General features: G+C 42.6%; 1 protein-coding gene across 2 annotated transcripts; it reads right to left on the reverse strand.

The window, feature by feature from the left end:
• Window positions 1–835: 835 nt before the first annotated feature.
• On the reverse strand, window positions 836–46,015 carry AASS (aminoadipate-semialdehyde synthase). Of its 2 annotated transcripts, XM_061640128.1 has the most exons (25): window positions 45,883–46,015; window positions 42,487–42,709; window positions 40,825–41,001; window positions 39,882–39,966; window positions 39,126–39,193; window positions 38,790–38,936; window positions 37,035–37,113; window positions 36,823–36,950; window positions 36,329–36,477; window positions 34,596–34,718; window positions 33,830–33,941; window positions 28,258–28,317; window positions 28,094–28,161; window positions 26,093–26,214; window positions 25,487–25,516; window positions 23,992–24,121; window positions 19,348–19,458; window positions 18,700–18,808; window positions 12,773–12,913; window positions 11,313–11,480; window positions 10,308–10,403; window positions 9,380–9,495; window positions 7,692–7,780; window positions 4,500–4,676; window positions 836–3,410 (listed from the first exon to the last, which is right to left on the reverse strand). In XM_061640128.1, exons 2-25 carry the CDS (start codon window positions 42,697–42,699, stop codon window positions 3,292–3,294), a joined length of 2,817 nt encoding a protein of 938 aa, XP_061496112.1. In that variant the 5' UTR covers window positions 42,700–42,709; window positions 45,883–46,015; the 3' UTR covers window positions 836–3,291. The 2 variants fall into 2 exon arrangements, with proteins under 2 accessions (XP_061496112.1, XP_061496114.1); XM_061640130.1 differs by lacking the exon at window positions 25,487–25,516.
• Window positions 46,016–67,054: the final 21,039 nt, after the last annotated feature.

Raw genomic sequence — 67,054 nt, forward strand, 5'->3', positions numbered from 1 at the left:
TAACTTCTGACACCATATAATGTGTTTTATTTTTATAATAAAAACATCTCGATTCTTTGACATAAGAATTGTATACTTTTTAATTACTATTCCACAGAGGACAGTCTTTTTCGATTTACATGCTATGCCCAACCCTTTCCAACTGACTCCACTCTAACCGCACTTAACTGACAATTCCAAGATCTTAAAGAGATATTACATCACATCTCCGTTTCATAACAATGAACTAATGCAATGTAACTAAATAACAATATATACATCACAGGTGGGAAGAGGACAAATGAGGATAGTGCCTTAATTTTTGTGGTACTCTAAAATAAATATCATAAACAGTCTATTAGAACTGAACATGAGTTCCAGTTTTGGAAAAATGGCGGGGTATAAATATAATAATAATAACATATGCCTGATAAAAAAATCTGAAGGATTGCTCCCTTTTTGTGCATTATGCTGAAGGAGGAGTGGGAGCTCCCAAAAAGGTAGTGCTGCAGCAGGAGGGTTGGCCTGGGCACTGAGCCTGTCCCATTTTTTGTCTACTCCCTTGGTCAGCTTGACACATAGCATTGGCTCTGGAAGTGTGATTTCTCACAGAGCAGATTGAAAAGAAGTACCATCCTCCCTTTAGTCAACCAATTATTTAAGAGAACTGAGGCCATCCTTCAAACTCAAACTGAAACCAGCCAGCAGCTGAGTTGGTCTGGTGTCCAAACTCCATTCCAGCAATCATACATATGAATTATGTTCATAAGCCAACTGAACTCCCTTATTTCTTCCTCACATTTCTTCTAGCAAATTACTGTTCACAGATATATTCCACAAGAATACAGGTAGACAATTTAATGAAAGAGACCTTTTTTATTTTAAGAAAGTTACAGGACTCTGGGGCACAGGTTGCCCGTCATTCAGATATCATGTGGTGACAGTTTTCTAGACTGGCAGCCGCCTGATTCTTATACAATATTGGAAAGATAAAAAGAGTATTGAAACACTTTCACTGTTCTTCTCTAGTGACTCTTTTTTACTCTTATCACTTTCCTATTGCTTCTTGGCAACTACTGCATGTTTTTGACAACAGTTATTTCAGTTTATAATTCATTTTCTTGGTACATTTCTCCAAAAGAAACTACTGTTTGTAACAAAACTAGATTCTAAGTTTTCAACTAATTACTAAAGAGACCATTCAAAGCTGAAAATTATTTTTGGAAATTCACACTCAAGGGAGATGTATGACAAATGCAGGGGCGTATGGAAGAAGGGAAATCTTATTACCTAGTTTTGATATGGACATGAAACACTGGCCACAGTATAGCTTTAGAAGGACAAGCCATAGTGAGTCTTGGGCTCACATTCTCTTCCCGCCTACAATTTAGTTTTACATGTGAAGCCTAAACTGTTGCTTATCTTAACTATAGTGAAACAAGTCAGCTTCATAACCATAGTTAAAACTAAGCATTTTGTCTAGGTTTGCACAACATGGCAAACTGGAGTTAGTCTGAATCAGAACTGAAAGCTTCCAAACTCCTCTTCAGGTTTGCACTGGAGGAAGGGAGTGTATGCAAGCCCAAGGCTTGCTGTGGCTCATCGTAATGCTAAACAATAGTTTAGATTACATGCAAACACAGCCACTGACCAGTTTCAGAATTCAAATTCTGTATGATAAGAAGGACATCTGCTGAATTTCATGCATGTCCTATGCTTTCAAAGAATACACGACAAAGCAGATGGACTCACCACCTCATTTCTACCAGGGCTGGAGGAAAATAACCTTTTCCTCATTCCAGAGTAATCTTGAGGAAAATGCATTGGACGTCTGGCTGTGTCCAGCATGTCACAATCACATGTAGGGTATAAGGCAAGGGAGCTGACATAATTACCAACCCCAGTATGCTCAAATGCCCAAATTGTTGTTTGGGGTGAAATTGGAAGGGCAGTTACAGAACAAGAACACTGTGGAGTTTCTCTCAAAGGGACAGTACAAAATCTACATCTAAACTATTACTGTTCCTTCCAAGCATAAAGCAAGAAAGGACTTTTCATAATAGTCTAACAGGATATGCCAAAGAGAGGAACTCACAGATATTCCAGTTGGCAAGCATACACAGTGTAATCCTCTACCTTCCCAATCTATTATCCAGTAGACTGAAACATGATTTCAAAAAATACAAAATTTGGCAAATGCAAAAGTGTGAGTTTTACATAAGGTATACAGAATATTATTTCCAAGCTCTCGTGTCAAACATATTACTAAAGTGTCTTAAACAATCATGTTTTCTCTCAATACATACAAAAATATTGTTGACATGATTTTTTACAGTGCAAATTTAAAAAGTCTTTCCCTTTTTGGTAATAATATAAGCTCTCTTCAGGTATTATAATTAGGTTAAAGTAAACGCCTGAGGGGGAGAAATTGGAGAATAACATACTAGCTCCAACCTCTCTGTTGTCATTCCTGCCACCCTCCAGTTTATGGAAGGTAAAGGTCTGAAACAGGGAACTTTTGCAGTTGTGGAGGCTCCCCACCTCCATTAGACGGAAGCAAAGCTAGCAGGCTCATCCACCCCTACCACCACCCCATGTTTGCTTTCACCTAACTGGAATGCCTGAAGAGGGCTTGAGAGAGATCAGCTTCCATGGTTATGCCTCCCATGAAACAATTTTCAGACCATTGTGGTCTTTTACTGTGTCCTCTGACTGGAAGGAGCTCTATAGAATCTCAAGCACTGGTCCTTCCCAGTCTTTCTTCCCAAGATGCTTTAAGTGGAGATGCCAGGGTTGAGCTATACTCACAAACCTCATGAGGAGATCCTTGAACTCACTACATTCAGCACTATTACAGCACTTAGGATGCAATTAAAAATGTTTTGGCATTGTTTGAAGAACTCTGCATTCTGTATCAACATCCTCTGGTTTTGAAGGGAAATACTATATCATCTTATGACTGAATACCTGTTGCCCACCTGAAAGCTTTATAAATTTCCTTTACAATGCAATCTAGTCAGCAGTAAGAACCACTGAAGTCAATGGGACTTACTTCCAGATAAAAGTGAGTTGCAGTCTTTTTTTAAAAGAAGGTACAGGGCACAATCCATCAGGAATTTCCCTGGTTGAAGCCTTACTGAAAGTCTGGAGCTGCACACAAGAGAACAGTCATGCTGTTGTGTAGCTGCCATTCATATCAATAGGCTTTGCACAGAGAAGACTCCCAAGGGATAGTGCCTATGGATAACTATTTTCAAGCTTCAAACTGCTCATACAAAACAGGAGGCTGAAGAAAAAAAGAAGATGTCTCCTTCACTGCTTGATAACACTCTGGGTACTGTACATAATGCCTTCAGCTCGAACACGTTCAAGTATTGGTCCATAAATATTTTTTGTTAACGGGATGACCATGCCTTTGGTGTTAATCTCCCCTGGAATATAAAGAGAGAGATACACTATTCTAATTAACTTAAAAAATAGAGAGATACAGGCAAAACAGCAACTTCTGTGATACTTACTTGAAGAAGTTACAATGCAGTGCTAACCATGTCTACTTAAGAAATACATCCTACTGAATTCAACTGGGGCTGCAAGGATTGCAGTCTTACTAAAATGAAACACACTGGCACTCTTCTCACTGTTAAACCTGATGACATCATGTATGTCTAGAGCAGCCTCTTCCAATCTGGTGCTCTTCAGATGTTCTGGACTTATTTTATTATTTATTTATTTATTCGATTTATATCCTGCCCTTCCTCCCAATAGGAGCCCAGGGACTTCAACTCCCATCAGCCCCAGTCAATCACCAATGGTCAGGGATGACTGGAGATGTAGTCCAACAACATCGTTGGGAAGCGGGGACTACTGAGTTGGGGAAAGCTGTTCTAGAGGTATATTGGTTCCAAAAGTAAACCAATTCTTCTTTCACTGAGGTTTACATCAGGGCCAGCTCCAGGTTGAGGGGGCCCTGAGCAATGTGACCTCTTGTGAGTTCCTTCCTCTTTTGTCAAACAGCAATGCTCTGAGCAGTGCTACAAGTAGTACTAGATGGCTGAATCTACTTGGATTTCACTTTCTCCTCAATCCCCTGATGTAATACCACATCAGAGGCACCGTGGCAAATTAATACAGCCACTGGACCCAACCACTCAGCTTTGCTCAGAGTGCCAGCCTTTTTTTTTTAAAGGGAGGCCCAGAACAGGTAACAGTACCAGCTCCTGCTGTGGTGCTGGGGCCCTGGCATCTGCCCAAAGATAACAGATGCTGGAGGCTGGCCCTGGTTCACATTGGTAGAAAGGGGGATAAAATGCTTATCACACAAAATTGCTGTGAATATGATTGGGAATGCGAACCCAGAATCATTCTGATAAGTTTAAGACTTATAATTCACAGTTACAGGTGAATATGTAATTTATAAGGATCATTATCATCATCATCTTTTAGGAGGTATTACAATGTCCATTATTTAAAACAATTCCATATTCTAAAACTAGTGAAAACATAGGAAGAACCATACATACCATCTAGAACCATCTTTGCTGCAATTGCAGTAGGGTATCCTACAGTTTTAGCCATTGCAGAATATCCTTTATCGTCACCATACACCACAAGATTGATATATTTGTCTTCCAAATGACCAGATGGATGCCTGATTCCTATTTCATTCCTCATAATTATCATATCACACTCTCCAGTGCCTACAGGAAAGACAGAAAACTGTATTTTTACATTTTATGTTGAAAAAGTTTAACAAGCCTTAATGATGAACTGCATAACCACATCATGATCTTTATAACACCTAACTACAACCCAAAATGCATGAAAAAATATTGCTCCTGTTCTCCTTAGCTTTGCTTTTGATTGCAAATAAAATTCATCTTGCCCTCTCCAAAATAAAGAATATTATGCTATATTAAATAAATGGTATAGCCATCTCCATAAATACCTGGTTGGGGCCAATCAGATATCACAGGAACAATCACAATGAGGAAGACAGATGTATCCATCTGGGGGGTCAGATAGACCCCAGAACGTGGTGGTCATATTTCTCTTTGCTGTTAGTAGTGAATTTTCCTGAATTTATACTTCAAGCAACACTTTTCAAATGTGCAAATAAAATTAAAGACACCAGATCCTCATCATTATTTATATATATAAAATACTTATTAGTGCATTTCTACCCCACTCTTCAGCCTAATGGACTTCCAGAGCCTCATACAAAAGATCAATACAGATAACACAGTCCCTGCCTATATGCTTACAATCTAAAAGTCATACCATGAAAAGAACAAGGAATGAAGAGGTAGGATGAAAACAAGGAAACTCAGGCACCAATTCATAACATTACCAAGTTCTTATAATTACCAATTGTGAATGGAAACAGTTCAGGGAGAGGAGCTGCCAAAAGAGATGGTCTCTCAGAAGAGCCAAAGGAGAGGGCTCTGTTTCCCATAGCTATCTTTCTGCTATAGCCTGAGGGACTGAATGGTTCCTGCTGCGTGACAGCTAAGGGAGATGAGCCCAATGGAATTTAGTGTAAACTGCTTTCCTCAGTGACTGCTTTCATTACAAATTTTTGTTGCTATGTTGGTCCCATCCCAGAGAACAAAAAGCACAAGAAATTCGGCCAAAGGCCCTGATCCAAAGAATGTTAAAGTCAAATACTACACATTATGCTCAGTGCACTGCATGCAGCTACAAGACAGCTGGTTGCCTTGACAGGATCACAGCACACAGAGAGGGGAGGGTGTGATGTTCCTGTATGTGAATGTAATGTAAGTGCAGGTTTATTATAGGAAATATGGTAAGTGGAGTGAATGAGAAGGGGGAGTACATGGGCTGTAGAATGCTGGATGATGATTGGCTGTGTGTTTGAATGGCTGAAGGTATAAATGAGAGGATGACAGTTGAGTCGGGGTGGGGGTTGGACAGGTTGGTTGTGGACAGGGAGGTTGAGGTGGAAAGTAAGAGGTGGCTGTTGAGATATTGGATTGGGAGTTCTGAGGCAAATAGTAGGAATTAGGAACATAAGAGAAACATATATGAAACCATATGCTTGTCAATGAAATCTATAAGTAATCTTGTTATTCTTATCGTGTTATCAATAAATAATTTCTTGGTTTACTTAAAGCCTGATTCCTCAGCTTGGGGGGGCACAGACTGGGGGGAGGCAGAGTAACCAAGGCTGAAGAAGAAATAGTATCGAATGGTGGCAGCGGTGAAGGAAGAGATATTGTATCAACATCCAGTACCACAGAGCAACCCAGAGCTGTGAGCTTCATAGGCAAGAGGCTTCAGGGGGGTTGGGAATTACCTATACACACAGACACAAGGTATCAAAATAACCAGGAAGAGACTAAGGCACAGTCTAGAGGTTATATTGGATACACAGAGTGTTGGGTAGTGTGGCCTAGGAGGGGGATCTTTTGAGATCTGTGCTAGAGCAGAGAGAGGTAAAAATAAACACGATGATCCTGACTGCTGTTAGCCACGAGTGAGAGCGACACAGGTGGTGCCAGGGAAGGACGTCACAGAGGGCTTCTCCCTTTCTATCCCAGCCATGACCCCTTCAAAAATCCTTCTTCTCGGTGCAGCTACAAGGTGCAGGGGGGTGTCACAGCTGGGGAGGAAAGGGATAAACCTCCCCTCCTCACACACATAAGAATCAGGGCCCCCTGTCACTGTAATTAACTAAATAAAAGCAATAGCTGTAGCTGCAAGCTATGCTTTAAGAGTAATGTGTAATTTGACCAAAATCTCATCAAAATCATCAGAACAAGTTACTTTCAGCTAAAGCCCTTTAGATGTGAGCAAGAACTCTCTGGGTTGAGGTCAGCATTTCATTGAGACCAACGTTAAATGCTTTCAAATGATAGAGAAATTGTTAGGTTCGATCTGAATGAATAGAAAACAAAGGCACAGGACAAAGAAAAGTTTTCCTGTTTTTCTTGCTTTGTGCTAAGAATCAGTGGCCAATGTGTGTGCTATGCAACTTGCAAAAAAAAAGATGCACTAAACCAGCACCACTGAAACCAAATGCTGAGATTAACATAAAAGATTAGGCAACAGGTAAGGGATCCCCATGGCTGTGGGAAAGGAAATCTAACTAATTCAGTAGGCTCAGGGATGGGTGCCAAGCAGTATCGAACGGCGCAGTGGAGTAGAGGCATTGATATGACCTCCCGGCAGGTGAATCGCTGATGCTTACTGGGAGAAGAGGTGGGAGGTGGCAGGGAAGGCAGCTTGAGGCAATGGCACTGAGAAGGGCTGCATTGGTTCCAATGGTGTGTTTGCACTGTACCACCCACCCTTCTGCCTTGCCCCTCCTCCTCCTGGTAAGCATCAGTGACTCACTTGCCAGGAAGTCAGGGAAATACCTCTGTCTCTCCACATTGTGCGCTACTAGTGTCAAGTATGAGAGATCCTGGACCCAGGTGATTAAAAAACATGAAAGGAGAAATAATAATGGGGTGGGGTGGGGTGGGGGAGCTAAAAAGCCTGACTAAAGGAGCAGGACAGTGTTGATTTTCTTAATACTTTGCCTAAATATGCCAAAGTGACTAAGACCAGCTCCGGCAAATCACTTGGCAATGTAAATATGTATATGACAATATAATAGCAACTGTGTTTGTTTGGCTTTTCCTCTTCCCTCACAAGAGGAGAACAATAAAAAAACACAGTCAGTCCTTCCATAAGCTGAGTGTTTTACATACCATAGGATAGCTTGGCCTCCATGTGCTTGGCCAGTGCACCCACTATAGTGTCTGCTATAGGAATGGGTTCATCTCCAAGCAATCCTAGCCTGAAAGAGAGTTAAAAGGTGCCATTTGTCAGAACAATCTCATGACCTTTACCACAAAATTGAGAGCCATGGCTTGACACGATTTTAAAGGAAGAAGAACAGGATACCATCATGCTGCAATTTGGCCCAGGCAATCTGCAAGTCAAAGCAACAAAGGAAAAGAGAGTCAAAGCACCTGCAGTAGTCCTTCTCATGTCTTCATTGGTTTTGTTATTACAATGTGGTGTCCTGGTGCTATGTCTCCAGTGCAACCATACAGAACTGAACTTCTGTAATCACCTTGCTTCTGACATTTTATTTTTCTGTTACTTACACCCGAAAGATGCATGCAGACAGCAGAAAAAAAATAAGTACATCTGATTATGGCTCAAAGTCCTCTAGCCCTTCCAGTCATGGGGGAGAAGTCAACACAGGAGAGTGCTATTGTGCTCATGCCCTGCTTGTCGGTTTCCCAAATGGATCTCTTTGGCCACTAGTCTAGTGTTCTGTTCTTAGACTAGATAGGCCAGATAATAATGGAGGCAGCTTCAAAAGACTAACACCAGAACACAGTACAATAGGATAACTATACCAATAAAGCATTGTGCAGAAAATGTAAACAATTATTCTCACTGTTCCAGGTCAGAAACAACAAGAGAGGGCAATCAAAAAAGGCTGAATGGGTCATCCCTGAACAGGTTCTATTACTCTCATTATAGAAAAATACTATTACACTTGACCTACAGATTGACCCTCAACCTGGAAAAATGGAACATGTTCCTCCAGTTATATTTTTATGTGGCTAGGAGAGACTCTGGACACTTTTTATGAACCCAGTGCTGGATCATAGAATCTAGAGAATCTTCTGAAGCAGGCAGATCTTGCCAATGTCATGCATGCTTTCGTCACATCCAGATTTGACAACTGCAATGGACTCTATGTGGGCCTACCACTGGTGCAGAATGCTGCTTCCAGAGTGGTATCAGGGGGTGGTTATTTGGAGAGTATCATTCCAAGGTTTTTAGATCTGTGCTGACCTTCCAGTTTCTTTCAAAGCCCAATTCAAGGTGCTGGTTTACTTTTAAAGTCTGTAAGCACTATGCTTCCATATGATATGGCCCACCCATTTGTATTGTTGGAGAAGGCTTCGTTCCACCCATTATTTGAGGTGAGGTCGATGACCTTCTCAATGGCATCACTTGTGGAACACCATCCCTTTCTTGTTCCCAAAGATTAATAAAGATTGTTCCCCCCCCCCGGATTCTCTGTAATTATTTTGATTGCTGATACTATTGTTTTGCTTGCATTGTAATCTTTATTGTTTTTATTTGTATTTGAGGACTTTCAGCCAAAAAGTAGCATACAAATAAATAGCAATGACACATAACAACTTCATCTAGCTATTGACCTATGTGCAAATCAAGCTACTGACCCACATGCTGAACATTTCAGTTTCATGCCAAATGTTTCACTTTAATGATTGTTTTTGAGAAGTAAGGATCAGCAGAGTGAACACCTATTCTTAGCAATTTTAATTAGCAGTCCTGTCTCATCTAGCATACCTAGATGCTAGAGGGACTTGAAAAAAAATGGGAAAAGGTCAATCCTGAAATCCCTTACCATTCTACCGCCTCCAGCTGTCTTTCATCCTTGTTCAGTTTATTATAGACAGCGTCTCGGAGATCATCAGGTTTGGCAGACTGCTTAAGTCCAAGTAGTTTGCATATCAGTTCTTTCTGGGTATAAAAAGTTTAACAATAACATACAATCATCTGAAAGTCAGAGCGCTGGAAGTCAGAGCATTTAAAATTTAAGAAAATTGCAGGTGAAGAACACCAAATATAGGAAGTTAAATCACAGGAGCTAGAGTTACCAAGAATTTGGAACTGATGCAATTCCTCAAGACTGAACTCATAGGATATAGATATACCAGAGTTCAAATACTTGTGCTGTCCATCAACAGCACATTGCATAAATGTATTTTCTGGTGCAGTCTATGTGCTGTCAGTTTACTGCAGGTCTGTACAGTGTTTAACATGGTTTATTTTGCAACTGACCTGCTTTGGTTACATTGGAAGCCTCTTAAAAATGAATACAACATTGGAGATAATTTTTAGTTCAAACACTATGGGTGGGTTCTGTTATTGTGTCTTCCTTTGCCTTTCCTAATTCTCCCTTTGTTCTTTGTGCTTAAAACTGGATCGAACAGCCAAGGAGAGCTAGTTTTGCACTTGATTTTCAGGATAGACAGCTTTTTTTATGCAACACCAACAACCTTACACATTCAAAGCAGCAGCCTCAAAGAAAAGAAGATCCCTAAGGAGGCTAGGTAAGTATACCTACAGCCTGTGTGAAGACTTCACTGACAAAGCCTAGGGAGGGCCTCTTTGGCATGGGACAGCCCACTGCTGTGTAAACTGCTGTGTAAACACTGTATTCCAAAATAGTTATAGGCATAGATGACAAAATACAAAGTGATTCAACATCACACAAGCCTCAGCTGCAGCTTTATGAAGCCCTTCTCTCAGGCCAAGAAAGGAACACTTACCCATTTTATAGAAGGTGCTGTCGCACTCAGCATAGGGCATGGTTCTGGATTTATTAGTCCTAATTTCACAAAGCCTCCTATGGCTTTAGAATAACCCTGGAAGAACAGAAGCAAGAGGTCAGGAAATGCCACCTAACACAAAAATCAACCTTCATAGGATTCTCCCTGTCAAGCTCGTATGTGAAATTGGACATCTGCCAACATGGCTTCTCCCCCATTCCAACCTTATGCTCACATTAGTATTTCTACAGTAGGATGCAAACAACATGTAACAAATCTGAAGACAGTTTTGGGACTCGCGCATAACAGCTCTTACTGCACAACAGCTCTTGCGTAATATTGCATTGCTATGATCTTCTGTTGCTATAAACCACCATGAAATCTAATAGGATGGCATATCAAAATAGTTTAAATAAAATAAACGAATACATATACTTTCAGGCTGCCATGCCATTTGCCCATCTAGCTCAGGAGTGGGGAACATGTACCCCTCCAAATGTTGTTGAACTCCAACTACAGCATGACCAATGGTCAGCGGCAACAGGAGTTCTTGTCTGGTAGCATCTGGAGGGCCATAGGTTCCCTACCCCTGATCTAGCCCAATATTGCCTACATTGACTGGCAATGGCTCTCCAAGATCTTAGGCAGAAATCTTTTCTCTAACTGGAGATACCAAAAGGTATAACCCAAGGCACTATGTGTCCAAAGCATGTGCTCTTTCACTGAGCCACAGCCAATCGCAGTACAGTATGGTGGAAACATCTAAAACTCACATAAGGAACAAAGGACAACTGTTGCTCCCACATCCTCTTTTTTCTACAACCCTGTATTACATAAACATGTCCACAAGTTATGCTTTGCATATAAGCCATGTACAGAACTGCCCCCATCCAGAAGAAAACAACAAAGAACAGCTGGATTTTCTCTTAACAGGTAAAAACTATTAATGTATGTTCACCTGGATATATGATTAATCATGCCCTCTACAGTACCAAATGTACCTACCCTGTATCGTAATGTTCCTCTCAAGAGAGTGTGAGCTGATTGAATACCATAGGGTTCAGCATATTTTGTACTGTCCCTGTTTGGAAAACCTTCCAAATTTAATCCTGGGAAAAAATCCATGACAGTAACAGAATCAAGCAAAGCTCCTCCGGCTGGAATATTAATAATCTAAGGATTGTGAAAAACAACAGTCATGTAAGTGTACTGTATTTTAAAACAGGGGTCCCCAAACTTACCAAGCAACTCTTTAGAAATGTATATTTCCCATGAGATAGAAGGCTGGGAATTCCTTCCATATCTATGGTGCTGCAGGAGGGTCAAGCAGATGCATAATCACCAACCTATCTTCACTGGAGGCACACTGGTTGGGAAAGGCTGCTCTATACACTCAAATGGGCTTCAAGCCTTGAAACTGGTCCAATACACAGATCTCTTACATTACCACAGCACAAGCTCATGTTAAGGCTCTGGAGCCACAGAAAACATATTTATGAGATCCTCAAAGCAATGCTGTTGGACTGCTTGAGATTCCACCCTAAGACAACCGACGGTGAAGTCTCCACATATACAACAGAATGAGCCCCACCCAGTGACATGTTGGAATGAGTAAGCCTGAGCAATCATCAAATTGTGTTTTAACAGCTCGTAGCTATATAATCTCAACCAAAAAAAAAGCACCAAATAATGACCCCAGTCCAAAGAATATTAATGTTATTGCTCATTTTACTTTGTTAGACCCAGAAGACTTAGGAAGGGCAAAGTATAAACAAATGCAAAAATACATTTTGCTTGAGAGGATCTACAGGCAGTTCTCACAGAAAACAAAAACCTTGACCATTCTTAATTAGACACACATGCACACTTCTAATCTTACTCTGAAAAAAATAAAATCCAAGAACATGACCCCTGCAGTTGTCCCTATAAACTGCAGCCTACCAGGAGTAGAATGGCTGGATGGACAATGACCGACGCCATCACAATCCCCAGTATCTTGGCCCTATTCACTTAGCTTGAGCTAGTTGGGTACTCAGAATTATAGCCCAAAAAAGGCCAGGCAGAATGTAGATCAGGATCTTCTGTCAGATCTCTGGGTGCTTAGCAATAGATCAGCAAAGTTTCTGACTCCCAATTGTTTAATAGCAGAGGTTTTTTTAAAAAACAAAATACAGATTAGGTTGCTTCAATGAAGAAAGATTGGGAGAAAATCAGGAGTGCACTTACTTTACTAAGTAAAGTAAAGCAAAGCAAGGTAAAGTAAAGAGTGCACTTTTTTTTTTTTTGCATGGAAGGACTATGAACTTGTTCCAATACCAAAAACAAATCCCTGGGCTAAGCATGTATTCAGGCACCAAGTGTATACGCCCAGCCAGGAGAACAGTGGCAAAAATAACTCCAGCCGAATGGTTGACTTAGCAATATCCCATTTTTGCATTGCAACAGATATATACAGACTACTTCACCTCTCCATTTTTTAAATATGTGGCAGGTTGAACTGTATTTAGCAGGACTCCCTGTGGACTCCAGCTGAATTTATATCTCAGAGGATTGTCAGAATGTTCTGGAGCAGGCAGGCCACCACAGAAGGAAGTGTAGGATACCACCTATAGATGAAGAAAAAGGAAGGTCTCCAATTAACTTCTACTCATTCAGAAGCATCCAGTACACAGACTCCAGGTTAATTCAGCACCGCTTCACTCTGCATTACTAAGGTTGCAACTCTATAGCCACTTATTTCTTTATTTAAGAGGATTTATACCCCACCTAGTAACCAAAATTCTCAAGGCAGCTTTCAATATATTTAAAGGACACCAAAACAGACAATGATACAATTGTTATTAGGGCAGCAGGGCAAAGTGTATTTATGTTAAGGGGAATGTAGGTTGAGCAGTTAATGTGCATAATGGCCGGTCATTGTGCACATTCCCCAGACCTCATGGAGAATATGCACATAATCCATCCATGAGGAGGCAAGTGTGCACATTTCCCAGTCAATGTACACAATGCTTGGGGAATGTACATATATCGGCTGAATTTTGCACATTCTCCAGTAATTATCCATAATCCCCAACAGGCCTTGGGGAATGTGCATATATTAACTGAATTTTGCACATTCTCCAGCCAGCCATTATGCATGATTTCCAGCAACCCTTGGGAAATGTGCATGTATTCACTGACTTTTGCACATTCTCCAGCCATTATGCAAAATCTCCAACAGGCCTTGGGGAATGTGCATATATTCACTGAATGTACAAAATTCAGTCAATATGCACATTCCCTGGGCAGTATGCATAGTCTCCAAGAAACAGGCCTTTGTTTTCTATCTCTAGTTTAGAAGTGTGCAATTTATGGCCCCAGGCTGTTTCTGGGCCACTGCCTAATCTTACATGGGCACTGAGCAGAGGGAAGAAAACATGGACCTTCAGATTAACATTTTTCTGCAATCCAACCTTTCCCCTCACTTCCAGCTGTTTCCCGGTCATCTGAGCAGCATAGGATGAATTACAGAGAGAGGAGTTTAAAACCTTCTCTCTCCCTCCCATGATTTTGATTAAAATTGTCCTCCATGTCAACTGTTACAAGCTTGAGGAAAAACTTCATACCAGCATGGGGTCAATCATTACTGGGATCACAGTGGAAGGAACAGCTAACCAACTGAGGAACTGTTACCCAGTAGGAAAAGGGGTTGGAGGAGAAAGTGTGAGATACACCTGACTATACCCACAGGCTGTTCTGGCCCTGCCTGCTGCTGACAGATTATTTCTAAGGGAATTCATATCTTGATAGAAAAAAATGTTTTTCACTCCTGCTCTTATTGCTGTCTTTTCTGACATTGCTGATGTTGAAAGGTGAGAAACGCAGGCTACATGCATAGTCACTGAAGTGATATCAGAAAATGAGGATTCATTTCCAGTGAATGAGAACATTTCTAAAATTCCACAAACAACTTCCATTTCAATACAGGGAATTAAAAACATTATACATTTATTGTTTACATCTTTAAAAATATAATGGAAAACAGTAACAAAATACAGCAACAAACAGTCCTCTCCCCCATCCTGATGTTAGTGGTACTGAGAACATTTCTTTAGCTAAAATTTCAAATTTGAAACGGGATAATAAAATAGCTGAAAATTATGAAAAATTGTTTCTGCTTACAGAGAACACACAGGAATTTTGGGGGATACTAAGAATGAACTTATCTTAAAGAAACAAGAGTAAGGTATTTAACATTTCAAAATGGTATAATACTTCCAATTGTAATTGTTATGAATACAATTCTGTAACTGATTATAGAATATATATGAATGCACTGTTGAAATGGCATTTTCAGTACAGTAGGGCCCCACTCATATGGCGGGTTAGGTTCCAGAAAAGTGAAAACCACCGAAAAGCAGGTCAGCTGTAGCGTGGGAGTCTGGAACCAAACCTGCTGTTTGCCCCGGAGGAGGAGATCAGCTGTAGCACGCCACAGCTGATCTTCCCCTCCTCTGGCAGGATCAGCTGTAGCACAGGGGTCTGATTGTGCAGGAAGAGAAGATCTGCTGTAGTGCGCTATAGCTGATCTTCTCCTCCTCCAGCGTGATCAGCTGGAGCACAGGGGTTCAGCTGGAACGCGGGAGTCTGATCGCCCCTGAGGAAGAGATCAGCTGGAGCGCGCTGCAGCTGATCTTCCCCTCATCCGGCACGATCAGCTGGAGCACGGGGAGTCTGATCACGCTGGAAGAGAAGATCAGCTGGACCGCGCTCCAGCTGATCTTCCCCTCTTCCAGCGAGATCAGCTGGAGCACGGGGAGCTCCAGCCCCCGCTCCAGCTGATCGCCCTGTTGGCGCTGTATTAGCAGGACATTTTGAGCTGCAGAGTACATTCATATTCTTGCACTTACATTTGTTTGTGGAGCATTTTGCTTTACAGTGGCACTGCTGAAATCTCTGGTCACCAGGCAATGATTGTAGCTTTACCTCAACCTCTTAGTCTTAGTCTCAACCTCTTTCAATAGGAGCAACTTCTTCAACTGCTAAAATATTTTCAGGACAGACTGAAAACTGGTTCCAAGTGAAAGGGTGCTTCAGTTTTTCCTCTTTGGTGCCTAGCTGATAGCATCTGCAAGTGATGTTGAGGCATGTTCATATATAAGAGCTAACTGTGTAGATTAATTTAAAGATATTGCACATATATATATTCACAACATAATTTTACACAATGGTGCCATCTATCAGTCTGACTGATTATAGATAATATCTTTAGATTAATCTATCTGTCTGTCTATCTATCTATCTCATTTGTATACCACCCCATAGCCGAAGCTGTCTGGGCAGTTTACAATTAAAAACATTAAAAACAAATGTACAAATTTAAAAACAATTTTTTTAAAAGCAATTTAAAAGCACATGCTAAAATGCCTGGGAGAAGTGGAAAGTCTTGACCTGACACCGAAAAGACAACAGTGTTGGCGCCTGGTGCACCTCATCAATACCATCATTCCATAATTTGGGGGCCACTCTCCCTTGTTGCCAGCCTCCCAGCTTCCCTTGGAGGCATCCGGAGGAGGGCCTTGGATATTCAGCAAAGTGTACAGGTGGGTTCATGTCAGGAGAGGTGTTCCATCAGGTATTGTGGTCCTAAGCCATGTAAGGCTTTATAGGTAAACCAGCACCTTGAATCGAACTCGGAAACATACAGGCAGCCAATGCAAGTGGGCCAGAATCGGTTTTATATGTTCGAACCATCTGGTCCGTTACCAATCTGGTCACTGCATTTTGCACAAGCTGCAGCTTCCGAACCGTCTTCAAAGGCAGCCCCACGTAGAGCGCACTGCAGTACAGTAGGGCCCCACTCATACAGCAGGTTAGGTTCCAGACCCACGCCGAAAAGCAAAAACTGCCAAAAAGCAGATCAGCTGTAGCGCAGGGGTCTGGTGCCTAACCCGCTGATCACGCCGGAGGAGGAGAAGATCAGCTGTAGTAGGCCTGAAACCCGACTGAAACGGATCCAGATACTTGGTTTCATTCAAGAGTGTCTGGAGCTGGCCTGCCACCACTCGTTCAAGGCCCTTGCCCAGGAATGGAACATTTGCTACCGGCCGATAGTTATTAAGATTTTCTGGGTCCAGGGAGGACTCTACAGTTACTGGTTATATATGAACATTTTGTTATGGAAATATGCAGAGATACACAGCGTCTGAACTGTGTGGGTGCCAGGGTGTGTATTTACCTAAGTAGCAGGCTTTTACCCTGCATTTAGATCAGTGAGACTTAAAACTTAATAAAATAAGAAAAGCTACTTTATTTATAGAAATACATAGTAGATAAGAAAGGCATACCTAGTTCTAACTAAGTAAGTGGGAGGCATAATGCCCAGACTTGGGTATTGCCCTCATGGCTTAGGAGAGAGAGCAAAGAGAAAGATGTCTCCTCTCTCCTCAGACAGTTGGGAAAAAAAAACAAAGGAAGGAGGGGCAGGTCAGCTTCCCTGAGCATATCAGTTTACAACAGAAGGAAGTCAGGTACAGAATAGCACAGGTAAAGGTAGGCAAGCCTAGCCAGCTGGAGGATCCTAACTCTTATCTTCCTGTATTCTGGAATACAAACAAAAGAACCCAAATAGGAGTTGCTCTTGCCCCACTTCCAACACATTTCTTATAGAATTATATTCATAACAATTACAATTTGAAGTAATGTACCATTTTAAAATGTTAACTATTTTAGTCTTCTTTAAGATAAATTCATTCTGAGTATATCCCAAAATTACTGTACATTCTGTGTAAGCAGAAACAATTTTTCCAAATTTTCAGCTATTTATTATCCCATTTCAAATTTGAAATGATTGCTAAAGAAATGTTCTCAGTACCTCTAACATCAGGGAAGGAGGGGAGGACTGTTTCTTGGAGACTATGCATACTAACCAGCGAATGTGCATATTGCCTGGAGAATGTACACAATTCTATTGAGGTGTGCACATTCCCCAAATCCTCTTGGAGATTATGCATAACGGATAGAGAATGTGCAGAATTCAGTCAGTATATATGCACATTCCCCAAGGCCTGTTGGGGATTGTGCACACTGACCAGGAAATGTGCATACTTTCCTCTTCATGGATGGATTATATGCACTTTTTCCATGAGGTCTTGAGAATGTGCATAATGACCGGTCATTAACCGCTCAAGGAGAATACATTTCCTCCCCTGGATCTCCAGGGTTCAAATTACAACTTTGCACCACGGTCTCCTAGCTCAGAACTGACTGTTGAGGCAGCCAGATGATAGTCCCTCACAGGCCAGGGCTTCTTCACAGGGCTCTGTGACGTTGCTGCTGCTTATGATTCTTGCAGCTTCTGGCTCTGGTGGCAGAAGCAGGAGGTGCTGAAGGAGCAAAGGATCAGCCTCCCCTTGATGTTCCACACATCAAGGGAACTAATGCACGTAGGAGTAAGCCCCACTGAACTCAGCGGGGCTTACTTCTGAGCAGACATGGTTAGGACTTCACTGTATGTCATCAGCAGAGATTCAGCAGGCATCCTCGCTGCTAATTTTAAAGCGTCTCTTGAAGACTTTATGCAACAGTTGTTTCATTTTTTTTCAGGGTGAGTCAGCCACTTTTAATGATTATTTTTATTGTGTTCTGGAGTCTCCTGTTTTACTGTATATGTATATGCTGATGTTCACCCCCTTGATATTTTCTATGAATAGGCAATACACAGATATTTTTATAAATAAAATACATTCAATTTATTTTGTCATTAGTTTGGAGACCCTCAGTCCCAGAGACCAAATGCAATCCTCCAAGCCTCTCTATCTGACTCTCAGAACTTTCCACATGCCTTACTGGTCCTCCTTCACAACCCAAGTGACTGGATTATGTCCTTGAACTCTGACAATGCCTCTTGCTTGCCTGGGTGGAGGATAAAAAGGGGTGTACAAGTGTGTGTAGACAATAGCCTACTGTACACATTTTTGCCTATGGCTCTACCCACCACTGGCATGTGGCCCTCAAACAGTTGCCCAGAAGGGAATGTGGCTCTCAGGCTGAAAAAGATTCCCCGCCCCTGGTCTAGAGGATTGCAACACTAATCATCACACATTTTAGCTGGATCTTCTGTATGGGATTCTGCTCGTGTTTGGAATTCCATATTTGAGGCAATTCAAGGGAAATGCACTGGACTGCACATCCCTTCCACCATCCTGCCTCTGCATGTGGCAGAACCTAATGCTTCAGTGAAGAAGGAAGGAAACATGAAATCTCAGATCAGGATGAATAGGAGGGCCACAGAGAGATAGAATGTTCTAAGCACAGTGGGCCACTGCCAATACTCCACAATGAAAGAGATGTTAAAACAGAATTAGTGGGGAAGGGAGACTCTCTCAATTAATGTATTATTTATTGATCTTACCACAGCACCCACTTCTTTTGCTTTATCGATACACTCCATTGCCAACATATGATCAAGCCCAGGATCCAAACCCATTTCACTGATCACTGTAATGCCAGCTGCCTCTACACTGAAATAAGAGGGAGTATCAGCTTAAAACAAGAATGCCATAATAAGGTAACTCTATAGACCAACACACTACCAATTTAGCTCCCAAGTTCCAAAGCCATATAGGAGTATAGATGGAGGACCACATTCAGAGCAAGGAAGTGGTCTATGCATAGACTACATCCACAGAGCAAGTAGGACCGGGCCACCTTTGTTCCTTTGCTCTGCACACTTGAACAAAATTTAGAAAACACGGCTTTCCCTTTCATGTTTCCCTTTTGCAGCAGCAAAGCTTAAGCTAGCTGCATTCCCTCAAAACTCTGTTACCTAGATTATGAGTTCTGCCCAGGAGAGTGCAAGGGAAAGATGCTATGAGGGAGCCATAAAGCTATCATCAACGGCTGCTGAAAGTGGTCACATGTGCCAGAAAAGGGTAAGCAGCAGTGTCCTTGCCACTGCAATACTATTTTCATAATGCTTGATGAAGCTTTGAGTTGTGCATGAGAGATCTTGTGAGGTCTGCTGAAGTGAAGAAGCATGACAACATAAAAAAGAGCGTACCTTTCCTGTAGCTCTTTCATAGCAGGTGTCAGATAACTGGCAGTAACCAAATTCACCTTGCTGTCAATGCATTTCTTCATAACCAAAGGATGGAATGAATAAGGCAGCAAGCTAAAACAGACAAATAAGAAAGAAGGGCGGACACTAGAAAAAGCTAGTTTAGTTTGACTTGGGCTTTCCTTAACTCTCAAAGAAGAAAGTTTCTAACGAGGGAACCGTTCCTAGGCAGCCATTTATCTCAGGACAAAATATGTATGGCACAGCATAATGAAGTCCATTTGACGCAAGAGTTCTGGTTTTTACAATGTCACATTGAAAAGGACATCCATTTTTTGTTTTGGTGGTATTTACTTTGGTGTATAGTGCTCAGAATGAGGGTTTAAGGAGAACATTTTTGACAGACACAATAACTTTGATGGCTTTAGACATCTCCGTTTTCTGAAACCTGTTGAACAGACCCTTGGGAACGCTCCCCCATGCACACAAATAGTCTCTGCTGCTCTGCTCATCCCTCTCCTCTTTCCAGTTCCTTCTCAAATCCCATATCTAGGTCTGCTTTTGCAAGAGCAGTGAAATCTGCTTAATAAGTTTCAGAAAATAGCCACTGAACAGTGCACATGCTTTGCATGCAGAATACCCCAGGTTCAATCCTTGCGTGTATCCCTAGTAAAAAGATCTGAGGGAGCAGGGCTGGTAAAGATCTCTGCATGAGAGCCACCATCAATTGGAATTGACTGCAGATCAGGTGCAGGAATTTGTGGCTCTCCAGATGTCACCAGACTTCAGCTTTGATCATCCCTGGTCATACTGGCTGGGGCTGATGGGAGCTGGAGTCCAACAACATCTGGAGGACCACAGGTTCCCCACCCCAGGGCCAGGTGGGCCAATGGCTCAAGTTAATTTAATATATAAAGTGGCTATGGATATTCATTTACACATGACTCACACTATGGTACATTAGATCCAGATCTCTTCTTCGGGTCTCCCTAACACAGCATAAACACCATCATGATAAACTGGACAGTTGGATTTGGATCAGGGAGAGCCAAGTTCAAACTCACAAAGCTTAGTGGGTGAATTTGGGCCAGTCAATGTTTCCCATTTTTAAACTCATGTGGTTGTTGTGTGGATAAAATGGGGGGGGGAGAGACAACATAAACCATCATGAGCTCATTAACAGAAGGATAGGATAGCAAATGTAATGAGAAATGTAACAACGGCCACTGAAAATTACAAACCTAACAGACTATATCCCACCTCTGTTTTGTATAGCATGGAGAACATTCTTAGGATGAAATAAAAAATCAACAACAGAATCAGAGGCAACATCTACTGGTCTAAAAATGTGATTCCTTTTAGCACATTTCCAAAGCTAATATCATTTAGGTTAATCCTGAGAAAATGGTACTTCATTATGGGAAGAAAACCTGTTTTTTGACATGGAAACATGGCTTTGCCATGAGGGATTATGGGTAATGTCTTGCTGTGGAAATGCAGACTGTTGAGTAAAATCTTGTGCTGAGAAGCATCTTCCCCTGACATTACATCTTGGGTGATGTGCTTTGCTGTTCCTGGTGGAGTCAAGTATCTTTGCTATCCTAAATTATGTTGGCATGTTTGGAGATAAGAATCGTTAGTTCTGTTATTTTATCCTTTGGTTTAATTCTCAACTTTTAAAAATGTTTATGGTGATTTATACCTTTGCCTTGTGGATGGTCTGGTTTAAGGATTTTTATGTTGCTATTTTTATGGACTTTTATTTTTTAATAAAGGTACCTCGTATTTGATCTGGTATGCGTTCTTCCAGGTAAGCCGTGGGCACTAAACCAGCACCTTGGCCATTGGCGCTACTACTAAATAGTCTGGATTAGGGCTCCAAGAAGCAGAGAATCTGGCCTTTTAGCCCTTGGCTCCTTGGAATCCCAGAAACGACTGTTTAATTTAAGGCTTGGGTTTTTCCCTGACTCTAGCTTGTGAACAGAAAGGATGGTAGTGGTGTGGTCTACCTTGTAGAATTGGTTTTGGTTATTTAACAGCCCTGGTAAGGCTGACAACTGAGGGTGCCCTACAAGAGCTGTAGTTTCCAGGGGTCTAGGACCCAGTGATCTTGACACATTATATAAACATGCCTGTCATGATGTAAAGCAGGAGTAGCCAACATGGTGCCCTCCAGACATTGTTGCACTACAAGTGCCATCAGACCCAACCAGCATGATAAATAGCCTGGGATGATGGAAGTAGTAGCTCAGCAACATTTGAAGGGCACCATGTTTGCTATTCAGGGTGTAAAGTATCTGCCAATATACGTAATACATATATACATGAGTGCAGATGGAGACAAATTCTTGGTGGATTCAGTTACACATTGGTAAGTGCCTATGGTAAGCTGTATTGATGGGCAGTGAGGGCAGCAAAAAAACAGTATTTTGCTGCCACTATCAAATCATCAATCTGCCACCCAGCAGAGCTCTTCAGAATTGTCCGGGGGCTATTACACTTTGGCCCCAAGGACATGGTAGAACCATCTGAGGCCTGCTGTAATGAATTTGCTAGGCCCTTCCAGGATAAAATCTTTAGCATCCGCAAGGACTTAGACTCCAGTGTTATAGCAGGTGAATCAAGCGAGGTATCCAGAGCACAGCCTTGTCCCGATTTCTTGGATGAGTTTCAGTTGGTGCAGCTTGAGGACGCTGACAAGGTGCTTGGACAGGTTTGTGCAACCACTTCTGTGCTGGACCCTTGCCCTTCTTGGCTAATAAAAGCTAGCAGGGATGGAACAGCCTGCTGGGCCAGGGAAGTGATTAATGCCTCTCTGCGAGAGGGGGTGGTCCCTGGCTGCCTGGAAGAGGCGGTAGTGAGACCACTCCTGAAGTGACCCTTCCTGGACCCAGAAAATCTTCATAACTATAGGCCAGTAGCAAATGTTCCATTCTGGGCAAGGTCCTTGAATGAGTGGTGGCAGGCCAGCTCCAGACACTCTTTGATGAGACCAATTATCTGGATCCATTTCAGGGTTTCAGGCCTGGTTTTGGCACGGAAACAGCCTTGGTCGCCCTGTATGATGACCTCTGTCGGGAGAGAGACAGGGGGAGTGTGACTTTGTTGATTCTCCTTGATCTCTCAGCGGCTTTCGATAACATCGACCATGGTATCCTTCTGGGGAGACTGGTTGAGTTGGGAGTGGGAGGGACTGTATTGCAGTGGTTCCACTCCTACTTGGCGGGTCAGCTCCAGAAGGTGGTGCTTGGGGAACATTGCTCAGCACCCTGGACTCTCCAGTATGGGGTTCCACAGGGGTCAGTTCTGTCCCCCATGCTGTTCAACATCTACATGAAACAGTTGGGTGCGGTCATCCGGAGCTCTGGAGTGCGTTGCCATCAGTATGCTAATTACATGCAGCTCTATTTCTCCTTTTCATCTTCTTCAGGTGAGGCTGTCAATGTGCTGAACCAGTGCCTGGCTGCAACAATGGACTGGATGAGGACTAATAAACTGAGGCTCAATCCAGACAAGACTGAGATGGTGCTAGTGGGTGGTTCTTCTGACCGGATGGTGGATGTCTAACCTGTCCTGGATGGGGTTGCACTCCCCCTGAAGGAGCAGGTTCGTGGACAGAACTATCTCTGTCACTTGAGGCTCAGGTAGCCTCGGTGGCGTGGAATGCCTTCTACCAACTTCGGTTGGTGGCCCATCTATGCCCCTATCTGGATAGGGAGAACCTGGCTTCAGTTGTCCATGCTCTGGTAACCTCCAAGTTAGATTACTGCAATGCGCTCTAAGTGGGGCTGCCTTTGAAGATGGTTTGGAAACTGCAGCTTGTGCAAAATCCAGCGGCTAGATTGGTAACAGGGACCAGACGGTTCAAACATATAAAACCAATTCTGGCCCGCTTGCATTGGCTGCCTGTATGTTTTCAAGCTCGATTCAAGGTGCTGGTTTTAACCTATAAAGCCTTACATGGCTTAGGACCACAATACCTGATGGAACGCCTCTCCTGGCATGAACCCACCCATACACTATGCTCAACATCTAAGGCCCTCCTCCGGGTGCCTAGTCTGAGGGAACCTGGCAACAAGGGAGAGGGCCTTCTCAGTGGTGGCCCCCAAATTATGGAATGAACTTTTTCACGAGATATGCCTGGCACCAACACTGTTATCTTTTCGGCACCAGGTCAAGACTTTCCTCTTCTTCCAAGGCATTTTAGTATGTGTTTTAAATTGCTTTTTAAAAACGTGTTTTTAAATTTGTATATTTGTTTTTAATGTTTTTAATTGTTGTAAGCTGCCCAGAGAGCTTCGGCTATGGGGTGGTATACAAATGCAATATATAAATAAATAAATATACAGTACATAAAAGCACACACAACCACCCAGAGCCACAACCAATTCTGGGGCATCCCTGTCTTACATGCAGTTGAAAGAACATGTTTGTAAAACACACACACACACACTTCTTAGGCATGCATCTTAAAAACATAACCCATGAGCCATACCAAGTGGTTACATTTTGGGTTTTCTATACAAGCATCCTCCAGGCTGCAATTCCCCACCATCACTGCATAGTCAAATCATCAACAGCTAACGTTGCACAGCCCTCTCTCACCATTTAGAGTTGCTGAAACATCAACATGATCAGAACACTGACCTGATAACAAGATGGTGCTTCCTCACCATGAACAATAATCTATCCTCATCTTCAGTGACATCCACAACAACAGGAACAACATTGTTGTACTTCTTAGTCAATTCCTCAAGCTGTTTCTTCATGACAGATGCTGTTGTAGAGCAAGAATATTAGCTGAAACAGGTGGATAGAGACTCTCCTCTTGAGCTGTCACCAAATAAACAAAACCTTCTCCAAGCCATTTTTAGACAACTTAGCCATATAGTGCCATGCAACTTCTGCATATATCAAAACCTACTTTGGACCAGTTGACAGACTGCATTCTTCTCCTACCTCTCCCTTCCTTAAGCTGCCTTGAAATATATAGGAAGTGTGGAATACAACCCCTTTAATAATTTCACAGCTTTTTCTACAGCTTTTTATTTAGAGCTGGCAACAAAGGTGGCAGAGAAACAGAAAAACAACCAATATTTTATAGCAAGTAGTTGTTCGCCCTTCATATCTACTGCCTCAAAGAGGGGAGGGGGAGACACCCAATATCTTTGTTACATGAAAATGGACTTAAGGTAAATCTATACAAGATATTCACCTTGAAGAGAAAAACAAAACAAAAAGTCCAGACCTTATTATATGGGTAAAATTAGATGACAGGAATACAGAGAATTACACTGTTGAATCCCTTCTAATAAAAAGGTTTTTTATTTTTTTATTTGTATTTTTTAAAAAAATAATTTATAACTACTTGCTACTAAAAATAATTCTCAGCTGTACAAGTGATATGCTGGTAATAAGTCTGGTAGTTAAGAAAAGTAACACAGTAATATTGGAGAAAGCTAGGCTGCCACTTAGCCACAAATTGAAATAACTAGGCAAGATAAGACAGTCAAAAGTCAAGAATATTCATTTTAAGGTGAAATCAGAACTCAATAGCAGGTATGTCTCCAAACTATGCAAGGAACAGAATATGAAGAAGTAGAGGGGGGGGACTAGGATTACAGCCTTTCAGTCAAATCTCACACATACACACTGGTCTAAATATTTTTATTAGGAGAAATATTAAAAACATCATAAAGGATTGAGGATTGACCTCACAACACCATGACAAGTTTGCCAATTTAAAAATGAGATGCATTGGCTCTGTTTGGATATGATGACTGATCATGGTTTATGAATACAGGATAAATGCTATCCTGACCACCACCAACAGAAAGGAGATCAGACGCATTTGCTTCCATTTTTGATTAACTGCAGTTTAATGTTACATCTGAATACTAAACTGGTCAATTCAGCAAATCACAGAGACAATTAAATATACCACAGAAAGAACATAGTCTCCTTCCTGCTTGGAACATTTTTTATGTATAAATACAGTGGCCAAAGAGTGCATTTTCTCTGAAACCATGTTCTGCTACAGAAAGCAAGTGACAAGAGCACAAGGAGGAATTTTGGTAAATGCATTCCAGTACTTTACAAGACCCAACTAAAACTAAGCTAATCCATGCAGGCAAAGCAGTACCTGTTCTAGGATAAAGGCTCAACGGAGAAACTGTTAAGAGGGGGAAAGAAATCAAAAAGATCAACGAATGAAAGACTGAAAGATGGCTCGGTTTTAGAAATTCTCACTCCTACAGTCTCCACCAACAGAGAACAGATGTGGGCAATGTAATAGCCAGCAGGCCTTGTGTGTGCTCTCAGGCACCCTTTGTGGTTTGTTTCCTCCACATGCTAGCAGAGAGGAGCAAAACAGCCCAGATAAGTGCATTCACAGTAAGCCATTAACTATGGTTTACCATGACATGTAAACTATGGTTTACCGTGACATGTAAACTGGATTAATGTAGTCACTCCATTTGTTCCCACAAGGAGACTTGCACTTTTGGAAGGACCCCTTCTGTAAGCGCAACTCTCCTCCCATGAACAGAAGCTCTTGCTCTGCATGGAGCTACTATGCTGGATCCCACCCAATGGCTGCGCCCTGTACTGAAACATAAGGAATTCTTATGTCAGTATGCAGTCTATTCAGGGCATGAGTACTCCAAACAAAAATATTTGTATATAAAAAACCAACATTTTGTCCTTTCAGTTACTTTGCGATTCTAGGACAATGGTCTTACTTACAAACCTGCTGTTATTTCAATGTTTGGGTCTCTCGTGAGGTATTCTATCACAGGCCCAGAGACATAACCAGATCCAAGTATCAAGATCTTCTTCTTTTTATCCATGGCCAGTGACTGGGTGTACTCTCTAGAAGAGGCAAAATTAAGTAAAGAGAATAATTAAAATAGGCTTCAACAACCAGTACGTTTTAAAATAAGCTTCAAAAGCAAAAACATTATCATCATAATCATCATCATTATTATTATTTCAATTTATATCCCATCCTTCCTCCCAAAGGAGCCCAAGGTGGCAAACTGGGTCAAAGCTGTTCCAACATCAATTATCAGTAGAAAAGAAACCAGCTTAACAGTGCACCACGTCATGTCTCCATCCCACAACTCTGGTGTCTGCTATGCATTTTTATGTTTACACTGAAACCTATAAAAATTACTCCTGGTATATCTGTTGTGGTCATTTATTTATAATGCTTTTGATGAGCTTTTATATCATGAATAACTTTTTGGTTGCCCTGAATTATCCTAATAATAACTTTTTAATATGACAAAAATCAAAAACATCTGATTTAAAAAAGGAGTTACAATGTGATTATTTCAGGGATGGGCCAATAGTCTGCCACTGAACTATCTGCTTTGCATGCAGAATGTCCTTGGTTCAGTGCCTGGCATCTCCAAGTAGGGCTAGGAATGTCCCCGTCTGAAACTCTGTAGAGCCATTGCCAGTCAGTGTAGACAATACTCTGCTACATAGACCAATGGCTTGGCTTTACGGTAGGGCCCCACTCATACGGCGGGTTATGTTCCAGACCCCCGCCAAAAAGCAGAACTCATTCAATATAATGGCGCCCGATGCCCAAAAAACACCGTAAAAGGGGAACAAGCGCCGTATGAGTGGGGCCTTACTCTAATTGAAAGCCGCTGGATTAGCAGAACGCTGCAAAGTGGGCCACTGAAAAATGAGGCCCTACTGTATATGTTTCTGTGTATGACCTGATCCTGGGCATGCTGGACCTGCAGCTCACACACCCCTGGCATGAACTATGTAACTGTCAACACAGATCAAAGCCTTTAAACGCAGTCCAAGATGCTATAATGGCACTATAGCATTACTCTATTGGACAGCAGGAGTTGCCAAAAGAATACCAAGGAATAAGCTAGCCTAAACCATTAAAAGGTGGACGGCTGCTTTTCAAAGCTCAATCCTAGATTTTTTTATTTTCTTTTTAAACACCTTAGCGTACCCTGAGCAAAGAGAAAGCACTGCAAACTGCAACCACTGCAACCCCTCGGATATAGGGACCCAGTCCCTACAGGCTATGTGTCTTCCAGGTTAAAGTTTGTGCTCTGGCACTTTTTTTTTTTTAAAGAAATGAAGCTTTCGGGAAATTGTCTTCATTTCATCTAATAACATCAAAATTTAAATGCCTCAACAAATTAGCCAAGAACCTAGATCAAGGATGAGGAACCTGTGGCCTTCCATATGTTGTTGGACAGTAACTCCCATCATCCCTGACCATTCACCATATACAAGATCAGAAAAGGATTTCCCCCCAGCGAAGATTGGTTCACTCATGGCTCTGGGTATTTTTTGCAGTGGTTTCACGCATTTGAACTGTGCTTCCTGACACAATGGAGGTTTTTGGAGAAATGAGCTCACCCTCTTCTCTAATAACTTCCATGAGAACCACCACCTGCTTTATTCTTTGAGAGAAACTGTGGCTAGATGGCCTTTGGGACCCTATGGTGTCCCTTCAGAAAACAGATAGAAGAAAGAAATTAGCTAAATATGGAATTGTTAACACTGTCTGTGAAAGACCTGTAGAAAAGGTCCCAAATTTGCGTCTGCATCAACACAATTAGATTACACACTTGCAACAGCTGTGACACTGTAAAACTTCACCTCAGAAAATAAAGAAGTAACAACCCATCAGCATTAAAATACATACAAACACAATAATTTAAAATCTGAGTCAGATATACTTGGGGGGGTGAAGAAATCTATATGTTACCTGCTCTCCCTCAGTTTCTGGATATATTTATACTTTTCAGTCAATGAACCATTGGATGCAATCACTGCCTACAAAAGTATAAGAAACGCATCATTACTTTCCTTGCAGCTGACCTCGGCATGCTGGAGTTAAGAAAAAGGAGGCAACTGGTTCGCAAGACTTACGTCTCTAACTACAGGTGAGTAATTCTGGCTTTCAAGTGGCTCTGAGGCTTCAGATAGCAGCTGTGGAGATCAAGGTTTTCTGTTACAGCACTTGCTTTCAGACAAGTGTCTTCAGAGAGATAATTATCTTTCAGAGATGAGAGTCTTAGAAAACTATATTTCATTAAAAACAAGGGAGCTGTCAAGATATAAACTCCGATTAGAATGCAGGCTAGTCATATCACCTTGAAGACCTGAAATTCTCCTGACCTTTAATTGTCAATTAAATCCTTCTCCCTAGATTTGCCCCCCCCCTTCGTAGCAGTTCTGCCACTGTTTAGACAAGATAGATACAATTCACTCATAGGCAAAACACCTTGGGGTTTAAGAATGTACCTATAGCCCACAGATATTCCTATCAAACTTTAAGAAGCAGGGAAATTGGGCAGCTATAGTGAATGCACCAGGGGAGCAGGAGACCTGACCTCCTCTCTGAGATATTGGACTGCCCTACAAAGTTGTCAAAATGCAAAGACAATTTGGGTTGGTCTTTCACAGTCCAATCTGCTTGCTGTGTAGCTTGGAAGAATTTGGTAACATGTGCCTCTGCCAGGCAGGACACAGTGGCATCTCATAGAGGACAAGCTCCCTTTTCCTGGGGTATATGATCTGTGCTGTCCCACAGCAGATTTCGGGGTGGGTACCCCCAGTTTCTTATTTTTTTCTATGTGTTTTTGTCCATTTTGATTTTGCATTGATGCACCCGTGCATGCCCGGTGCCCAGCAGAAGCTCTGGGCCGGATGGGATGCACTGGCATCTCGTAGAGGACACCCTCCCCTTTCCTGGGGTATATGATTTGTCCTGGCCCAGAGCAAAGTTTGGGGTGGGCACCCCCAGTTACTTATTTTTTCCTGTATGTTTTGGTCTGCTTTGATTTTGCATAGATGCCCTCATCCTTCCCCTGCACCCAGCAGAAGCTCTGGGCCAGGCAGGATGCAGAGGCATTTCGTAGAGGACACCCTCCCCTTTCCTGGGGTATATGATTTGTCCTGGCCCAGAGCAAAGTTTGGGGTGGGCACCCCCAGTTACTTATTTTTTCCTGTATGTTTTGGTCTGCTTTGATTTTGCATAGATGCCCTCATCCTTCCCCTGTGCCCAGCAGAAGCTCTGGGCCAGGCAGGATGCAGTGGCATCTCATAGAGGACACCCTCCCCTTTCATGGGGTGTATGATATGTCCTAGCCCAGAGCAGAATTTGGGGTGGGCACCCCCAATTACTTATTTTTCCTGTATGTCTTTTTCTGCTTTGATTTTGTATAGATGCCCTCTTCTGTGCCCTGCGCCCAGCAGAAGCTCTAGGCCAGGCAGGACACAGTGGCATCTCGTAGACGACACCCTCCCCTTTCCTGGGGTATATGATCTGTGCTGTCCCACAGCAGATTTCGGGGTGGGTACCCCCAGTTTCTTATTTTTTTCTATGTGTTTTTGTCCATTTTGATTTTGCATTGATGCACCCGTGCATGCCCGGTGCCCAGCAGAAGCTCTGGGCCGGATGGGATGCACTGGCATCTCGTAGAGGACACCCTCCCCTTTCCTGGGGTATATGATTTGTCCTGGCCCAGAGCAAAGTTTGGGGTGGGCACCCCCAGTTACTTATTTTTTCCTGTATGTTTTGGTCTGCTTTGATTTTGCATAGATGCCCTCATCCTTCCCCTGCACCCAGCAGAAGCTCTGGGCCAGGCAGGATGCAGAGGCATTTCGTAGAGAACACCCTCCCCTTTGCTGGGGTATATGATTTGTCCTGGCCCAGAGCAAAGTTTGGGGTGGGCACCCCCAGTTACTTATTTTTTCCTGTATGTTTTGGTCTGCTTTGATTTTGCATAGATGCCCTCATCCTTCCCCTGTGCCCAACAGAAGCGCTGGGCCAGGCAGGATGCAGTGGCATCTCATAGAGGACACCCTCCCCTTTCATGGGGTGTATGATATGTCCTAGCCCAGAGCAGAATTTGGGGTGGGCACCCCCAGTTACTTATCTTTCCTGTATGTCTTTTTCTGCTTTGATTTTGTATAGATGCCCTCTTCTGTGCCCTGCGCCCAGCAGAAGCTCTAGGCCAGGCAGGACACAGTGGCATCTCGTAGAGGACACCCTCCCCTTTCCTGGGGTATATGATTTGTCCTGGCCCAGAGCAAAGTTTGGGGTGGGCACCCCCAGTTACTTATTTTTATGATTTTATGACATCATTATGTATTTATGATAATATCAGAAGCCTGATGATTTTGATTGCAAAAATGTATTGTTATTCTTGACGGGGAGAGTCCCCCGATCACAGTGATATATCATACAGGGTACCCCAACATATATTTCAGAGGCATGTTGTGTTTGTTTTAAAGTTGCTGTAGTTGTCAACTCTTCTTCTTTTTTAGTGTTTTGAACTTTCAAGCAAATAAGGAACTAGGAACTAGGAACCAACTTCAGCGTCGTATCAGTTAAATAGATTAAACAGTCGCGGGGGGGGCGGCTGACATTTTGGTGTATATCTCAGGAACCAGAACACCTAGAAACTTAATTTTTAAAAAAATTGAAGCTGAGAGTCCGGAGATTAAGGGGTGCTAGCCAGAGAGTCAGAGGGGCCCCCCAAAAACCGGAGACACCAGCTGAAAAATGGAGACCTGGTAACTCTATTTCATAGCCATTTTCTGGGAAGCAAATTAAAATGCCTGCCATTTGCCATTGTTATGTTGAGCAAAAGATACATACAGTATCTCTTTAGGGGCTAACTAGAAAGTAATCTGTTCATGGACAAGGATTAACCCCTGGTAACTGACACCCAACAGAACACAGTTTCAATGGTTGGCTCAATAAAATACAACCTGATTTGCAACCCAAGCACTATTCAAGCACTCAGTGCACCCACATGATTCACATGAGGGACAGTGGGAATACACCAAGTAGCTCCACCCTCTCCAGAGCATCCTCATGCCCAGCTTTAACACCCTCCATGCGTTATACCCCAGTCCTCTCCGACGTACCCCCATACTCAGTTCTACTGCCCACCATGAGTTGGAGGTTGAACATCTGCAGAGGAGAATCTGCTGCACTCATGGATGCTTCTGAATGCAGCCATTCACCCTCACAGTGCAAAGAGAAACACACCTGACAATAGAGCTCTAGTCATGACAGGCGGTAGTTGACACTAGTATACTGATATTCCTGAGAAAAATGGAAATGGACTGCCTTCAAGTCGATCCCGAATTATGGCTACTGTATGAATAGGGTTTTCATGGTAAGCAGTATTCAGAGGGGGTTTACCATTGCCTCCCTCTGAGGCTGAGAGGCAGTGACTGGCCCAAGGTCACCCAGTGAGCTAGGGCCTGCTCAGCTTGCCACAGCTGCACAAATCAGCCTCTTCCTTGTCCACAACTGCCAGCTGGGGGGGCAACTGGGCTCCTTGGGACTATGCAGTTTGCCCACGGCTACACAGGTGGCAGGGCACGTAACCCCTGAGTCACTCACTGTGGGGGTGATCTTTAGCTGGCCTTTACACCTAGGAGACACGAGCAGGGATTTGAACTCACAGACTCTGGACTCCCAGCCAGGCTCTCCTCCCCACTGTGCTATACCAGCTGTATGAAAAAATAAGTATACTGTTAAAACAATCTTCCTGTTTATTTGATAGACTGAGATGATGATGTGTGTTATTCATAAGCTGACAAAGCTTCCTGTTGCTACATGGGAATGTTGTTTTATTGTTTTTATAGTGTGATATTTTTGTTTTATCATTGTTAAATGTAATACTACTACTACTAATAATAATACATTTATAGCCAGAATATGCTTGCCCAAATATAAAAGCTTTCAGATGACTTGGAGTTATATATATATGTGTCAGTGTTGGTTGGTGCCCATTGGGACTGGTAGGGCGCAAGGAAGGAGGGTCAACAGTAGGTGGAGCCAAAGCCAAGGATAGGCAAAGCCAGAACTAGTTCTGGTTTTGCCCCCATCCTGCCCTAGGCTGGTAGACCTTTTCTACTAAAACTAGTATTGCATGAAATTTCTGAGAGATTGGATTTTAGCTGTAAATGTTTCTGTGTTGGGAGAAGCACAAAGAGGCTTGTAAAAAATAAAAATAAAGAAAATACCCAGCACCCTGCTGTCTACTCTTTCACTCCTTTTTACCTTTGTTCAGAGCCATTGTTTCCTCAGACTGCTGATACGGCAACAAAACCATCTCCCCATACATACCCACACACGTTTGAGAGAGTTTCAACATTTGTCCTATTCAGGTGTTTTAATATTCCACACAATTAGAAGTCACGTATGGAAGAACAGAGATGAGCGTGGGAGCCAGCCTCATCCCCTTCCACGAGTTGGAAGCAAACGTCTGCAGCAGTAGAGCTGCTCTACTCATGTAGGACAATACGGATAGCTTTACATGTAAAGGTGAATTGTTAGTATTTTTTTGTTTATCTGTTAAATGAATCTTGAGCAGAAGGCCTGTGACAGGCACTCCTGACTCTGGAGCCTCACTGCCAGCACCACAGATGGTCACCTGCCCCTAAACCTAGCCTTGTCCCAAAGACAGCGGGAAAGGCTACCATGTAATGAATCAACTGTAAACATCCTCCTGATTAAAGAACACCTATCTACAAACATAAAAAAGATACAGTGTTAAGTTCAGTAACAAGTGTGTTTGTTCCATTATTATTATTTCTTTCTTGCTCATTATTGTCCTAAGAATAAATGTTCCAAATTACATTTTGCGCAATTTGTCATTATTAAAGTAATGAATGAAAATCAAATTAATTCGTTCATAATAGGAGTGCCTCCAATTTCATGTGTAGCCAATGAGATGAAGGGGATAAAATCACCCAGCAAAAACCCTAAATACCTAGTAGAAGATGACAAATCAAATGGCTTTAGAACCACATGATTTAGAACCCTGAAAGTTCACAGTTCTACAAGTAGAAAAGGCTCCCTGCTTCGGACGTTATCACTCCAACTCATGGAGGGCAACAGCAATAGGAGGTGGGGCAAGTGTACTCACCTTCATGCACAACCCAACCACTGGATTGAGTAATGAGAACACCTACATAAGGTTACTGCATAATCCAAATCAATCACATAACGAGCATGATGTCATACCACTACACAGTCAAGTCGATTTAGCCATGGAAAGTATGACCAAGAAGAAATTAATTCTCACCCCCCAATCAGCCCCACTCTCAAAAGAACCCCCATGCAACTGGCCAGATCAGCAATACTGAAAATGCATACCGCAACAAACCAACATCCTTTGGAGAAAGTACATTTTATTGGAACAGCCCCGTCTAAGACAGGTTTGTGAAAGCTTCCATGTTTCCTGCATCTACATATTTCGTAAGAGTGGAAAAACTGTCCAGAAAAGCATTATTTGAAAAGACTCATCTAGTCTACAGTACTGATACTACAGAATCAACATTCAAACAGTTTCTATGAGACATTTCCTTTCAGCCAGTAACGTTTTACAGCAGATTTCCTACTTACAGGGCAGACCAGAAGTGCCACAACACACAAAAGCTTAAGCACCCAAAACTGGAACACATCCCCACTCACCATTTCTTCAATGTAGGGGAAAAGCATATCTCCAAAACATTCTGTTGATTCTATAGGAAGCTGAGCTGGCAAGTTGTCAATGGAACACATCAAAATCCCAGATCCTTCCACGCTAGAAGAGAGAGCAATTTGATTCCACATAACAAAAACTCTGTGTGCCATCACTCAACCTAACCTACTTCATAGGATTGTTGTGAGAATAAAATAGGTGAGGAAAGCAAAAAAACAGTAATTTTAGTTTGGATCCTAACTTAAGTAAGTTCATGGAAAGGTTTCCCATCCCTTCCTCCCCCTGCAACTGCCTCCCAAAACCTTCTGCAAGAGTTGGGGGTGCTCCTGAAAAATATGAGTTACAGCGGGGAAGGAGGAATCATCCCAAAATTGGCCTATGATCTTACAATTCATAGAAAAGAATTCATAGAAGAAAATTTCCTGTCCCCTCTCCCCTCCCCACCCCCCAACCATTCCCCCTTGTTCTTCAGAAAGGATCCCAACCTTCTCAAGAGGTTGGGGGGATGCTTCTGTAAGCACAGGTGGCTGCAGGGGGGTAGGGGGCATGAAAACTTTGCTTGCATGATTTTTTTAAAGTGACCTTATCGTATCTTATCTTATCTTATCTAAAGTGACCTTATCTTTGTGTGCTTGGAGAAGCCTTGACTTTATTCATCACAATTAAATAAAACAAACTGGAATAAATGTGTGGCGTTTTAAAACTGAGCTTTTAAACAAAAATACAGATGCATGCAAATCAGAAAGATCCTTTCACCTGTCATGAATAATATGCTGATCAGCATCGTACATGCAGAAGGGGCTGTCGATTGTTGTACATTCCGTCACAAATTCTATAGATCCTCCAGTATCTGCTGAGATGTCACATATTGCAACAAGTCTAAAACAAAATATTCAAAAGACACTATTTTTAATTTTAAAAACTGCTGAACAAGACAGATTACTAATGGAATAAATGAATAGATTTATTTCGGTCAAAGACCAGACAGCCCAATACAGTGCAATAGAGTGCAGCATAACTAGCTTCAATATTAAAAGGTAATTAAAATTTTGAGAACATAACATAAAATACATAAAACTCGCATAAAAATCATCATGGACTCATATTATAGAAGAAGTGTTAGCTTCCTCCTACATGCTATAGCAGCTGCGCAGAACGAGGCCACCTTCGTGGTAATCCGATGATCTTGGTCTGTAAGCAGGCAATATAAAAGGTCGGCCTCCGAGCTAGATTACTAATGGCATAATTATTCTACTGATGAACTGCTCTTTTCAGGGAACACTGGGACAGTAATTTTATAATACAGATAAAAATTGCAAACTACAGCCGATTCTAGATCAAATGGCAAGCAAGGAACATCTTCTCAATTCCCCTTCCTTTGTTTTAATTTTTAAAATACCTTATTTTTAAAAACTGCATTTATAGCCCATTTCATGACTTTGATGCACAACATGCCTGCATAATTTATCATCATCACTGAAACCAATAAATTTGCACATGTGGATACGATCACTCACAGCACACTTTAAATGTTAACAGAACATTGACTACACTGGTCAGTATGGCCAGCTTTGCAAGTGAACAATGCAAGCATTTAGACTCTTGAGTGTCAGCTGTTGAGTTGACAGTCGAGCAGATAGCCCAAGCTGTGCTGGTACTTTGGGTGGCTAATGGACATGACTAACTTTAGTTTCATTACTTTCAATGGTTCTTCTCCAAATGGGACTTAGTTGAATACAACCCTTTGTAACTTTCCACCGTGGCTGGCTTTCAACAAAGGGGGGCTTGTTGTTCAATCCAGGCAGACTTGTGTATGCATAAAGTGAACATGCCCATGGAAAACAGGGTGTGTCACTAATTTCCGTGGCAGCTTATCACTAGCAAAGACTGTTTTAGCATTATCATTATTTATTTATTTACTTATTAAATTTATATCCCGCCGTTCCTCCTAGAAAGTGCCCATTCCCGTAACAAGATTTATGCAGCCAACCCAATCAGCCCATTATGCCCAAATCCAAATTTCCTACTTGCGTGGAACCACTGAGGCCAAACACATTCCATTTGGCAGAAAAAGCTTTGCAGAGATTGAGAAATCAGTCACTGAACTAGTCCCAAATGGAATGGGATCTAGAAAACAACACAGATGCACAGGCAAATAGTTGCATATTCATTAGTTCTGCAAATCTGTTAATGACGCACTTATTGCGTCATCCTCTATATAGGGACAGGGAAACTGGGCTCAAACATAGGCAAATCAGATAGCTCAAGGGTGAACAAACTGCAGCCTGAGTCTGATTTCACACAGCAAAGAGCATGAGGGGGACATGAGGGGAACAGAAAGAGATAAAATTGAGGTCCCCCCATTTTTAGTTAGGGTTCCACCCACTTTTGGCTCTGGCTCCATCTACTAGCTTCAGTCCCCAATGGATAAAAAAGCTTCTCCAACCTGATGTAGTTAATGCTCACTCTCACCAAATAAAGTTTCTTACTTGTGTGGCAATTCAGGACATCCCTCAGTAGCAGCAGCAGAAGGTCGCAGAGGTGTCAGAAGCCTCTGTGCATCCTGTCTGCTTAGCAAACGTGGGGTATGTTGCTCCCAGTAGATTCCATTGATTACACAAGTAGCGTAAGGTGCAATCTGTAAATAAAGCCATCATTTCTTCATCTGTAAAGGAACCAATAACTTGATCCAAATTCTGAGCTACATGATTCAATAAGCAAAGGAAATGTGAAATGATGGGATCCTTCATGCTGATAGCGTGCCTCCCGTTGTTGTCTGCTGATAGGACATCAGCACCATGCATCTACATAATCAGCGGCTTAATAAAAACAAGAACAAAAAGCACTGCTCACATGAGCTACACCAACAGGAAACTGGGTGTTTCAGGTAAATGAGGTCTGGATATGGCAGATTCTAACTGCACCTGGAACACTTCAGAGTACAATAATCTCCTAAAAGGGAGAGATTAGATGTCGTACTCACATCAGTATTAAAACGAGATGTGTAGAGTTCTGGATGCTTGTCATATTCCACGGGGTCATACACCCCATCTGTCTTCCTCACAAGATGATGATGTCGACTCAGCACTGTTCCATACACTTTTCTGAGGTCTGCGGAGGAGCACAGTAAATAAAAGAATAACAACGGACACCACAAAGTTTCTGAAGCACATCACAGAATTGCCTAAGCAATACCTCCAGTTCTAGAGACTTCCTTCAGTTCATGGGGCTCCACAAACTCACAAGGGAGTGCATTAAACATTTCTTGGGCGCCCTGTAGATAAAAATGAGACCAAGAGTTAAGTTAGATTCACCAAATACTACAAAGCACAGTCGCAGTCACAATACTTCTGCCAACAACTGCCCTGCACACATTACAGAGAGAGAGTGTGGTGCTGGATATAGACCTATGAGACTGGAGTTCAAACCTCTGCACTGCCACATCACTTGCTGTGTGACTTTGGGCAACTCTCCCTATCTCTATCTTTCTCCAGTTCCCCAGCATATTATCTAATAATTTCTACTTGTTAGCTAGACCTTCAACCATTCCACTACACACACAACTTCTCCAGTGAAGAGATAGGTGAGTACACAGCTAGGGACTGCAGATCACTTCCATCACACTCTTTTAAGGGGCTCAGATTCTGGTAGAACAAATGCTTTGCACAAAAGGTCCCAGGTTTAATTCCTGGTATCTCTAGGAAGGTCAGAAAAAGGCTTCTGCCTGAAACCCTGAAGAGTTGCTGCCAGTCATTGCAGACAATATTGAGCTAGACTCAGCGTTACCCAACCTTTTTTGACACAACACCCCTTTGCAAAATCTTTTTGTGCCCAACGCCCCCCTCAGATTAAGTATATGCCAATGCTTCCTATTCTTCCCTTAAAATATGAGTAATGCATAAAAGGTATTTTCAATTATTACTAATCGTTTTTATCATGCCTTTTTATTGCACTTAGATTACACATTGAATTAAAATGAGATTTATTATAAAATACTAGTGTGATCCTTGAGCTTGATGAGTTTTGGCTAACTTCACAATATCTGGAGTATACTTGGATAGTAATAGTCTTAAGTCACCACGACTAACAATATCCAAACGGTTTCAATTCTTCACTAGTATGCGATTCACTGCACTAAATCCTCGTTCAACGAGATAAGAACAAACTCATTCAGTTTACCGGCATTGTTTCGTTAAACAAGTTCATTTAAACATCACAGAAACAACGGGTAGCGAGTGTGTCCCATTCCTGAAGAAAACCAGCGAATAACTGACTGTCTGCGTCACCCGTTTGCACACGGCACTCATCCGTTGGAAGAATGCACCCTCCACCAATACACCCAGCTTATCAAACACTGTCTTGTGATTGGTTCCAACATCCCTCAAGACAGCATCGGAACATTACCTAGTGCCGGGGCGTGGCTAATATCCCCATTCCTTGATATGACACTGGCCGCTATTCAGAATTTCTTTACTAAAGAGCACCCACTATTCATAGTGTTATTTCCATGAATTGAGACTATTAAATACATTCTAACTGGGGACAAAACAGTTTAAAAATTAATGATTTGTGTATTAAATAAAATTAAACTTAAATGCTTCAACTGTCGCATCAGACCGCCAAATGTCAACACCCCCTAATGAACCCAAACGCCCCCCTAAAGTTTGTAGTCACGCCAACGCCCCCTTGAAAGACGGAATCGCTGAGCTAAATGGACCAATGATCTGACTCAGTATAAGGCAGCTGCCTACATTCTGGCCATCACATGAGACAATTCATGTACGTATCTCTTTATTTCTATGTTAAAGGAATGGAATTTTTGTAAAATGGAAAAGGGCCTATAGACTTTCCAGAAAATATGTGCTAGCCTGATGTGTATGACAAGAGCAGCTAATGTTTTCGTTTCTGTGAGAAAATGCACTAATGCTACACATGCAAAGAATGCCTTACCCTAGAGACGTTACCAGTGCCTGTAAACACAAATGTTATGGGTCCAATCGATTTTGGCATCAGGCCTAGAGAAATTTCATAGCCAGCATCCCGAACTGCTTGGACAGCCTGGCTGCTGTTTCTGTAATTATGGGCCATACCAATGTGCTGAAACCAGAAACAGAAGAGTGATGTCAATAGGCCTTTCAGACAAATTAATACAACTTCTACCACCCAGTGTTCCCCTGGTAACTTGATACATAGGATCGTAGAACAGTGGAGCTGGAAGGGCACTATAAGACCATCGAGTCCAACCCCCTGCTCAGTGCAGGAATCCAACTTAAAACATAGCCTTACCATGAAAGGAGTATGATGTCCCAGAGCAAGGAATCGCAATCCCATCCCATGTAAAATATTGATCATACCTGGGTCAGAATGACAGTACACACAATTATTAATTCTCCAATATATTCTGTCAGAAGAGAGAACTAAGAGAATTAAAAGGGACCGTGGGATCATAATGCCTCAAGTGCCTAATGGACCATCTGCGCCAACCGGTGGAGCATCCACCATGGACCCATGCAAGAGACCCACCCAAGTCGTAAGCAATTTGAAATGGCTGCTTCAAGCAGCACATTTCATAGGGGAGCATGTTTTCCTGTCTCCCAAATCCATCTTGGCGACTTTATTTTTTTAAAATAAGCAAGACAAAGAGGCCATAACCCAGCAGCAGAGCACGTTTTGCATGCAAAGTCCCAGGTTCAGTCCCTGGCATCCCTCGTTATATGGCACAGGTAAGAGGTTGATGGGAAAGATTCCTGGCCCAAGACCCTGGAGAGCCACCACCAGTCAAAGGAGATGGTACTGGTGCAGACAAGTAGTCTTGACCTAGAATAAGGCAGTTTCCTTTGTTCTTAATGTCTCACTTAAGGTGTGAAAATGTCCACGATGGCACTGTAGAGGACTAAGAACTCCAGGTGATCGAAGCAAGTAAGGAAAGCAGAAGGATCCCTCCTCCCCCTGATCCCAGGCTCACTCATTAATAGCAGACACAAGACATAAATTCTTCTTGCAAAAATGTAAATACACAATATTAATATTCACTCTAACTACCTGCGACACCAGCCCACTTTCCAAAGGCGACAACGCGTATTCCTCTGTGATCCACCATTTTCTCATAATCTATCAATCGAATGTTCTGAAAGTGCAAACACAGTATGCACAGTCCACCCATTTGAGTATACTTTAAATATCACAGAAACCTCCTAAATAGATGCATCCAATGGAAGGAAAATCACTTCCATTCTTATATAAAATGCTTTAGGTTCTGTGCAATTATCACTGATGAATAAGAGTGTTAAATAAAAAGTGGCAAAGATAACTTTCCAGCCACTGAACATTAACTTCAGGGAAAATATACCTCTTTATTTATCAATTAATTAAAATTTATATACCACTTGATTGTAAAAAGCCTCTAAGCAGTTTACAAAAGACATTAAAATTATTGATAAAACAGTTAAAAATAAGTAATTAAAAACATTTTAAAAACAAATTAAAAACAGTAACAGACAAAAGAAATTAAAACGCATCAGCATCTATGCATCTGGATAGGCTTGCCTAAAACAACAGCAGCTTCATTGATTCTAATGGGTCTACTCTGACTAGACTATATATTTTTAAGCTAACACACACTGTGGTTAATTAATCACATTTTATTTATATTTATAAAATTATTTCTTTACTACCCTATCATAAGATATCATTCAAAAAACAAAAATGATTAAGGTAACTGGCTAAACAAAATAAAAACTAAACACCTGCAAAGGCCTGTCAGCTTTAAAAGGTCTTCAAGAGATATCTGCAAGTCACAAGCAAGGATGTCTGCCAAATCTCTGCTTGAAGAGTATTCCACAGCATTGGACCAACAACACTAAAAGCCTCACTTCTAGTCATGGAAAGCTAATATCACGCTTTACAAATATTTTCACTCTGCTGAACGTCCATTTCACAGGCTATTATAAAAAGAGTTAGCAATCTTCATTAAGTGCAATACTACCTTGCTTAGGATCTCATCCAGCAAGGACATATTTGCCTCCTGAGCTTTAATAGTATGAGAGAAGAATGCGTAGTTCTTGTTGGGAATTAGTTTATCCTCTGGAGGCCTCTTCACACCCACAATCAGGCAGGCCTCTGAAATGTCTTCCTGTATAATACCACCTGCTTTAACATAGTCCTGCAAACAAGACATTGAAGAGAAATTACCATCTTGAACCAAACTGAACAAAGGCAGAGAGCACTGAGATAGTCCTGTAGACACTCTTCAGGAAGGCATGCCTGATTTCTATACCAGTTACCCATTCCTGCAGAGGTGGGGCGATTCCTACCCTGCATAAGAAGACATGGGATATCATTCTCCTCTGCCAAGTCTAGATGGAGCCACACTCCCTGACAGAGCAGAATTGCAACGTACAAGAATTGCTATTTTCATATTAGAAAGACTAGAGGCTTTCAGCTGAAGATTTGGCTTGTGGTTTCATAAAAGAATGAAACTTTATTGTTTAAAGCCATAGGCCACCACAACATAGGTTTCATAAATCTATATGTGAACCTGGTGAAAGTGTCAGGTAGTTTTTGACTCCAGGCTTGATGGTCTTTGCCGGGGGCGGGGGGGGGAGTTCTTTAGGTGATGTGTTACTTCATTTACTTCGAAATAGGCTCAGTTGGCCCTGTTGCATTTGGTGCCCTCCTGCTCATTCTGCTAAGTGGGGACCTGGATGTCTGCCCCAAAGGCCTGCCCTGATTATACCAATGTGTCATCTTCAGCCTGTTCTGAACTCCTCCCCCTTCTGCCCATTCTTCCCAAATTTTCTCCCCCCCCCCACCTTGACTCCTTCGGACATTCTTTGGCATTCTCCTTCTTTCAGTTCTCTTTTCTGAAATGCTTCCCAGTTCTACTGAGCTGTTAGATGTCTGCCACCTCTTTATCTAGGCCCCTGTGTTTGCTTTTTCAACCCCTCCTTCCTTAGACCATTCTGCTTTTCCACCCTTCTCCGTAAGACAAGGCAACTCAGCCAATGCCTGTGGCAGCCTGCTTAGCCCCTCTATGACATAAGTGCAGTCCAGGCAATCACTGCCAGAGGCTTCATCACCACCATAAAATCACTCCATGTGTTGTAATATCAAAGGCCTCCTCTGTCTAATAAGTTTGATTATATATGCAAAACAAATGAACACTGCACATTTTCTTTCCTTATGATCACCCAGATGATCTTACAATCCTTCTTGTTTATATTTTAGTGGGGTGGTTGTGTTAGACCTCCCTTTTTATATAGCCAGTGTGGTATTGGGTTAGAGTGTCGGACTGGGATCTGGGAGATCAGGGTTCAAATCCCTCCTCAGCCATGAAGCTCACTGAGTGACCTTGGGCCAGTCACTATCTCTCAGCCTAATCTACCTCACAGGGTTGTTTGAGGATAAAATCAAGAGGTATGCGTACCACCTTGAGCTCCTCAGAGGAAAGGTGGGATATAAATGTAATAAATAAATAAACAAACAAAATATATATCATGGATGTGTTTTTAGGTTTTAATGTTGTTTTGGTTTTTATATTTGGTTTTAATGTTTGCATCATTTTTGTAAGTCACTTTGGGTCACTTTTTATGAAAAAATGACTATAAATACAATAAATTATAGCAACAACAAAAATGTTGGTACTTACTTTTTCATGGATGGACCTTCGATTCGACGGCTGCACCAGAACTTTGTATCCTAGGTTGGTTAAAAGTTTGACGTGCCGAGGGGCTAGAGGGGCTCTTCTTTCCCAGGCATTAACATCCTCCCTCCTGATCGCCAGGACAGATTTATGATAATGCTGCCACCTTGAAAGATGGTTCTCAAACCTACCACCTGTGCGTTTGAATACTCGGAGCATGATTAAAAACCTGACAGTGAGCAAAGACAAAGTAATAAGCAGATACAACATGAAAGTGTTTAGAAATAGCTGTTATTTGTGCCTCCCCGCCCCCCCAGAAAAATGCCTGGTCTCCTTAGAAATCTGCTGTAAAACTGAGGCAGTTATGATCTAACATAATGAGCAGTACAGAAGCTGTAACTGCACATTGCCAATTAACTGTGCTAATATCCAAACTTTCTCACACCAAGAAAAAAACCCTGAATGTTCTCTGCCTTACTAAATGAGAACAGGAACTAAAAATAATGGCAAGGGAAGTAATCATGTAACAGGTCAAAAGTCAAATTCAAGCAAGGAATTTTATCTCAAATTCAAGCAAGGAATCCCAAAATTCCAAGTAGTACAATCACTGCAAGAAGAATTAGAACACCTGACCTAAATCATCAATATAAGTCAACCAGTCACTTCTAACTTTTCATTCAGAAACTACAGACCTGAAAGTGCATTCATGTTGCCCACGGTAGATGGAAGGATTAACAGTACAAAGCATGAAGGACTCGGCCAACATTCGCCAAAACTCCTGACACCCTCACAATCACCAACACTTGCTGTCCTTCTTCCCACAGTCTAAATCAACAATTATTGATTTTATTTAAATATTTATACCTCCATCCGTAAATATCCATACTTTGCCCAGGAGAAGTTGCACTGGTGCCCAACCTTAACAACTGGAAAGTGCGGCAGGCCACGGAGACCACTTGAGCCTCCAGTAATAAAGCTGGATCAATCAGCACCCTAGCAGCTCAGATTGCATGGCTACCATGAAAACCAAAATGTCTTTGGCCAATTTTGGCCAAGTTAATGGAAGATTAATAGGAGAATGGGAATTCAGTCATTTTTCAAATTGTATGTTATTACTGATACATATTAACATTATAAAGTTACCCAACTGCAAAATTCTAATAGATTTCGGTACCAATTCAAATAGGAATAGGTTTATACACAAGTTCGATTCAAAATGAGATCTACTGACCATCTAACCTTAGCCTGACAGCATACCCAAGGCAACCTGGAACAATGGTTTTAGTACCAAAAACTACTGGAACAGACACACAGATAACATAATTTATTTCATCTACAGCTTTAACAACTTGGCTATTACAGTTATCAGCAAAGTACAGTTCCATACACATATTCACAATTCATCATTCCCTGGGACAAACAGTAGTTGCTCTTGGATGACTCAGATGGTAGAAAACATCACCAGACCCTCTCCCCTCCCTTCCCACTAACATCACCACAAGCACTATTCCCTAGAACTCTGTGGTCCAATGAGAAAAAATACATTGGCTTGGCTTTTTAAGATAAGAAAGACAAATGCATACATGGCATTTTAAACACATTTGTAACCCATACAGGACTACTATGTAACAATAAATAAAATCATGATCTACACATTCCCACACCTAAAGGCGCTTACATATTCCAGTCAGAACAATCCAGTATTATGGAACCCATACTAATCCAAATGGGGCTGCCTTTGATTTGAAGTTTTTCCTGCCATCTGGCTAAGTGGAGGAGAAAGCTTCACTTGATAACAGTTGCACAACAGGCAGAAAGATAAAAGGCTAAGAAACAAAGATGGCAACCCAAAGACTGCCTAAGCAATGAAACATCAGCTTGGCACAAACTGGATATAAATGATTACACAGCCCAGCACTGTGTCCTGGTCTTGGAGAATTTATCTCCTCTTCTACCTTTTTCTTCCACTCTCCTTCCCTTGTCTCTTGTCTCCTTAGTGTGTATTTTTTTTAAAAAAAAAAATGAGCTCTTTATAATCAGACAATTGTCTGACAATTGGGATAACAATATAATAAGCAAATCCAAGACCATTATTACTATAACTGGGAATCAGAAAATAATTTGTTCACTATGCAAACTGCCAAAATAAGTACCAAAGTTAGTATTAAGTAATATAGGCAAGATTTTTTATCGATCTAAGAACACATTATTGCTTAATCTGGAAGCCAATTTACACACTTTGAAAGATAGGAAATCCACATTCTTACAAGTCTAACTATCCTGATGGTGACTACAAAAATGTTATTAAAAGGATAAACACTCCGCATTAACTATCTAAATCAGTTGCAAATGCTACACATTTGCCAGGAACTATGAAAAGTGTTGGCCTCCTGAAGAAGCAACCTAAAACCCTAAGCAGAGACTTGTGGCACTTTAAAGATGAAAACATTTATAATGGCATAATAAATGTATTCATCTTTAAAGTGCCACAAGAGTCTTTGTCGTGTTTGCTGCAATAGCTAACCGGGCTGCTTCTCCGGAAAGACAGACCTAAATTTTCTTCAGGCTACAAATTCCTGACATCTCTAGACCTTAGGAACGTAGGGAGGGAGACAGAAGAGAGTGGACAGTCATTTGCTCACCATATTCATTAAGCTAACGTTTAAAAAAAGGCATTAAAAATGTCTAGAGTCCTGTTTAGTCTCTTGCAGCAAAAACAACACAGGCTTGTGGCCTTGAGATTACTTTTTGATGATGGTGATGACATAAGCTTTCGTAGACTCGAGTCCACTTCATCAGATGCTTGCCTCAGTTGCAGGTATAGGCACAAAGTGAAGGAGGGGGAAGAATTCATGGAGCAGACAATCCGGCTCATCTGGGCCACAAAAGCACTTACTGCAGAGTAGGCTGAGGGCACCCCTTTTTCAAAAAAGCAGGCGGTCTCTCCCAGTAATCCGCTTGGAAATAGCAGCCTCTTGTTATCAAACTGAGAGCTATAAACTTATAGACTGCTAAAGTGAAATGTGAAAAGAGAGGAAGGCAAGAGAGCTGATCGCCTGCACTCTCCAGTTTCACATTCCAGGGACAGAGCAGCTCTACCAGAGCCGACGCAGACTGGAGCCACGAGGAGAAGAATCGTCTCCGCCCCACTTTGTACAAGGAAATTTTGAAAATCCCCGGCCCTTTGCTTTCCCCAAGAGGCCTATTGCAAAAGATTTCAGGCGCCAGCGTCTAAATCACCCTGCAGGATCTGCAACAGCAGCATGGGCGCTGGGATTTCTAGAGGCTCCTAGGCCTCTGCTGCAAAAAGATCCTCCTCCAGCACCTAAGAGCGGCAAGCCTTACGCTTTCTACCGCAGACAGGCTGCCCTATCCAGAGCGCACATGAACTTCATCGCTTACCTTTACGGCAAAGCCTGGGAAAGACTCGGGAGCCTGACTGCGGTTCCCTAATGACGGCTGGCCTTGGGCAAGAGCAGGCGGCTGCTCATGAAGCGACACTCTTAACCGAACTTAGATGAGGAACAGAAATGCCTCCCCCTCTGACAGCCAATCCCGTGCGACCTCAAGGGTACAACCTTCCCCTTCCGCCAGTCGGAGAGGCTGCCCGGAGTTGCGTCACAGTCGAGCCCTCTCTTCTGGCTTAACTGCCCCTGCGTCGCTGGGCATTCCTTCGGGAGTTTCGCTTTGGATGCTTTGCCCAGAAAAAAATTCAGAGGGGGGAGTCTTCGAGCACAGAAAAGAGACTTGTGGAAACGTCAAGATCAACAGTTCGAGCGTGGCATAAGATTTCGTCCACTAGAGTCTCCTTCCTCAGTTGACAGATTGCATATTTTAGACTCGCACATACGCACAAGCTTTACATGCAAGAGGGGCCAGGTTCAATCCTTGATATTTGCAGATAGGGCTGGAGAAAAATCCCTGTCTGAAATCCTAGAGAGCTGCTGCCTGTCCGGGTATATTAAGGATGGTTAGGTTTACAATATCTAATTTGTTTTAGTAGAGCCTGGAGATGTAAAATAGTGGCTGGAAACACAGAATATTTCTGACTGAGCACACGATCAGCCCACAAATTGGGTTTCAGTACCAGAACGAAGCTGACAGTTCTGTGACACAAACATCCACTCTTGTTTAGAAGGGAGGGAAGCCCTTTATGTGTTGCTGCTGTTACACAACTGGGAGTCAGAATCTTTTCTTGCCTACTGCAAAACAGAAGATGATTTGCCAGTAGATCCCTGTCTAACTTCTGCCCAGTCCTGGTGTAAGCAATGAACACTGAGCTAGATGGCCCAAAGGTCTAAATATAAGGCAGCTTCCAATGTCTCATTGTCTTTTGGCATCACAACGTACTTTTCCCCCCTCTATACCCATGTGAATGCATCTGTGTGGATTGTATCTATCTACCTTCCTCTGCTGATATAGCATCTGATGCATCTGACAAAGTGGACTCTAGCCCATATGCTACGGTAAATTTGAAAGCCCAGCTGATTCTCTGGAACTGTTCAGCACCAGTGCCTTTCAATACTATCCACCACAATAGCCTTCTGGATAGGCAGTGTGGGAACCCGAAGCAGTGTGTTGTTGTGCTTCCATTCCTACTTGGATGGCTGATTCCAGAAAGTGATCTGGAAAGACTAACCGGTAAGCTCCTTGATATTTATGCTATGGAGTGCATCTACATTTTATCCCCTGTATTAACATCTACATGAGACTGCTGACAGAGATCCACCGGATGTTTGAGGTGAGCTGCCATCTATACATGGTTGACACCCAACTCTATCTCTCCTTTTCATCAATCAAATTTGGGTGAAACAGTGGAAGTGCCAAATCAGTGCTTGCCACAGTAATGGACTGGATGGAGGCCAATAAACTAAAGCTCAGTCCAAATAAGGCAGAAAAAGAAGAACACTACTGGATTAGGTCAAATCTATCTGGTACAGCATCCTGTTCTCACTGTGGCTAACCAGGTGCCTGTATGAAGCCTGCAAGCAAGACCAGAGTGCAAGACCAGTTTGCAGCAACTGGTACTGAGGTATACTGTTCCCCATAGGGGAGGTAGAACATAGCCATCATGGCTAGTAGCCAGTGATAGCTTTATCCTTCATCAATTTGTCTAATGTTCATTTAAAGCCACCTAAGACGGTGGCCATCATTTCGTTATGTGGGAGCAAACACCATCATTTAATGTGCTTTGTGAAGAAATGCTTTCTTTTGTCTGTCCTGAATCTTCCAACATGCAGTTTCATAGAATGGCTCTGGGTTCTAGTATTATGAGAGAGAATTCTTCATATCCATTTTCTCCACACCATGCATAATTTTATACATCTCTGTCATGGTCCTCCTTACTCACCTTTTTCTAAACTAAAAAGCCCCAAATGTAGCCTTTCCTCATCAGGGAATTGCTCCAACCCCTTGATGATTTTTGTTGCCCTTTTCTGAACCTTTTCCACTCTACAGTATCCTTTTTGAAGTGAGTCAATTAAAACTGTACACAGGATTCTGGTTAGAGGTACTGTGGGTAGAGGGTTCATCTGCCTAAGAGAGTGGTGTTCATTCTCTGCCAGATGGGATGCAGTTCCTAAAGGAACAGATTTATAGCTGAGGACAGGGTGCTATTTCATCCATCTTTGTCACTAGAAACACAAGTAGCTTCTGTAGTGTGACAGAGCTTGGCAAAGTTACTTTTTTGAACTACAACTCCCATCAGCCCCAGCCAGCATGGCCACTGGATTGGGCTGATGGGAGTTGTAGTTCAAAAAAGTAACTTTTCCAAGCTCTGATGGAGTACCTTTTGTCAGCTTAGGCTGGTATGCCAACTGTGAAATAAAATGATCAAACAATAAGGCTGGTCAGAGAAACTGGGCCCTGAGCCTTGCAGGTGTGACCTTCAAGAAAGCAGCTCTGAGCATGTTCAGACCAGATGTATTGGCTCCTTTGTCTACCAGAAAAGTAGACCAGCTAATGTGGTGGATTACCATCATGACAACAGGAGGGAGGGGGAAGCTGCACAACCAGAGTTAAAAGCCAGTAGCTCCATCAACATACAGGCTTACTATCACATTGTTTCTGCCTGGAGACATATAAGTGGCCATAGCAATACTTTTGGACTGATATTGACTGACTGATACAGAGAGTTGATTGGCGGGAGAACAGGGAATTGACTGAAATGTCTCCCCTAGCCTCTCTAAAATACAAATAGATTATGGAAGAATGTGTGGGACAAGAAAAAGTGTGGCCTTGAGATTTTGAGGCTTGACATTTAACTTGGTACGGCTAAGCACTGGTTGCCCTAATCAGGGGATAGGAGAAATGAAGAGTGGAAACGACACAACGAACTAAAATACTAGAATTCAGCAATGGCAATTCATTGTTTGTAGTCACGTTTCAAAGGCATCTTCTCAGCTAACAATGTATACTAATAACTTGGGGGGGTATTCTGTGCATACCTATCAATCCTCCATTGGTTGTTTTAACAGCTGTGTGTGATAGGCAGAGTTTCTCAGCCTGAAGATGCAATGTTGGGGAAAGTTTCATATTTTAAGGTTGCTGTCAAAGACATAAAGGGTCAGGGAAGCTGGGCCCTGAGCTTTGCTATTGTGTAAGTGTGGCCTTCAAGAAAACAGCTCTGAGCATGGCCCTGCCTTTAGACAGAGTGCCTTTAGACGGACCTCAGGCAGCAGATAGTCAGGAGCACACAGTCTCTCCTGAGCCCATAATCTGATTGGCTGCCTCAGATGTCGGAATGTATGAGGTTCAACTCCAACTTGGTGGGTTGAGGCTGCATGGGGTTAATAAGGGTAGCTAGAGAGAGCTAGACCTCTTGCTGGTTGAGGCTATACCTATCCCTTTGATCCTCTGCTGTCTTTCCCTGCTAGGCTGATAAGCAATGGAATGTTGATCCCAGTTCCTTCCTGCCTTTCTCAGTGTTCTCTTTCTCTAGAGAGGGGAGCAGACACCTTCTCTTTGTCTCTCCTCTCAACCAGGATGAGGGCCAGCACTGGGACCAGTGCAGGCTGCTCCAGCATAGCCAGTTAGCTAGATATAGAACTCTTTCCTATCAAGCATGTACTTCCAGAATAAAGTAGTTGTTTCTTATTATAAAGCTTAAAGTCTCTGTCTGACTAATTTGCAGGGAAGGTAGAATCTTAGCAAAGATTCACACACACACACACACAAAGCTCGCTCAATACTCTCCGTTACGCAGTGCTACGCAACTCAATAGAGAATTCCGACATCAGATGTGGTGCTGGATGGTGTCCCATCACCAGTCCATGTAAGATTCAGCGGCACTTCAGTCGGCTTCTGTGTGTGGAATTGGGAGGGGGCGCCATTTTGCTCTTCACACTGTTCACTTCAGGCAGCAACGTGTTTTAGGTGAGCCACGCCTGCCACAAGAAAAGGTGAAAATCTCTCACAATATGCACAAAAAACATATTGAACTGGTACGCTATGGAGCATGGGCACAACATCAACAAAGGCTAGGTAGAAACAATAAAGTTAGGAAAGGTTTGAATAAATCCTTTAATGTGGCTTAACAAGAGGCACCTACAGAGGCCCAAAAGGGGTACTCTAATTTTGGGAAGCATCCTACATTCACAATATCTGCTATTTTTTATTTATCTGACACCATTATACAGCCTACCTCTTCACAGCAGCCTTTGATACTTGAGAGAGATTTTTTTAGGACCCTCTCTAGTTGTAAATGTAATTGTTTTAAACTGTTGTAATATTATATTATATATTGTTGTGACCTGCCGGTGGGACCTTCTAATGAAAGGCAGGTAATAAATCTTGCATTTATTTATTAAAATTGTATCCCACCTTTCCTTCCAAAGGAGCCCAAGACAGCAAACACATCAGTAATAAAACAGTTGAAATATCTAAAAACAATTCCAATACAGAATAGATGCAGACTGGGAAAGATCTCTGCTTAAAAGTCTTGCTGAAGAGGAAATTCTTCAGTAAGCATTGAAAAGACCACAGAGATGGTGCTTCTGTTTGGGTCTATTAACCTGTCCTACCCACCCTGATCATGTGATATGGCCCTGTGACATACTGTATTGTTTCTAATATTGTGGCATCTTCATTTGTCCTGATTTTAGCTCACTTCTTCCTTTCCCAGTTAAGCATTTTTAATTTTAAGGATAAGGTCTCAGTGGTGCTATTTGACTTCCACCTTCTCTAGCTCAGATATGTAAGTGCACTACTTTCTTAGCCATGCCATACAACCACACATGCACCCGACAGGACCTCTGAAATGTGTTTTAAAATAACAGTTCTCTGTCTAGATCTAAACGCAGAATGACAATTCTGTGCTGCATATCAAATAGCACCACTACTCTTTTCATTGTTATTCTGTTCAAGGGTGTAGTCATCTGGGGTTGCGGGGGGGGGCATAAACCCCTTACCTTTTTGGGAGCAGGGTCCCAGACAGATCCCTTCGTAGGAGCCAATCAGCATGAAAGGGGAGCATGTCGGCTACTGGTAACAGTCCTTGTCCTTTCGTGCTGATTGGAGTCAATCAGAGTTAAAGTCCTCCCCCTTCTTGCTGATTGACTTCTAGGGACATCTGTTGAGCAAGGGAGATGAGCAAGAGTGGAAGGGGGGCATGACTGTGACTATCATGAAAGGACCAGGTACTTCTGAATTTAGCACTGCACTACTGACTGCGTCATTGGACAGCATTTCAAACACTTACAATAATAAGCTATTCTTCTTGTTGTTTGTCATTCAAGCCAGACGTGTGCACTCCTAGAGCTGGAAAGTGCCTATTGGGATTGGCAGGGCAGATGGCAGAGAGGCCAACAGTAGGTGGAGCCAGAGCCAATGACAGACAGAGTCAACTAATGCTAGTTTTGCCCCCTCCTCCTACCTGCTGAGTTCTACAAGGGCAACACTGTGCTTAAGGAGGAGGAAGTTGACAGCCAGGGTGACCCTCTGGTAAGCAGGCAGGCAGATACTGGCTGATGGCAGGCTAAGGTTAGTGAGGCAGTACCCTATTTGCCCAATGGACCAGTTCCCACTGGATCTGACATGCTGCAAAGTGCAGTGCCAGTGAGCACTTAGCCCCCCACATCTTAATTTGCTCAATGACCTAAATTTGCAGCTATCCATATAAATTAGCATATGAAAATCTTATGCACATTTGTGTTGTGTGCCTGTGTCCCGAGTCTTGCATACCTTGCAAGAATCCTGTTTTCATGTATAGTTTGTCTCTCAGAAAACTGTTGCTTGCAGGGCTTCACTCTTCTTTATGGAAGACATTTCCTTTTCAGATATGACTATTGTCAGGAGGAAAGAGCGTGTGGCAGAAATCCTACTCACTCTAATGTTGTCTCAATGCATTTCCCCCCTGAACTTGTATTACTTTTCTTCTTCGCAAGGGTCCAAATCAAAGTAATGGTTTATCAGATTTTTGTTGCTATGGAAGTGTTCGTTATCTTAAAATATCCAAGGCACAGAGAAGCAAGGTAGTGATTTGATTTCAGAAAAATAATAGGAGCTTTTTAATCTGTGCATTTCCATTGGGTCATTGATGCAGCACTATAATTTGTATAAATGTCCACCCACTGAACAGCTATGCTAGGAACTTAAAATTTATTCTCAGGTGGAAGATGTGTGTGCAAAAATCTACAATTCCAAAAAATGTCATATTATATCTTTATGACAATTAATTATAGTGATGCAGTACTAGACTCTTGCAGTTCTAAGAATATTTCTGTGATTTGCGACAGTTTCTGAAGCACAGTTTCTGAAAAAGAGAAGCACATTATTTGATCTCATCCATGGTGTTATTGTGCAAAAACAGTAAGGGCGGGCCCCGCTTATACGGCAGGTTCTGTTCCGGACTGCCGCCATAAAGCGGAAATCGCCATAAAGCGGAACCCACTGACAATAATGGGGCGCGTCTCGCGAAAATGACGTCAAAACGGCGCGCGACAGGAAAAAACCACCGTAAAAGTGGAACAAGCGCCTTAATGCAGGGACTTTCCCTAATTGAAAGCCGCCACATTAGTGAATCGCTGTAAAGCGAAGCACTGTAAAGCGGCGCCCTACTGTAAATGGTTTCAGGGCCACAATTTGGGATTGTGTGTGTTTAGCAAGATTGTACGTCCCATGGTCTCAAAGAACAGCTTCGAACAACAGCCAGCCCTGTCTAGTGAAAGGAAGCTCAGAGCTGCACACAGCTCGCTGTCCATCACCAATGGCAGAGATGGACAGAATTGGCCCAAGATGCTTTGCTGCTGAAGGTAAAGGGTGAGATGGAGCCCCCTCCCCTAATTCTATGCTAACCTGGTTGACTCCAGGTACGTACACACTAACTTTGTATCACAAAAATACAGTTTTTCTCAATCCAGAATTGTTCATGCTCGTCCTCAACATGCTGCTTTCAGTCCAGATTCTAGATCCTGCCGTCCAGAAGGATGAGTGTGGTTACTTAATACACATTTGAAAACCCTCCCCTTGATTAGGTTAAACATGCCTTTTTGTCCCTGCACATGTGCCAGGTGAACAAAGAAGGAAGTGGTGATTGCAATCTTGGTATGCGCCCAGGTCTTTTTAGGATAAGCAAGCTTGAATGCTTTAGTAGGGAGATGTCCCTACTAGTCAAAATTTAGGGACACCACTGTGCTTGTTTGCTGTGATGTAACTTCCTGTTGATAGACGTTTCCTGCCCCCTTCTCTTCCTCTTCTTTGTTAAGAGTTCTTGTTCTCTTATTTGTGTATTTTCCATTAAGTCACAGGAGACCGAAGCCTCCACAGGTTTCTCTCCCAGATGATCCCAATCAGGGACTAAAATCTACTACCTACTTCTATCTTTTCTCTCCAAGCTAGAACCTATGTTTCCCGAGTATATGAAAGGCTATGTGTAAACATTTTAATACCTTTTATTAAAGAAGACTGTCTCTGTTGCCTTTATTCAGCTAGTCTGTATGAGGAGAAGGTGGGTTGGTTAATTCTCATTTCACTTTACTAAAAATACTCTGCTAAGAGACAGAACTACTAAACTGTTTCTCTCTCACTGAAACCTTGTAAGTCTTTGGGCAAGTGTGAATATACCACCTCCCCATTGTCAGAACCGCCTACATCTGTTTTCAAATGCAGGTTATTGCAGAATGAATCTGCAAAGAGCTTTTATTTTTGGAATGAAACCCGTTTCTCAAGAAGTCCTTTTCAGGGGCAAAAAATATGCAATAGGTCTAGATTGTGTGTGGACTACATAGAAAACACAAGCATTCAGTCTCCATTGATTCTACAATAAAATGTTGCATGTATGCAGCCTCTAACTTCAACACTGGCAACAGGACAACATCCTCCTCTTCATCTGGCAGGGCTGCACACACAGATCTGCCTTTTACACAGGAGCAGAAAATTGTATCCAGCTGACAGGACAGGCCCAGAACTGCCCCACTGTTGTGAGTCATGCAGGGAGGGGGTGGAATGGATAGATGAGGGAGAAACAGAGGATGAGGCCTTGGACTGGGAACCTGAGGAGGGGGCATGTTGTTGTGTAAATTTGTATATTTGTTAAGCAGAGAACAACAGCAGTCTGAAATGCGTGTGTGCCAGTGTGTGCATTTACCCAAAAAAGCAGGCTTTTACCCTGTATTGAGATCACTGAGACTTAAGACTTAGTAAAATAAGAAAAGCTACTTTATTTATAGAAATACATAGTAGGTAGAAAGGCATACCTAGTTCTAACTAAGCTGGAGGCGCAACGCCCAGGCATGGGGAGTCGCCCTCATGGCTAGGAGAGAGAGAGCAGAGACATAGGTGTCTCCTCTCTCTCTCTCTCTCTCTCTCTCTCTCTCTCTCTCGGACAGTCGAAGAAGAGAAGAGAGGGAAAAGGGCGGAAGGAGGAGGGGCAGATAAGCTTCCTTAAGACTTATCAGTCTAACAACGGAAGGAAGTCAGCCAGAGCATCACAGGTAAAGGTAATCAAGACTATCCATCTGGAGGACCCTAACACCATCTCCCTTCTGGAACATAAACAAGAGAACAAAACAAGAGTTGATCTTGCCCCACATCCAACAGGGCAGACAGTGGGGTGGACTCCTGGGGTGGACTCACAGGGCGCCCCAGCCCCCGTCTTTGGCAGCTCAGCCCCCTCAGCTCCTGACCCCCTGTGGAAGCGCCACCTGGCACATCTGACAGTCTCCAATTGGACACGCTGCTGGTGCCGCCAGAGATTCAACCTTGTGTCGGAGAGTCACGATGCTGGGAACGGAGAGTTCTGAGCGAGCTTATGTGTGTGTGTTTGAATCCTTGCTAAAGATTCTACCTTCCCTGCAAATTAGTCAGACAGAGACTTTAAGCTTTAAATAAGAAATAACTACTTTATTCTAGAAGTACATACTTGATAGGAAAGAGTCCTATATCTAGCTAACTAGCTAAGTTGGAGCAGCAAACACTGAGATCAGTGCTTGCCCTCATGCTTTGGAGGAGAGGGAGAGACAAAGGAATAATGTCTGCTCCCCTCTGGAGAGAAAGAAGAAGACTGGGAAGGAGGGACGGAACTGGGATCAACATCCTCTGCATATCAGTCTAGCAGGAAGGAAGAGACAGAAGGAGATCAAAGGACAGGTATAGCCTAGCAACCAAGAGGTCTCCTCTCTAGCTACCCTTTTTAACCCCATGCAGCCTCAACCCACAAGTTGGAGTTGAACCATGTATATTCCAACACCTTGCACGTCAGGCGTTTTCCAGCTGAGCACTGCCCAGCTTTCCACGCCCGAACTGACAGTTAGGACCCCCCTGTGTAGAAGGCAGAAGCTGAGATCAAACCACTTTCACCCCAGAGGGAAGTTCAACAGTTGGAGCTGGGGTGGAGTCTTCCTTTGCGCACGCGGTCCAAGCCTACTTAAGCTGGCACGGGAAGGGAACCCAGTTGCTGAGTCAATGTCTTAGAGTGCCAAAGTCATGCTTAGTTAGAGCTAGAGCAGAGCTGAGTTCCTAGAAAGAGTAGTTCAGTTAATGAGGCAAACTGCTTTGGATGTATATATTACTTTAATGAAAAGAGAAAAATTCACAGCCGAGTCTGAGTTTGAATCCCTCGACTTCGACTTCGGGCAGGACACCTACTCCTGTAGGCCACTTTGACAGGTAGGTGGGGAGCTTTCGTTTCTTCCTTTGCAACCTGGCTACAATTAAAAGGAAAAATCTTCCTTGGTAGATGTGGCTTGAATTCCTGGATCCCTTTAAAAATCGATTATACAATGGCCACTTTCGAGTCCTCGGGTGCAGAGGCTGATCTTAGGGACAAGCTACACATTTTTCTTATAAGAAAAGCAATTTCATGTTAGAGTTCGTTAAGAATTCTTGGGTGGATGCAATCCAGACCTGGCAATTTGTCAGTTTTTGTTTTGTCAAAAAGGCTTCAAACTACATCTCTCGTCATCACGATTTGCCTCAGTTCCTCAGGCTCCTTTCCTATGAAAGTTCGTTCAGACACAGAGATCTGCCCTACCTCTTCCACTGTGAAGACAGGTGCAAATAATTCATTCAGCTTCCCTGCTTAGAGTGAGCTGTCTGCTGCAGAGGAAAGTAAGATAAGCAATAGGCCACAAATGGCAACTTGGAAAGCTTGGACTTAGCATCTCTAACATGTAGAAGACACAGCAAGCCTTGTTTGTTTTCATGCCAGTCTAAGATGCAGAGGAGCAGGTTGGGTTTGTGGCACAGAGAACCTCCTTCTCATGTTCTTCCGTTAAGTCTAGCTAGGAATTTCCTGTCAAATTCTCACATAAGACTTTGGAGAGGGACCATGGCTCAGTGGCAGAACATCTCCTTTGCTTGCAGAAGGTCCCAGGTTCAGTCTCCAGTGAAGGCTGGGAAAGAACCTTGTTTGAAATCTCAGAGAGTTACCAGTTAGTGTTGTCAGTGCTGAGCTAGATGGACCAGTGGTTTGACTCCATAAAAGGCAGCTTCCTATGTGAAGTCGCATGTAAATTGGTCTGTGGGATATATCTAACATCATTTGGCTTTGGTCCTTCCTGTCTCCCAGCCACAGACTTTTTGTGCACTTATTTGCTCTAATGCAGAGAAAATGGAGATGCCAGGATTCGACCTGGGCCCTTCTGCATGCAAAACATCTGCAGTGCCCAGTCAGCTGACAACTTAGAAAAAACATGAGGATCATTGATGATTACAAATTACTGATTAGAAATTTGGCCTTATATTTAATTATCCATCACTGCACACTAACATTTTCCCTTGTTCCAGAATGGAATATATTAGCATGAGAGAACCCATCTGTAGACACCCTTGCACCAATGCGCACATGGAAAAGTGGAATCTGAGCTTCCATTGTGCAAAATAACACCCACAATGAATGCTGCCTTAAGCAGCAGCAAGTCTCCTCCAGATCTGTGGCAGCTCAGAATACTCAATCTTTCCACTAGAGGGTGCCAAGAGGTTTTGTTTTGTTTTTGTTTTTTAAACACCAATTTAAAAAACACCATCATTTGTAACAGCAAGTCCTGAATCTTGGAAGAGGCCCAAAGCATTTTGTCTTAAGTCCCTAAAAATTACTGAGCAGGCAAACAGTATTCTGAAGGTCTGATTTATTGCTATGAATTATATGCCAACAAGTGCAGTGGCTTTTCATTGTCAACCATGCAGGAGAGAGAAAGCTATAGAATCTAAAGTTTACTCTCCCCCATAATGAATGCTATGAAAAGCTTAGAATCAGATATAGATAGATAGATAGATAGATAGATAGATAGATAGATAGATAGATAGATAGATAGATAGATAGATTCTTACTAAACTTTACTAAAAAAAATAGCAGTACTGAAAATTAAGCAAACATATTTGGCATCTGCTGAATTCAAATTCCAAATATATTATGTTGATGCAAATGGGCTGGCAAACATCCAAAAAACATAAAATACAATCACCAAAATGTTAGTTGTGTGTAGCAGCTGGATCATATTGCACCAATCTGAATTGGTTGCTTATTCATTTCCAGGCTTGATTTAAAGTGCCTCTCATTCCTTATGATCCCTAAGTAGGGTGGGGAGAAATGACTATAAGGACCTCCTTCAGTCATATGGATCTGCTTGGGATTGGCTTCAGATGTCCTGCTCTCTTGTCCAGCTTTATAGATTATTCAATTTAGGGAGGATAACAAGGACAGAGCCTCCTCGGCGGTGGTGATGTGGTTATGGTATGCCCATCCCAGGAGCTCCATCAGGCTCCCTCTCTGCCCTCTTTTAGATGGGATCTGAAAACATGTTTATTCCAACATGCATGGGCAGAGCAATCCTATGGTGGTGGTAGGTAAGTTCCATGGTGAAGCTGGAGAACCAGTGTGGTGTAGTGGTTACAGTGTCAGAATGGGACCTGGGAAACCAGGGTTCAAATCCCTGTTTGGCCATGAAGCTCACTGGACAACCTTCTAACCTTCCTGACAGGGTTCTTGTGAGGATAAAATCAGGATGGGAACTTTGCATGCTGCCTGGAGCTTCTTGGAGGAAAGATGGGTTATAAATGCAATCAATCAATCAATAATAAAATAAAATAAATTTCTGCACTTCCTAAGCCCTGTCAGCTCATTGCAGCCAGGATAGAAAGTGGAATGTGGCTTTTTCCTGCTTTATCTCCCCCCCCCCATTGTGGCCAACGGAAGGGAATTAACTATACCAGCTCCAGGGCTGCTGTAGTATAGGCCAATTTGGGGGAAGGGGTGTCGAGAATGAGGAGGGGCAATCAGGAAATGGACCAGTAGATTTCATTGTGGACTTCCCACACTGATTCTTCCATAATCACAAGCATTGTGTGTGAGCTGGTAAGATCCGTGGAATTATTTGGAAGGCTGCCATCTCTGGGCCTCCTCCCCTCCCCGATTGCTCACTACATTAGGAACATAGGGTGGTTGCCTTATACAGTGCCAGATCATTGATCCATCTAGTTCAGTATTGTCTGCACTGACTGGCAGCAGCTCTCCGGGGTCTCAACTAGGGTTCTCTTCCAGCTCTACTTGGTGATAGCAGGGATTGAACCTGGGAACTTCTGAATGCAGAGCAGATGCTCTGCCAGTGAGCTACTTTCCCCCTCAGGATGCCACAGAAGAGGCAATACATACTCTGCAATATAAGATACCAACAGAGCTATAGCTCCAGATGGTTCAGTGAAAACGCACACATGCTACTTGGGAAGGTAAAGACAGAGCTTGGAAGATTACTTTTAAAAAGGAATAAATTACAATTACTGTTACATGGCCCCAAAAAGCAATAAATTACCATTACAATTACAATTGTGCTGAAAGGAATTGATTACCGTTACTCAAAAGTAATCACTGCAGTTGCACTAAAGTTACTTAAAAAAAAAACTACAGTGCCTACACAGTGCTGGCATTAGCTGTTGCACACTTAGGGCTCATCCAGACGACTGTAAAATGTGTGACATGATCGCTTTGTGTTTTCATTATTTTTCGGTCGTCCATATGACGCCGCGCGCTTTAAATCTGCTCCTGCAATACCGCAAATCATGCGATTTGCTTTTTTAAACCGGGAATCATCCGCTGTACCTTCAGGTGCTCGGATGCAATACTGCGGACTTTACAGCAGTGGGCGTTTGATGGGCAGTTCTTGGGCAGTTCCCCTTATCCCTTCCCTCATTCTCAGCCAATCACTTATTTCCACTGTTGCGCATGTGCGCGAATGTCTGGGGAAAGCCCGGGAAAAAGGAACCTATCAGAGCAAAGGTGTGATGTTGGGGGGGGGCCCTGCAACTTCTACTGCGCAGATGCAAAAAAGCGCATTTGCGCAGAAACAGCAACAGCGGTTAATTTTTAGCCAGCCTGCAAACTGGGCAGCCGCTCAGGGTGAGATCTGCAATTGTGCTTGTTTGTAAACTTTTTCAAGGGAGAAAATATTTATCTTTGCCTAACCTCCACCTCCCACCCCTCACCCCCACCTCCCACCCCTCACCCCCCGCATCAAATGCCCTTCTTGAACGTATTGGTCTTTGCTTCCAGGCACCCAGAGTCAAGGGGGGGGGAAGAGAAATAGAGGCTTTCCTCTTGGATTACAGACACTCACGCACCCTTAGTCAATTTCTCTTTCCTTCCTGCAAGGCTACTGTTAAGGGTTAATTCCTCTGACACACTAAAAGCACCTCCTTGAGGGCCATCCTTGAGAGTTATCTACTGTTTTGATTAAGCACCGCCATCTTACAACGGATGTCTATATCCGCCATCTTAGTAATATAAGCTGATCATGCACTATGGCCGGAAGCATGACTCGGGGAATACACTGGTGGAACTAGTTCAATGTAACACACTGTAATATAACTCCATATATGGAGTTCCTACTGTAAGCTTCCTGTAAGTTGTTTACTGAGGGGTATAAATATCGGAGGAACAAGACAGTCTGGGTCGACCGCACTCACTCTGATTGCTGGTGTGAGTGCTGCTTATTTTTTAATAAATTATTTTTTAAGTTGTATCCTGAACTGCTGTTAGCGTCTTGTTTCGAGCCAGAGCGAGAAACAAATATTATTTTCCCACAACACTACTCTCTTTGAGTCTTGTCAATTTCAACCACAGCCTGCAGGTTCTCGCAGCCCAGCTGAGCTAAAGAGCATACAGTTGCTTTTGTGAAATATCACAAATACAAGCAAAAAATCCACAGGAATTATTGGCATATAAGTGGTTTGCTAGAGCGTCTCAGCCACCCGCAACCATAGAGACTGGTGGTCTACCTTCCTAGACATGACACATTGTTACTTGCTGTTCTGGAGAAATAAGTGGAATTGCAATCATGTGTATCTCCAGAAACGTTAAAGGTAGAAAAGCATACAGTTGGTTTTGCGAAATATCGCAAATACAAACAAACAACAATACAGGAATTATAGGCATGTAAGTGGTTTGCATGTTTCTTTTATCAGGGAACACCGCAAAGCCTGTAGTGGTCGCTTCAGTGCAGATTGACACAGCAGCACGCGGGGCTGTTTGACCGCATTCCCTGCCCGAGCCAAGAGCGGCCACCTGTGGGGGGGGCTATTTGCTTCCCTTAGGGGCAGCATTCCTGCTGCCGAGACACATAACAGTCCAGGGATGAACCCTGCAGTGAATGAGCCCAAGGGCTACGGGGGGATTCACCCGGCAATTACAAGCGCTGATCCCTTGCACTGCCCACAATCCCCCTGGATGGTCAGGGGTACCTGGAGACACCCCCCCCGGCCGGCGCTGCTCCAAAGTGGTGAGCGACAAGGAACTCCATTACAGCCACTACTACCAAACCATCAGGAAATGTAAACTTTTGCGCTCGTACATTCAAGCGCATGCGCCTTGTTGTGCTTTGTTGCAAAGGGGGAGAGGAGCATACGTCATATTTTTGCGGACCAATTGGCTGACAGGGGGAGTGTTATGGGTGGAGCTGGGGAAAAGTGAGAAGAAGTACGGGTCCTCTCGCTGCTTGTGTGTGCGCAAAAAAAGCGGGTTTTTTTATTGGGAAAGAGCGAACAAACAGGCAAAGTGAGGACTGTCAGATGACGAACTGGATATGGAAAACGTGGATTATCCTGCTCCGTTTGGATGAGCCCTAAGTCACCTAAAACAACATTAAAAATAAATGCACACACACAGAGATAGTAGAATCATTCTTGTTTATCCATAAGATAGAAGTGGTGAACTCTCCACTGGTAAGGGTCTCTCCACTGGTAAGGGAGGCAGGGAGGGAGGCAGAGGCCACTGCTCAGATCTTTGCACATCAAACCAAGTGCAACCCCCACTCAGCCAGCAAGCATAATCTCTCTCGCTTAACCACCTCCCGGACCTGGCCCTGCCACCAACTAAGGGACACTCACCCAAGTGTCCCTTGCAAAATGTAAATGCAGCAAAGTACCCAGGGAGGGCGGTGGAGGCTGCTTTGCGTGCCAGGTGCAAACACAGTATTCACACACAGACACACACATTGTCATCTTTCACCTCCACAATTCTTTATCTCCATTCTGCTGCTGCCTCCTTCTCCTCCTTTATTCATGTTCTTGTCCTCCAGCTCCTTTTCCCCTCCACTCCATTCTTCACCACCACCATTCATTTTTTAAACAATTGTTTTCTTCATTCCACCCCGTCTAGCTCTCCACCTCCTCCCTCGTCGCCTCCTACCCACCCACAGAGCATGAGGGAAGAAGAGCGATGCTGCACAGAAGCCCGGTTTGAGGTACATGATTTTCATCCACAAATCAAAGAAGCAGAAGACTTCCCCTGCTCCCACCCCCAAGTAATGCCCCAAAGTAATGCTGGAGACATTACAATTATCAGAGCTTGGAAAAGTTACTTTTTTGAACTACAACTCCCATCAGCCCAATCCAATGGCCATGCTGGCTGGGGCTGATGGGAGTTGTAGTTCAAAAAAGTAACTTTGCCAAGCTCCGCAGTTACTCCTCAAAGGTAATAAAATTACTGCTTGTTCTATTACAATCAAAGTAATAAATTACGAGTAATTCATTTTTTGTAACTAATTACTTCCAAGCTTTGGGCAAAGATCATAAAAGGGGAAGGGCACTACCAAATATGGCCTGGAGGAGATTCATCTCACAGAAGATGTAGTAAAAGTTTATTGGGATCAGTCACTTTCCCCCTCCCCCACCTTAGAAATTGTTGAGATCTCTCAGAAACTACCAGATGCAATTTTAAATCCCAAGAAGAAATTATTAGTCACAACCAACTTTCCTTTCAGTTTCCCACATGGAAAAATTCAGCAGCATCCTTTCAGCCAGCCCTGCCAAACTTCCCTTGCTTCTTACACCTGCCTGAGGGGCTGATAATGCTAGTTAGAGCTTGGCAAGGTGCCCATTTCTTCACAAACGAAGGCATGGCCAATATACTTTAGTTTTGGCCTGCACCCCATGCTTGCTATTCCACCCAGAGACTGCCAACCATGCAGAATTGAATAGTGTTTATTCTGTAGATGGCATTCCACCAGGAGTTAGGCTCTGACAGTCAGACTCATTTTTATGTGTGAGCTAATCCAATTTGAATCCAGATTTCTTAGAATGTACAACTAGCACGTTATGCAACACAGCTCCTTTTCTTCATAGTCAGAAAAAAAATTAAACCATTCCCCTTGCTAATCTTAGAAAATCAGCTCCCATTTGTGTCCCACACAATAACTACTGTTCATAGCTACCTGCAGGCAATTTATATGCAGAACATTATCAGATACATTATTTTATAAAAACACTCTTCTTTCTCATCACTCTTCTCTTATCAACACACTATTCTTCACAATTTCCTGGCATTTCAAGGGCAAATTTTTATTCTAGTCCCAATTTGTTCTGGTATCAATGTTATTTGCATTATATTTGCTAAAGACCCAGGTGTCTCTCTGTCTCATGCATGCACACATGATATCCCTATTGCTATTTTCATAAAGAAGAACCAATTATTATTATAATTGTTATTAATCTATAAAGAGCTTAAAACAGGGATGGTGAATCTTTTTCAGCCCAAGAACCACATTTCCTTCTGGATAATCTTTCAAGGGCCACCTTGAAAGATCTTTCTTGGTCACCTCCAGTCCAACTAACCACTACACCACACCAGCTCTCTTTGAACCCCAAGATGAGCTCTTGGGGGGGAAATGTGCAGACCTGGCCTCCTGGCACCAGCATCACTGCCACTTATGGTGGGGTGGAACAGAGTGGTTGTGAAGTTGGAGTGGGTATGAGATGAACTGGTGGAAACACTGGATTGTCTTAGATAGTTCACCCACACCACCAAAACTTCACTGCTACTCCGAGAGCCAGTGTGGCATAGTGTTTAAGGTGTTGGACTGTGACCTGGGAGGCCAGGGTTCGAATCCCCACATAGCCATGAAGCTCACTGGGTGACCTTGGGCCAGTCACTGCCTCTCAGCCTCGTGAAAACCCTATTCATAGGATCACCATAAATCAGAATCGACTTGAAGGCAGTACATTTACATTTTACTCTGCCCTCCCTCCACACTGTCCCAGAGAGCAGCAGTAATGCACTCCTTTCCACTGGCTGTTCCTGCACAGAGCTGTTCTACCACCTCTCACTACAACTGATTGCCCCTCAGCATCTCCTGCCTGAGGCAGCCACTTCACTTTGCTTAATGATAGGCAAGGATGCTACAAGCCATCTCAACTGAGGGAAGCTACACTGGCTAGAGAAACTTTAATGTCTATGGCTGCCATAAGTTCTTAGCCTTCAATAAGCCCATGAATCAAATGCCTCCCTATCTGTTCCATAGTAGGGTTGCCTCTTATGCATCATGAAAAAAGAGAACAAAGTATGGCAGAGATTTGCATAAAATTTTCGTATAATAATGTGCATGTGTGATACCAATTTTGAAATAATGACTTTCATTTGAATAAATACAAGGCATCTCAGCATAGTGGGGAGGACTGTGACCTGGTGGACGTCTGGCCGGCCTCCTTGTTCAGCTGACTGTTGATGGGGAACATCAAAGCCCCTGCTTTCACTTCCTTTATCTTTAAACTAGATTTGAACTGGACAGTCCTTCAAACAGAAGACTCCTTCAAAGAGAAGTCTGCCTTCCATAAAGTAGGACAGATGGTCACCTTATTCCAGAGCTACCCAATGAATTTCAAATTTTGTCTACTATTCACGTGCCTGCCACAAAATCAGAATTGCTTCCTTGGCCTACCCTAACCTCATGATTTCACTAGCATTTGCAAACAAATGGTTTTATTTGCCCCTATTTGCTTTGGTTTCTCCATTAAGTTGCTTTGCCTGAGATAGAGGGCTTTGCTATGTACAAAGCACACATAACACAATCCTATGCACGCTTCTATGCAGACCAATGTGTTTACTGCCCTTACAGTAGCTTAACATGAAAATAAAAAGAGAGTGACGTTAGTTCAAGGTTCGACAGGATCCTCAGCAACTCCATTGGGACTATGTTGGATTGTTTATATATTGCCTCCCATTGTTATCTCATTCATAGGAACATGGGAAGCTGCCTTATACTGAAACAGACCATGGTTAGCATTCCACAAGCTCCCGGAGTCAATTTCCCATTGTCCTCCAGAAGAAGCATTTCCTTTTAATTGAAAGAGGGCATGATTTGAGGGGTTCTCTTATTGTGGTAGCCCACTTTTGTCTGTAAGGCACAAGCATACAAGGAAATGGAATTAGTAGTTGGATTTTTAAAAGCGGTGGGAGGAAGAGATAAAGTTCCAAGTTCTATCTTTTCTCCTTGACAACAGGTCTCAACACTGGTGTGAAAAAGATTTCATGAGTGAAATAGCCAATAGCATAACAGAGCATCCTTGGGCAAGCTAAGTGGAGAATTGAATAAGCTGAACCCTAGAGTGTTGCATTATTGGATATTTCATACATTTTATTTTCTGATGAGAGAGGAGGGTAAGAGGAAGAATAAAAAATTTCCAGACTTGTACATAGACCTTGATATGGAAATTGCACAAATTACGAATACTGAAAGCTTCCTACTACAAAGGCCTCCCAAATGGGAGCTTTTATGTAAACCTTAAGCAAGGTTATTATTCCTCAGCTCACACTTCATCTCATTTCAAATGTTTCCCCTGTGCGGGTGGCTAATAGGCTGTGTAATAGATACAGTATGTTAATTAACAACCATTTTGCACTGCTGCTAGTGCTAATAGTTAATGAACCATAAAAGCAACACTCAACTTCTCCAAGCTTCATTTTAAAGTTTCACTTTAATTTGTTTAGATCCCACTGACAAACTGATACACTCTCTGTGTGTTACGAGCTCAGCAATTAATCGAAGTATCACACTGGGTAAACATGTCTGATCACACACCTTGCACATCTAAAGAAACGGTATGTTCTGCGTAGAATTTAACATAGACAGTTCAGCCACATCTACAGTGCATTAGTTTTGTCCTAACAAATATCCACAAATCCTAACAAATATCCATACTTACCCAGAATATGGCTTTCCCCAAAAGCTTCTCCTTTTAAACAAATTTTGGTTCATTAATATAGATGAAGCACACATGATAACCAGAACAAATATAAAATTAGCCTGTATACTTTAAAAGGAGGTCTGATTAACTGGCATGGACCCAGAAAACTGTAGCAACTATCACTCAGTCACAAATGCCCCCTTTTTGGGTAAGGTGCTCAAGAGGGTGACAGCTGTGCAACTTCAAAAGTACTTGGAGGAAGCTTTTTATCTTGACTCATTTCAACTCAGTTTCAGGCCTAGTTTTACTACCAAAACAGCTTTTGTTGCCCTGACTGATGACCTGTATTGGGAAAGGGACAGGGGGAGTGTGGTCCTGTGAGTTCTCCATAATCTCTCACTAGCTTTTGATACCATCAGTGTGGGATCCTCCTGGACTGGCTTTGTGGGTTGGGAACTGGAGGCATGATGTTCCGTGTTTCCATTCTTACCTACATGGTCAATTTCAAAGAGTTGCAGGGGCTTCTTCGACTCCATAGTAGAGTCTCACAAGGTTCAATTCTGTCCCCCATTCTTTTTCATCATCTTTATGGTTTATTTGTAGGCTACCTTTCCATAGTAATCTATGCTCAAGGCAGCTTACAACAATGAAAAAAATATAATTCACTCAGTTACTTAACAAAATTCCTATAAAACAATCAGTTAAAGAAAACGTCTAATTAAGAAATATGCAATAAATTGAAACAATACCCTTATAATTCCTAATAAGGTTCAACAATAGAATACAAAAACATAATCTCAATAACAGCAAAAATAACTGACCTCCAGAATTAAACTGTGGCCCGACAAAAGCCACAAAACAACACCCCACAATCAAAATGATCTCTAGCATTTTCAGGTTGTAGCAGCTTTCATAGCTGAAATCACTCAGAGTCCCACCTTGGCAAGAGAAGATCTTGCATCTGTTCGGAGTGATTATCCAGAGATTTAGGGCAAGGTGTTGTCAATATGACACTCCTCTCTGCATCGCCTCACATCTGCATCAGATGAAACTCTGCAAGTGCTTGATCATTGTCTAGACTCTAGAGGAAGTAATGGGTTGGATGAGGACCAATAGGCTGAAACTGAATCCTAACAGGACGGAATTGCTGTTGCTTGTTGGTTCCCAGGCCCAGAAAATAGGATGGCAGCCTGTTCTAGATGGAGTTACACTCCTCCTGAAGGATCAGGTGCTTAGTCTATGGGTACCTCTACAGTCTAGACAGGTTATACACTTTGGCTTGAGGCACAAGTGACTTTTGCTCTGTCTAGTTCACCACCTAAAATGTTTCTGGACCCAGATAACTTGTCCATGGTTGTACATGTCCTTTTAACCTCCCATTCATACTATTGAAACTTGCTCTACAAGGGGCTACCATCAAAAATGGTTTGGAGATTGCAGCTGGTACAAAATGCAGCAGCCTGAATTTTAATGAATAGATGCTAAAGATTCTAGTGTATCCCAAAACCACATGGTCCTTGTGCATTCCTATTTCCCCACTGGGTTGGGAATGTTGGAAGTGTTAGGATGCAACTCAGCTTTAAAGTAGAAAGAGGGGAACCTCCAAGCTTCCTAGACTATCTTCCTAGAGTATGCTGGCCTTCCTTTGAGTGCTAGTTTGCTACTCTTAGGGTTGCTGACCTCATTT

The sequence above is a fragment of the Rhineura floridana genome, chromosome 8, assembly GCF_030035675.1.
Source record: "Rhineura floridana isolate rRhiFlo1 chromosome 8, rRhiFlo1.hap2, whole genome shotgun sequence".
Lineage (NCBI taxonomy): Eukaryota > Metazoa > Chordata > Lepidosauria > Squamata > Rhineuridae > Rhineura > Rhineura floridana.

Coding starts and splice junctions, on each gene's coding strand:
- AASS (XM_061640128.1), bottom strand. CDS start 42,699: ATGCTCCGAGTATTCAAACGCACAGGTGGTAGGTTTGAGAACCATCTT. Junction 38,937..39,125: donor GACATCATACTCCTTTCATG/GTAAGGCTATGT, acceptor TTCTGGTTTCAG/CACATTGGTATGGCCCATAA. Junction 34,719..36,328: donor TGTCCTGAATTGCCACACAA/GTAAGAAACTTT, acceptor ATTTTGTTTTAG/ACTTGTTGCAATATGTGACA.